This window comes from Electrophorus electricus, chromosome 6 (assembly GCF_013358815.1).
Source record: "Electrophorus electricus isolate fEleEle1 chromosome 6, fEleEle1.pri, whole genome shotgun sequence".
Taxonomy (NCBI): Eukaryota; Metazoa; Chordata; class Actinopteri; order Gymnotiformes; family Gymnotidae; genus Electrophorus; species Electrophorus electricus.
Window position 1 is genome coordinate 6,996,430 of NC_049540.1, and position 68,600 is coordinate 7,065,029.

At 40.3% G+C, this 68,600-nt stretch overlaps 8 protein-coding genes across 13 annotated transcripts; 5 read left to right on the top strand and 3 right to left on the bottom strand.

The window, feature by feature from the left end:
* Window positions 1-1,541: 1,541 nt before the first annotated feature.
* c9 (complement component 9) lies at window positions 1,542-6,697 on the bottom strand. The gene is made up of 12 exons (XM_027020066.2): window positions 6,624-6,697; window positions 6,175-6,283; window positions 5,744-5,894; window positions 5,391-5,535; window positions 4,499-4,637; window positions 4,206-4,350; window positions 3,970-4,061; window positions 3,450-3,690; window positions 3,004-3,144; window positions 2,592-2,767; window positions 2,038-2,266; window positions 1,542-1,699 (listed from the first exon to the last, which is right to left on the bottom strand). Exons 1-12 carry the CDS (start codon window positions 6,695-6,697, stop codon window positions 1,542-1,544), a joined length of 1,800 nt encoding a protein of 599 aa, XP_026875867.2.
* Window positions 6,698-9,509: 2,812 nt separating this feature from the next.
* dab2 (DAB adaptor protein 2) lies at window positions 9,510-22,103 on the top strand. 5 transcript variants are annotated; one of them, XM_027020073.2, is made up of 16 exons: window positions 12,336-12,500; window positions 12,629-13,379; window positions 14,869-15,145; window positions 15,360-15,499; window positions 15,687-15,785; window positions 15,923-16,054; window positions 16,238-16,321; window positions 16,621-16,647; window positions 16,911-16,961; window positions 17,074-17,136; window positions 17,290-17,313; window positions 19,349-19,487; window positions 19,881-20,507; window positions 20,599-20,810; window positions 20,933-21,021; window positions 21,805-22,103. In XM_027020073.2, the coding sequence occupies exons 3-15, from the start codon at window positions 14,989-14,991 to the stop codon at window positions 21,005-21,007; spliced, it is 1,830 nt and encodes a 609-aa protein (XP_026875874.2). In that variant the 5' UTR covers window positions 12,336-12,500; window positions 12,629-13,379; window positions 14,869-14,988; the 3' UTR covers window positions 21,008-21,021; window positions 21,805-22,103. The 5 variants fall into 5 exon arrangements, with proteins under 5 accessions (XP_026875875.2, XP_026875871.2, XP_026875876.2 ...); XM_027020074.2 differs by lacking the exons at window positions 12,336-12,500; window positions 12,629-13,379 and adding an exon at window positions 9,510-9,640; XM_027020070.2 differs by lacking the exons at window positions 12,336-12,500; window positions 12,629-13,379 and adding an exon at window positions 9,976-10,145.
* On the top strand, window positions 17,320-19,339 carry LOC113583639 (disabled homolog 2-like). The gene has a single exon (XM_027020076.2). It carries the CDS (start codon window positions 17,578-17,580, stop codon window positions 18,334-18,336), a length of 759 nt encoding a protein of 252 aa, XP_026875877.2. The 5' UTR covers window positions 17,320-17,577; the 3' UTR covers window positions 18,337-19,339.
* A 372-nt stretch (window positions 22,104-22,475) lies between the features above and the next one.
* Window positions 22,476-24,060, top strand: hspb15 (heat shock protein, alpha-crystallin-related, b15). Its single transcript, XM_027020057.2, has 3 exons — window positions 22,476-23,240; window positions 23,439-23,502; window positions 23,696-24,060. The coding sequence occupies exons 1-3, from the start codon at window positions 22,910-22,912 to the stop codon at window positions 23,838-23,840; spliced, it is 540 nt and encodes a 179-aa protein (XP_026875858.2). The 5' UTR covers window positions 22,476-22,909; the 3' UTR covers window positions 23,841-24,060.
* Window positions 24,061-29,313: 5,253 nt separating this feature from the next.
* LOC113583642 (myosin heavy chain, fast skeletal muscle-like) lies at window positions 29,314-39,422 on the top strand. The gene is made up of 39 exons (XM_035526806.1): window positions 29,314-29,520; window positions 29,612-29,755; window positions 29,910-30,066; window positions 30,162-30,189; window positions 30,285-30,396; window positions 30,608-30,700; window positions 30,834-30,897; window positions 30,989-31,087; window positions 31,177-31,280; window positions 31,379-31,517; window positions 31,638-31,756; window positions 31,850-31,999; window positions 32,088-32,258; window positions 32,347-32,647; window positions 32,742-32,812; window positions 32,893-32,980; window positions 33,061-33,178; window positions 33,249-33,372; window positions 33,483-33,619; window positions 33,791-34,046; window positions 34,140-34,382; window positions 34,489-34,665; window positions 34,748-34,893; window positions 35,026-35,116; window positions 35,270-35,659; window positions 35,742-35,868; window positions 36,097-36,215; window positions 36,309-36,505; window positions 36,584-36,767; window positions 36,886-37,051; window positions 37,245-37,369; window positions 37,570-37,878; window positions 37,998-38,201; window positions 38,286-38,411; window positions 38,497-38,667; window positions 38,796-38,900; window positions 38,974-39,069; window positions 39,161-39,292; window positions 39,402-39,422. Exons 1-39 carry the CDS (start codon window positions 29,314-29,316, stop codon window positions 39,420-39,422), a joined length of 5,811 nt encoding a protein of 1,936 aa, XP_035382699.1.
* A 5,388-nt stretch (window positions 39,423-44,810) lies between these two features.
* taok3b (TAO kinase 3b) lies at window positions 44,811-52,098 on the bottom strand. The gene is made up of 8 exons (XM_027020083.2): window positions 51,595-52,098; window positions 50,211-50,447; window positions 49,745-49,873; window positions 49,171-49,374; window positions 48,296-48,535; window positions 47,794-48,006; window positions 46,858-47,040; window positions 44,811-46,600 (listed from the first exon to the last, which is right to left on the bottom strand). The coding sequence occupies exons 2-8, from the start codon at window positions 50,394-50,396 to the stop codon at window positions 46,439-46,441; spliced, it is 1,317 nt and encodes a 438-aa protein (XP_026875884.1). The 5' UTR covers window positions 50,397-50,447; window positions 51,595-52,098; the 3' UTR covers window positions 44,811-46,438.
* A 2,869-nt stretch (window positions 52,099-54,967) lies between these two features.
* Window positions 54,968-57,527, top strand: m17 (IL-6 subfamily cytokine M17). The gene is made up of 3 exons (XM_027020067.2): window positions 54,968-55,040; window positions 55,534-55,685; window positions 56,524-57,527. The coding sequence occupies exons 1-3, from the start codon at window positions 54,983-54,985 to the stop codon at window positions 56,965-56,967; spliced, it is 654 nt and encodes a 217-aa protein (XP_026875868.2). The 5' UTR covers window positions 54,968-54,982; the 3' UTR covers window positions 56,968-57,527.
* A 5,589-nt stretch (window positions 57,528-63,116) lies between these two features.
* Window positions 63,117-66,984, bottom strand: tescb (tescalcin b). 2 transcript variants are annotated; one of them, XM_027020044.2, is made up of 8 exons: window positions 66,652-66,984; window positions 65,645-65,700; window positions 65,182-65,262; window positions 64,711-64,850; window positions 64,337-64,398; window positions 64,125-64,232; window positions 63,877-63,924; window positions 63,117-63,678 (listed from the first exon to the last, which is right to left on the bottom strand). In XM_027020044.2, the coding sequence occupies exons 1-8, from the start codon at window positions 66,682-66,684 to the stop codon at window positions 63,601-63,603; spliced, it is 606 nt and encodes a 201-aa protein (XP_026875845.1). In that variant the 5' UTR covers window positions 66,685-66,984; the 3' UTR covers window positions 63,117-63,600. The 2 variants fall into 2 exon arrangements, with proteins under 2 accessions (XP_026875845.1, XP_026875844.1); XM_027020043.2 differs by having other exon boundaries at window positions 65,645-65,714; window positions 66,652-66,983.
* Between the last annotated feature and the right edge of the window lie 1,616 nt (window positions 66,985-68,600).

The following is a 68,600-nucleotide window of genomic DNA, read 5'->3' on the forward strand; positions in this document are numbered from 1 at the left end:
CAGAGGGGATTAGAAGCAGCGCTGGATGACAGGGGACGTAATTTAATTTCCTTAATCTTAATCACCCACCCCCCTTTTTCCTTCCTTTTCTGTGGGGGGCGGGGGGGTCGCACGTGGGGAGGGAGGTAATCTGTTCTCTGTGGCATTCTGATAACCATCCCCTTACTAACTTCAGCAGTAAACATCACAATGAAATTAGATTCCTCAGTGGGTGAAAATAAGTAAGAGAGACTACAATGTGTCAAACTTTGTGTATTAAGATTTGGTGCTTTTAACTTTACTTGTCTGGCTTTTTTCCACTGTAATCATGTGCCTTTTTAAAATGCTGCTTGCATTACCAAAGAAAAGCTTGACTGGGAAATTGGCTCCTCCCGTTCATGGCATGGTCTCTTATGGTTTGAATGGGAGGTGGTGATTTTTGATGAGGGGGTGTCAGTACAAACCGATTACCATAAGTTGATGCTCCAAAGTTGCACAGGGGAGGCTATTTAAGCTGAAAGAAGCTTCTCAGGGCCTGAATGGGAACCAGTGAGTACTGACTCTATTAATCCGACCCCTAGGGGCCCGGAGCAAGCCGTCTACCTCACCATCACAGCCATTCCTCACATTTCTGTCCTCTACCCCCCACCCACCCCCCACTTTCTTTCTTTCTTTCTCTCTCTCTCTCTCTCTCTCTCTCTCTCTCTCTCAGCACTCTGCAGGGGGCTGGATGAACAGTACAAGGCTGTCTGGGCTGAGAAATACAGGATGTGAATGTCAGTCTCCTCAGTTCTGGATTATATGACACGGATCTGTAAACATGTCAGCTAAGATCCACTTCCGTACTTGCCCCATTGGACTGATGTTTTTTTCATATGAAATGCCTACATATATACATACGTTTTCATGTGAACATTTAGCATGTACATTTTTTGGAGTGGTGTGTTTAAACATTATGTTTGTTTTGTGTTATAGGTGTATTTAGCAAATCTTTACACACACACTGGAGATGTTACATGACTGTTTAAATGTATGTGCAAACACAGTAATCAGAGATTTATAACTCCCCTAACGAAAGATATATTTGCTTAGTGGATTTTCTTGCCTTTGTGTGTTCAAATCCTGTGGCTTGACATGCCAAGAGCCCTGATAGACTGAGCTGAAGCAGTGTTTGAATGTCCAACACATATTCCACATACTTCCCCCTCTCAGAACAAAACTAATGTGTTTTGAGGTTGCTGAAGTTTTAGCAATAGAAGTTTGGGGGTTTTGTGAGTAAAAATTTGCTCAATATTTGTATCAGACTGTTTGCTGTTTTTTTTGTTTGTTTTTATTTATTTTATTTTACTTATGTCACTTATTTCTCCTTTATTATTACACTATTATGTTATAACAATAAACAAATGATAAATGTGATAAAGAAACTATCAGAGCTACTCATGGTATTTTGAAGTATTGTACTAAGAAAAATCCAGTTTTTTTATTGTGTGTGAACCAGAGAGTTTCGTTTATCTGCATGTCTATCTGTGTGACACAGCCTGAGAGAGCACGAGATCTTTGCATCAGCAATAGTCCTCGCTGGTTGTGTCCCCTTTGCAGGTTGATTCAGCGATGTCACCTGTCCTGCAGGTTCGCGTGCGCGTGCGCCGTCCACCACTGCAGCTGGACCAGGGAGTCCAGCAGCCCCAGTTGCCCTGCTGATGAATGGGTTTGTCCTTATCTAGAGATGGGCAGACAAGTGGGGTACACACAACTAATCAATCGCTCCACTGAGTAGGTTAGACAGACTGACTAAATGACTGATCCTCATGCATCATACATAAAATGGTGTATGTTCATGGAAGTCCTGAGTATTTAGTATTCTGAAACATTTTACAACCTTGAATTTGCAAAAGGCACTATATAAATTAAACTTATTATAGTATTCAGAATATAAAAAAAAAAACACCCCAAAAATCTAGGTGGCAGAATACTGAAGTTCAATGATGAATTTTCATCAAGGCTTCATGATTTTCAATAGCTGAACATGAGGACATTGTTAGACTCACACACACTCACCTTTCATGAGATCATGGCGTATTGTCTGACAGGCAATACCTTCGAAATGCAGTGGGCACAGACACACACATTGCCCGTCGATTTGCGCTACAGTGCCACCGTTCTGACACGGCTGGCACTTGCATACACTGTACTCAGCCACGTAATCTTGAAGTGCCCTCTGCAGGTTCTCCCTCCTGGGCTGTGCATCTGGGAAACTCAGGGGAATCGCATTATAGATGGGCTCAGGCTGTCAACACAGTCAGAATCACTGTAAGCCACCATCGCAAACAGATGTGTGTTTATACATGTGCATTCGGAATGAATGATATTATAAATGTCAGTGTATCATTTTCATTTGGGTGGTTGGTATGATGAGAGAAGAATGAAGGGTTGACTGCTGTACATGACTGTGCTTTCTTTCACCCAGTCACAGGCTCAGGCAGTACCTGAGAAGCAGGGCCACCCTTCTGAGGCTGCTAGGGAGCCTGAGATGGTAGGTGTGCACCATGGCTGTGCAGAACTATGCTACACAGGTGTGAGGGGAGCAGGTGTGAAGGGGCAGGTGTGTTTACATCACTGTAGATAAGTGCAGGTAGGTCTGCCAGCGTCCTCGCCCACTCCACATAGTACTGGCGATCCATCACTCCCTCTTTGCTGAGCTGGGACTTCATGGCTGCTGCGGACTGTGTGGACCCCCCTTTCACTGCACTTATCACCTTGTCGATGACCGGCTTGCTCGTGCTGCTATCTGCCAGGCACATGGCAGAGGGTCAGTCACATTTGTGGTCTGGGGCCAAAGCATTTTACTTCTTCTTAAAGAATGAAAATTATGCATTTCAAAAGGTCCAGGGGCATTTAAAATAGTTTTCTGGATCAGAGAGCTATTTATTTTTTCCAAGATGTGTGTTGTTTGAAATCCTTATATGAATTAAATCTGTCTGTCTGTCTGTCCGTCCGTCCGTCCGTCCACACACACATACACACCTGTGGTTTTGCTTGTGACCGTGTCACAATTATTTGTGGCATCTGTTTTTCCGCCTTGGTTTACTTCCAGGACTCCACCAATCTGAATACCGGCATTAATGCCGACTTTAAGGCATTCCTTCAATGTGGACTCCAGCACGTCTGTAAGTCCACAAAAGAGTGCATCATATTTAAAGTGGATCATTTTTATGAGTAGATTCTTCTACAGAAACATTAAAATCTAATACATGCTTAATGATATCAGAGCACCACAGCTGGCTAAATGAGCAACCACTTAGCAGCTTGGTTAAGTTCAAAACTAACTGGAAGTGTGCAGAGATTTTTAATTCGCAATGTAAGGCAGAATTTCATTCTGCATTGGGAACACATTTCCATTGATTTGCATTGATTTAGCATTTTGGATGAATCTCGGTAAATAATGAAGCCAATTGGAACCAGGAACTTACTCTTTTCTGTAATGACATCACTGTTCAGCACATATACAAGGTCATATTCTCCCCCTGCCTTTCCATTCTTTGTGTAATGAGTTCCATAGTCCTCCAAGAAACCAAAATACTGGCTCTTTTCATATTCAAGGGGTAATGCGTCCACATCGTCAAGGAAGGTCTCTGAGACCTCCAGGCCCCGTGACCTCATCCTGTATGTGCCCAGCTGCACTCTCCCCTTCACCCTGAGGAAGGACTTATTCTGCACAGATATGGTGTGTGGAAAACAAAGCCCAGTGAGTGCTGTGACTTGTATAGTATCTTTATCCCCTGTTTGAAAACATCTGCATTACATTCACATCTACAGCATATAGCTGACACTTTTATCCAAAGCAACTTACAATTCTGACTGAACACACCTTGAGCAACTGAAGGCCTTGTTTAGGGGACCGATAGTGGCAACTGGTCTTTTTGCTCTTATCTTCACTTAAATTCTTGTGTTTCAATCAGCCTCCTGTAAGATATCACGCATGTACCTTACCTTAGTGCTGCTGTAGTCAGTGATGGCTTTGACCATTTCTGACTTCTCAGACTCTGTGTTGACTCCAGCATTTGAACCCAGGAAAGAGGCGCCTGCTTGCTGAGTTCCACCAGTTTGCTGAATTCCATCAGTTTGTTCAATACCATCAGTTTGTTCAGTGCCGTCAGTTTTTTCAATGTCACCAGTCTGCTGATTGCCATCAGTTTGTTCAATGCCGTCAGTTTGTTCAGTGCCACCAGTTTCTTGAGTGGATGACTCGGTTGGCGTGAACTTGAAAGACAGCTCTAAACCTGATTTGGTTGTGGTGTCCTTGGTAATCTCACTTATCAAAGAGTGAGTGTCTTCATAGACCTCTTTAGAGGTGGTCTCCTCTACTAATGTCTGGAGCCAGAAAGACCAGAGTCAAATGTAAAACATTTCACTCTTACAGAGGTGTGGTATGGTCAGCCTTGCATGTCCTGTTGTCTGTCTCTTGTAAAAGTGACCCTATTTATCTGCGATACGTTTTTCACATGCAGAAGAGACTCACCTCATAGTTAAGGACAGCGACATTCCAAGGTAGCCGGTTGTAGAGCATTGTGGATGGGTCTTTCACACGTTCACACATTCCATTGTACACTTTGTTGTTGAACGGGTTCATACGGGGGCCAGAGCCCAGGATATTAATTCTGTTGAGAGGGAGCAGAGATATGTTTAACACATTTACACAACAGGCAGTATACACATGACAAAGTAATCCCAGCCTATTCTGTTGTGTACTGCAAAGTTCTGATAATGGCATTTATGCTGTATTTTATGTTCATTCATTTACATTTATGGCATTCATCAAATGCACTTATCCAGTGTGAATTACAAAAGTTCTGTGTCATCTACTCATAGACTTAACCATGGAAATATGTTTCAAGTTGTTGGGATTTTTTTTTTAAATGATAGTTTATAGACAGTTCTCTACCATCCACTAGGGAGTGCTGCAGCACCCTCCGCAACCCTACTCCCCATGGCCTTGCTAGAATGCACCCTAGCCAGTACAAAAGGGTAGAGTCCAAGATACCAGTGAACTAAGATACTGCTAGATACAGGAGTCAGGGCTGATACCTAGAAAAAATTACAAAATGAGCGTAAGTGCAATACCAAATAACAATAAGTGCTAAGTGGGTTCAATTAATTAATCAATTAACTGAATCCAGTTAGTACTCATTGTTGTTTGGTATTTCACTTATGATGTGCAAATTTTGCAATTCTTTCTAGGTATCATCATTTCAGGATGTTACAAATCAATATGATCAATAAGACCAGCCAGTATTGAATTGCAATAATCATCCTGTAAATCCACTTCAGTAATGTTCTAATATCTCCTGATCCACATTGTATTTAATCAATCAATGAATTAAATAAAGTAGCAATCATGTGGAACAGCTGACCCGTATCCAGTAGTGCGACCGATGTCTGACTCTGTCACTGGGAAATCACCACATGGGCGGCGAAATGTGTCACACTCCTCTTCATCAGAAAAATCACCACAGTCATTGTCCCCGTTACACTTCAGACGTTTTTTAACACACAAACCTAAAGAGAGAGTGGAGAGAAGATAAACTCAGTCATCTGGGAGTCAGAGGAGTCATTCAGATAATTAAAAGGAGACTGTAGTGATCCAATTAATGGAACAAACAGCAATATCAACTAAACTGGAATAGAAAGCCCAATAATTTACTAATGCTAGACCAGTTCCTTGGTTCAGTGTAGACGAGTTTTAAACGCTTTTAGCATTAAAGACCTGATTCACACTGGAACTCTGAGCTGGAGCAGATGGGGGGTGGGCTCTCCACACATTTAGTTGATGGTTTGCACAGTTTTCTTTCTCCAATCGGCTCTATACACTTTTGACCTCCAAATTGCCCAAACATCTCAATACTCCTGGAACGATACTACACATACACATGCATGCACACACACATGCGTACACATGCACACATTTGACATATTTTATGTTTCCATATTAAGCTTCAGCAGTAATATAACATTTATAATTGAATAAATCCTGATAAATGATAAAACAGCATAGATGACAACACAATATAGATTATATAATATATATAATATTGAGTCTGTGCTGCCCTGGAGATTCTAGTGATTGCACTGATTTTATTAAAGGGCAGTGACTGCAGTGCTTGGTTTTGCTTATGTGCGTGTGTGAGGAAACCTTACCATGGTTTTAGTGCATGGATCACATGGCTTCCATGGGGACCAGGCAGACATTTTACACTCGATAGGTGCAGGAGCTCCAGCCTCTCGGACCGCTCTTCTAGGTCCTTGCCTTCGAGGGAGAACAAGTTTCACCATTATGAGAATTTTACATCTCTTCATGTATGATTTTTTTTTTATCTTGCCAAAACTCCAGAGCGGTTTGCCAGTCTACCAACCCAACATCAAAATACTTCATCTTAAAGCAGCAGTTGTAAAACTAATCCAACAATAACATCACAAAAATAAAATACTGACCGTCATTTTGACCTGCAGTTCATTTATTTACCTTTACAATTAAATACATGTGAAAACAAATAAGGAATCATTACTACCCATTATAGCATACTTAAATATATTTTCCACATAACATTTTCCATAGCAGCTGGCATAGATAGAGAAGGCATACATACATGAACTCTCCCACCCTCATGGAGATAGCTTCTTGTAGGCAGCAGACTGCAAGCAGAGCTGCTAAGATCCTCATTATGAGACACTGGATGTTACTAAAGCTTGTATGGTAATGTCCATCGGTGCACCTTTTAGTATCTTTGGATAAAGGGCTCAGTGTTAATAATTTACTATATGCAATGTTTGTATATTTGCTCATCAGACATGCAGTAACTACATAGAAGGTCCCATAGATCTATGTTTTTTTGTTGTTGTTGTTTTTGTTTTTTTTCTACAATAATTGTTCACTGTGACAGTACCAATATACAACACATGAGCTCAATAAACAAAAAAGCACAATTAGATTGTTTGGCACATTACTTATTTATTTACTAAAAATAAAAACTTAACAAATGCTACCTTGGTATTCAAGACATGCAGTTTATCCATATACCTCAAAAAGTTAAGAGTGATTTAACACAATGGTTTGACTTTAAACTAAATATGCTAGCAAGGTCATTATGTATACTGGATATATTGTTTTAGATGTCTTTTCTGTTTTGTGCTGATTATTGTAAGTGTCTTTGGGTCCTTAAAAAGCTCTATATAAATACAATGTATTATTATTATTATTATATAGAAAGCTTTATAAGCTTTTATAGATATAGGAATTATTATGGTTCAGAAAATGTAGGTCTGTAGGAATGTGGAACCAATTATTGATTAAAAACAACTAACTGAACTGGTTGACAAATTAGACAATCAAAGAATGCATATATATATATATATATATATATATATAATTTCTCCCATGATGTATCAAGCATGTTTAATATCCCCTGATTTCCCTGATAATCCCACATCTTGTGTCATTTTTGGGAAAAGAAATAACCCTGTAGTGTGGGGGGACATCACACACTTCAGTCCAGCACTGGATAGCTTTGGTGCAATAAACAAATCAATCATCTGTACAAAAGTCCAAAAACCATTTAGCTTTTAGGTTTCTCAATCTCTTGGACAATTTCTGTATGTGTTTGACTGTTTTACTTTTTTCATAAACAATCATGTTGTTTATAGACACACTCACACAAACATACATATAATTAAAAGTAGTACTTTTCATAACTGTATCATTTTTAATGAATTATCTTGTAATTTTGGACTGCTTTTGTGAAGACCATGTTATTTGCATAAGACAGAGATGTTAATGGTTATAATTAAGGTTAGGGTCATTACTGTGGTTAGGATTAGGATTAAGACATCATATATACGTGTGTGTTTCTGTAAGTGTGTTAATGTTCATGTTACTGCACAACTATATTTTGGTGTAGTTAAGATGTTTTTCTCTTGCTTTCCTTTCTACTGACAAACCTGTTATGCATCAGTTTTACAGTAGGTGGCAGCACAGCAGGGAGAACCTGTGCTTGTACATGAGGAAGAAAATTCCAGCAATTGATAGTAAAATAAAATCTGTCCACTGAAAATTAGATTTTGCATAAATCATTCTTTGCATAAGAATTAATGAGATAATGTTGGCAAAAGCACCAATGTGAATAACAATGTATCGAAAACTGAGGTAGTAGTTAGCACAGGTTGTAATTAGCCATGTAGTATTAAAATAGGCTATAATTGGGTAGTACTACTACACAGGTAGTAGTTAGCACAATATGTAATTGGCACAGGCAGTTAGTATATGCTGTAATTTGCACAGGTAGTAGTTAGTACAGGTTGTTATTAGCACAGGTAGTACTTAGCAATGGTGTTTGGTAGGGTTATGTCCTGATAACTTCTCTTGTATTACTAACATTTGCATGGATTCTAGATTTATCTCCTCAAATCTGCTGACCTGACTAGTGAAACTCTTTGCTTCGTTCCTGCTAGGTCAGCATTCCCATACTGAGCCCCTTCTTGCATAGGCGCAGGTCGTCAGTGGTTTTGACACTGGGTCACAGAAGGGTCAAAGAGGCGGACTAGCCTGCTCTAGCCAAGGCCTATAGACTCAGATCCTGTCATTTATACTCAGGCCATGAGCTGAGGACACCACTGTCAGCATTTTTCCACAGCTTGGGCCACTTCCCCTCAACCCTTGCAGGAAATGTTAAGGGACATCTCCTCCACAGGGCAGCTTCCTGTTTTTTACACACTGCTATTGAGGAATGCTGTTTAGGTACGTTGCCTGCATGGGTTTAGGTCAGATAGGAGGCATTTTGTTAATCAGTTTTGTCAGTCATAATAGGATTTTGCACTCGTTTGTCATACATCCATGGTTCAAATAATACCAAGAATTAAGCCACTGACACTCAGAATATGTGTGGTCTGGCTCTTCTCGAGAACTGGGCCCTAGTGAGTCACTAATCTTTCCCCAAAGAGAAGCTAGACATCTGTGGTTAATGGTGTTGTAAGAGGAGGAGAGGAAGGAGCGGTGTTTGGATGTTTTCAGGGTGTTCTTCATGGTCAGTGAATTACTGGGAAATGCAGAAATTGCTTTTTGCTGCTTTTTCAGCAGTCAAGAAACACAAACAAAATGTTCACTTTATATCGCAATACATCTTAATCAAGTCCATTTGATCCAGTTATCTTCCATTACCAAAACTACCATAACTTTCTGAAATATATTTTTCAATATATTACATTTGTACAGTCCCCACCTATTTTTGTACAAATTCTCACATACAGCTCTATCCTGAACCTCGCACTACGTACTCCAATAACCACAATGTGAATTCTTCCTACTCTCATAATAATCATGGTCTGAATCCTACCTACTCCCACAATCTGAATTTTGACTCTGCAGTTGCATTCTGTTCTGCTCATTACTGTTTTTCTTCACTGCCATTTCCTGCGCCATCCCCTGAAGCTTAACCTGCATAGTCAGCATATCAGCAGAAAATGGCTAGGAAGGATGGGTAGGGAGGATGAACAAATTCACAGATATATGTAGACAGGTTTTTTTTTTCCACTTAGCAGTTTGTTCCAGTTTTAAAGGACATATTTTGGAGAGGGGAAAAAATGTGGCTGCGCAGGTGTTTTTCTGCTTTGGGTGAGTGTGCGTGGCATTAACTTGGTAATCTACAACCACAAACATGACTCTCCACAACATGATTCTTCATTATCTATGAAAGAATCTAAACGTGTTGATCGGTTGGCACGTGAAACTGTTGCCAAAACGCGGTGTGACATATATGTTACCGACATGCGTGTTTTTGTTTGTTGACGTGTTTTTGGCAGTGTGCGCCATCATATTTACACAAGCAAGATTTTCCTCCAGTTGTGTATTTTGGACTCAAAGGGTTAAAAAGAAAAAACGTGGCCAAACGCCGCACGCAAACTATACCTGTGGGAGGCGCGCAAGTCTTCAAAGCGCTGTAGCAGCATTACATCCTCACAGCGCGTGGGGTAGTGAGTCAACTCATTCTAAACATCGGAAGGTCGCAGTTTTGATTTGACCCGCATATAAACCATCTACTTGGGTCTGTGTAACATTTGCAAAGTCACCCATTTGTTGTCAGTTGGATATGCAATTCAGGCACGCCTAATCTCAACAGGTAAAGGGTTCAGCTGATTGTTCTTTTGTTACATAGTCGTTTTCTGCAGGTAGACTTCACGGTATTTTTAAGTTACATTATTTAATTAAGTAGAAAATGTGTAGCTTTGGCATTGTCTTGATAGTTTGTACTGACAAAATATGAAGTGTTTGCAGGTGTTGGGGGTCGCATGCGCATTACCGAGGATTGGCAAATCAGTAACCGTTTAGTGAATATTAAACGTTAATTCCAGATCGAAATTCCAGACGTTTAGCGCATCTTTTGGGGTAACGTATTCTCCCTTTCGGTTGCCTATTAAACACTGGCTAATTTAGTGGGGTTGTAGGGCCGTTTCAGCGTTTGCTAGACTGCGTACACTAAGGATTTCCCAGCAGGTTCATGGAACTCCTGGAACTTTATAAGGAAAATGAAGTTACCTTCGTCACAAATCTGTATCTGCAGTGTACACCAGTTGCTTCTGAACGGCAATTATATTTGTTTTCTAGCAAAGATTTCAGGAGTTCGGAAATGTACTAGGTCAGTGGTCCTGGAATTTCCCAGCAGTGCGTAGTGTGGCGTTTTACCTTATTCCACATCCGTTATTTAATTCCTCAGCTAACAAGGCCCTTCATGCATTTAAAACAGGTGATAACATGGAAAGCACTGGTATGTGTGGCGCATGGAAGGCCTATAGTAGTGGCATGGCTGGGAAATGCTGCTTCCACGTACCCTTGTATTCTACCTTTTTAAACTCTTTTCCAAGTAATGGAAACTGCTCTATTGCCTAATTGAGTTATTCGTGGTTGTGAAGTTTCAGTGGGCAAACATTCAGCTCCTGGTTAGCCGCGTTTGGCATCCTCCGACAGTAATTGCAAATGTAGCGTTCTATCAATTCATAATCTGATGCCAATGTTTCTTGTGTAGTAGCCTCTGAAGATTTTATTTATTTATTGTTTTTTTTAATACGACCCAAAAGTTTGCAAATGTCTTGTCTCACAAGGGTTTATTTTAGAATGGTTTGTCTGCTTGTAGTAAACCTTTGGGACAAAACTGGCTCAGAAAATCTAGGTTATAGTTTGTTTAGGTTAAGTTAGATCAGTGTAAATCTGTGGTTAAATCAAGAATGAATGAATGAATGAATGAATGAAAAAAAAAAAATAAAAAAAAAAAAATAAATAAATAAATAAATAAATATATATATATATATATATATATATATATATATATATATATATATATATATATATATATATATTATACACACACACACACTCAGCCACAATTCCCCATCCTGACTTGCCCTTGGTTTAGGGCTGTATGAAATGTTTAACAATGGTAGAAATGATAGTAACAGCAGTTTTAGCACGGTTAAATCAGTTAACATGTAACTTCCTCGGTCAAATACCTACATTTGGAGTGCTGATATGGACTTGAAGGAACTCATAAAAAACATCCCACAGTTGTTGCTGATGGCAGCATTTCAATGGAACTTAGCTGGTCCACACAATTCCATCTTAGTTACTTAACAGCCAGAAATATGCCATCCTTAAACCATTCCCCAGAGTCTTGTTTTTTGCCCAAGACACTGTAGTGTCTGGTGATCAGGAACCAAACTGTCTTCTATACTTTAATAATAAAAAGAAATCCAGTCTAAAAACAAATTGGATTAAGGGAAGGTGACTGGAGAACTCTTTATTGGTGTTCTTTAAAAAAAAAAACACATGCTATGGAATTTTTTGATCATAAACTTTTGAGATTTAAAGATTTGTGGTTTCTCCTTTACATCTTGAGCAATACATGACCCAACTGTCTTGCTTACATACTTGTTGTCACTGTGTGAAAGGATCCGAGTGTCCATGCTCCATATTATCATGACAGGGCCTCTTAAACAGGCCCTGGGCAGTAATGACACTTTACTGTTTTATAGACTACCTGCTGCTGCTCTTGTGATCACATCTGTTTTAGATAACTGCTATCTTGCTGCAATACATTACTGTCATAATTCATTTACTCAGGACATGTGCTTGTGTGTGAGTGATCTGTATTGCCAGACTGTGATATTTTAGATGTTGACATCATCAGTGACTTGCATGCATTGGTTTTCAGGTTGAATCTTGTGGTCCGTCACTTCTAGCAGTGAGCAAAGTCCCTTTACCAAATGACATGAGGGAAGGGCTGCGGGTAGCAACTCGGAGATGACACGACACTTTATAATGGATGGCACTACGTAGGATGTTGTGGTTATAAATCTTTGCTTGAGATGTTTTGAAGGATGTTTTCATGTTTCTCCATATTGGCAATGCATAGTTATTGTGATTTTTAGAACAACTGTTTAGCAACCTCCAGTTCTTGGTTGAAAGGTTTTATAGATATCAGGTGTGTGTGTGTGTGTGTGAGTGATTTTATATGAATCTTGTTTTAGCAAGAATTAATTTTGAGGAATGATTGTACTTGCATTTCCGAGCCTTACTATGTGGTAATCTGTGTTCTTTGTGATCTGTAAGGAATTGTGCCACTGCTGCTCTTCTGATAAGTTACTGAATGAAATCCATTTTATTGCATTGTCTAAGTGGTAAGTTTATGGTAAGTGGAGACTTGTGGGTTTTTTCTTCTTGTTTTTAAGAGCTGCTAATTCTCTGGTCAGGTTGATGCGCATGTTGTCATGGAGAAAATGTTATTTTGAACAAACTATTAATACATTTTCTGTTTTAATAATTGGATTTACGGCCTTGAAACAGCATGGCTTATTTAGTGGTGCTGAAGTTTCTTATCCTGCAAGTTCCTGTAGTTAACTTTTATTGTGATTTTCTGAGTGAGTTTAACATGGCACTCGCCGCAGTTGAGGGGCAGTGCTCATGTGATTGCAGCTTGGGTTAATCTTTAAAACTACAGAAAATGAGCATGTCACAAGGTATGAAGCTGTTTGGGCACGAGTAGGTTCAGCACTGCCACCATTTCTGAATGGCCTAATAGCCAAAGTTACTATAACTTAGCAGCCAGCTGTAGAGCTTTGTCAGAAAGTAACGGCCTGTGTAATACAGTAATGGCCTATGACTGCATGTCTGTTTCTGGGGAGGGAAATCATTCCTGACGGTGGGGGGCTGTGAGGTGGCACCTGGATGCGTGTTGAGGGTGAGCAGCTGGAATAAAATTAACAGGTTTTAATTAGTTAACCTTTGGTCTTTTGTCGACCTGTGGTCACGAGCATTTGGCTCTTCTCAGTAAGCTGTGGACAACCAAGCACATCATCTAGAGGTAGGTTTGCCTCACATCTTACCCTCCCCCCCCCCCTTTTTAACATGACACTGGCATAAATTGTGTGTTTAAAAAAAAAATAATAATTTAAATGGGCTTTACTTCCCCTTGTGTGTGGGTTTGTATCTTGGTGAGAGGTATGTGGGGCTGTTTGAGGGTAGACTCACCTGCTGATCAGCAGGCTGCTCTACAGCTGAGGAGCAGCTGACTGGCTTTATTCCACTGTGCTAGTGGTGATTCACTGTAACTCAGTCTCTGAGGGGACGCATGTTCCAGAGAGTATTAAGTGATGACAGTTGTGGTAAACAACTAGACAAGTCCTGAGTGGTCGTGAGTAGAGTAAAGATGATGCATATGAAAATAGAAACATGGTTTGGAGCATGTGACCACCATCCTCCTCCACACTGCATTTGTCCTCCTACAGGAGGACAAATGTGCCTTTTATGCTTGATGCCTGATGAAAGGGTCTCACTGCATCTCAGTGTTGTTAGTTTTGTGCCAGGGTGTAGTAATCTTACTGACCACAAGGTGCAGGAAGGAGGGTAAGAAAAGGAGAGCCTGATCAAAGATGCTCATTAAAGCTGTAACAGATTCCTCTGCAGATTTTTCCTCTGTTCTTTGAACCCTGACTATCAGGAATCGCATTTGTTTTCTTCTTCCTCTGCCATCAGGGCAGGAAGTCCTTTTTTTTTTTTTTTTTTTTTTTTTTTTTTTGGCTGACTCTATTGTTGTTCTTCCTTTTCCAGAGCCTGCTCCAGTGCTGTCTTTTTTTAGCAGGTGTCACTACTAAGATCTGAAAAGCCAAGTGTTTGACATGTTAATTTCATTCAACAGTGAATGTCATGTATAAGGCAGAGTTCACCAACAGAAGAACTCATATTTTCCACAATTGACCCCTTCCAAGGGAACTCTAAGGGTACCCATACTGATAAATGTCATCCTGGATAAATGTCTGTTAAATTTTTTGTTTTGTTTTTTTCAGCTTGTAATGTATTGGTGTTTCCCTTTTTTAAATAATTGCACAGAGCACAACCTCATCTGTAGATTTTTAAATGAATGTTTCGTCTCCCCTTTAGCAGTACTCTTAAGTTCGGTTCAAAGGTGTGAACGTTGACGCTCCACCCAGATGTGGTGGAGCTTCAGCAAACCTTAATCATGATTGAGTTTTACAGCTACCCAAATGCTGCAGTATTTTCCAATCATTTTCAAAAGTTCTGTATAACTAAACCTTCTAAAACAGGGGTGTCAAAGTCTGGTCTGGTCCGAGATGCCGGTGTGGTTTGGAGATTGACGTGCTTAAATGCAGCTGATTCAGATCTCTTAAATCTATTGCCAGATTTAGCAAGTGTGGACTCTGGTCCATCAGGACCAGACTTGACACCCCTGTTCTACAAAGATGGATTTGCAACGGTACTGTTTCTGGTGTGTAGTGTCTACAGTTAGTTTCCTGTTTTCAAAAGTGATATTGATATTTCCATGCCTCCTGCAGGTATAGTGCTGAGCATGTGTGCTTGCTGAATACCCAAACTGCACGCGGCCCCTTGTTGTGAAGAGCCTTGTGCGCCCTTCAGCTCCTCCTCCTCTACTGTCTTCATCTTGTGGCGTTGTCATGTCAACGGACACGCAGCCTGCTGCAGTGGCACCAGCAGAGCTTGCCACTGAACCCAACGCTTCAGCTGTTGGCCCTGAGACCAGCCCTGCAGGTCCTGCTACAGCCTCCACCCCAGCTGCAGGCAAGACCTTCTTCTCGAGGGAGAAGAAGAAAGGTAAAGCAAGGCTTTCTGATGCCCTCACAAAGTCCTTTTAGTGTGTCTGCTTAGGAAATGGTTTAGGTACTAACGTATTGTTGCTGAGCAACTGTGGGGAGATGCACAATGGCCCAAGAAAATGTGAGGTTGCATGTGTGTTTGAAAAGCTGTTGACTCACCTATTTTGTGCCAGTACTTTTTTTTCTTCTTGATTCTGTTCTTTATCCTTTAGTTCCAGAGAAGACAGATGAGTACCTGCTGGCCAGGTTTCAGGGGGATGGAGTAAGATACAAAGCCAAGCTGATTGGCATTGATGATGTACCAGAAGCCCGAGGGGACAAAATGAGCCAGGACTCCATGATGAAACTGAAGGTGTAAATTCAAAATGGCTATCCTCATAAGTCTATTAGTAACACATCCGGAATGACTGCCTTTTGCACAGATGATATTGAAAACCACTCCTTTTTACGTTTGTCTTTGTGTTTTCTAATGCACTATAGCAGAACCTTTTGATAACTGACATGTGACACTTATGTAGTTTCATCATATCTGGTTGTAGGGCATGGCAGTAGCTGCTCGTTCCCAAGGCAAGCACAAGCAGAGAATGTGGGTGACCATCTCACTCACGGGCATCAAACTCATCGATGAGAAGACCGGCGTAAGAAGCACAATTTTTTATTTTTTTTCCCTCCTTCCTCTTCCTTCACTATTCTCCTGGTTCCCATGCCCCTCTCTCTGATCCTGACGCTTGTGGGGTTTTATGGGCCTGTTGCTGACCTCCTCTCCTTCCTGCAGGTGATCGAACATGAACATGTAGTGAACAAGATTTCCTTCATTGCCCGAGACATCACGGATAACCGAGCGTTCGGATATGTGTATGGGGCGGAGGGACAACACCAGTTCTTTGCCATAAAGACAGCCCAGCAGGTCCTTCCTGGCTCTCGGTCCAGCTGTGCAATCACCCAAGGATGTTTCTTTATGAATATTTACAGTGCAGCATGGGATGGAAATGAGTTTGAATTGCTGTCTGCTGTTTTGCTCTAGCGTTGCTTTGATGCTCTTGTATGGCTTGCATGTTGTCCTGCGTTCTGTGCTTGTTGCCCCCTGCAGGCTGAACCACTGGTCTTGGACCTGAAGGATCTGTTTCAGCTCATCTTCAACATGAAGAAAAAGGAAGCGGAGTCTGCACACAAGGTACACATGGTTCCAGTGAACTTGAAATAAGACCTAAACAAACTTGGAATTGGAGGTAAAATGAACATAAAATTAGAGCTAAAACAAAGTTTAACTGAATTGGTATCTGTGGCTCTTGCTGTTACCTGCGCGGACTGCTGCGGTGAAACTCGTCTTTTTGCCAGTATCTGAATTTGAAGCATTACTGCACCCTAGTGCTGATTTTGCAGAATTGCAGTGCTTGTATCAAAAATGTATGTACCTATTCTTTTTCTCCTTTATAAACATCCTTTATGTAGTGTTGTTCACCTGTTTTACAGAATGAAACCAGTACTGTAGCAGTTGAGGTAAGTAGTGCCACTTTGGTTTTTATGCTCTTTTGATTCGGCTTCACATTTGAGAACTGTTAATTGGACAAGGGTAACTCGGTGGTTAAGGTACTGGACTAGTAATCAGAACGTTGCCAGTTCAAGCCCAACCACCACCAATCTGCCACTGTTGGGGCCCCTGAGCAAGGCCCTTAATCCTCAATTGCTCAAGTTGTACTCGGTCATAATTCTAAGTTGCTTTGGATAAATGCTATAAATGTAAATGTTAATTTCTCATTAAGAATGGAGGGGAGGCTTTGCTCAGTTTGGATGGTGACGTGGACACAGTGAAAGTAAGACCTCTAACATATTACTCCTTATTACATATAAAATTAATGCAAAGTGATTTTTTTTTTTAAATAATCATTTAAGACATCCCTTAGTAGTGTGTGTGTGTGTGTGTAGCCTGTGGAGCCAGTGAACCTTTTTGGTGACATGTCCACACCCCCTGACATCAACTCTCCCACGGTAACACACATTACTCATCTCATTAATTGAATGACTTTGTTTTCAGTTTACTAATCACTGGTCATTTTCTTGCCAAATTGAGTAAGCTGTGGTGTATATCATTTGATTGTGGGATTGTGGGTTCTATTCTTTTTTTGTTTGTTTTGTGATCAGGATGCTTGGAAAAATCACAGACAGGTAAAGTTTGGGTTGCCTAATCAGTAATGAGCCAGTCTAACAATGAGCTGCTTCTCAAACCATTCTACACTGCTTCATTTACTATATGGACTCTTAAACTGTTTCTTTGAGGAGAGAATTATTTTATGTAGTGCTTTTAACACTAAGTGGCAACAAAGCAGCTATACAAGTATCTAGGTCAGAAATGGCTATCATTCCCCATTATTGAATGGCCACTGCAATAGTATCCCATTTGATGGACTTTAAATAACCAGCTAGTCAGTAATGAGGACTCTAACTTGTCTCTTTGTCTCTGTCGCTGTCCTCCTTTCATTTTCTGCCCATCTTCTATTTCCCAAATTCTTCTTTTGCCCTTTCCTTTTTCAGCCTGACAGTGTTTTGTTGCTGGAGCTTGCTGCTGTGATTGACGCCAATCAAAACCACATTAAGGGAAATCCTTTCATCTCCTATCCCACAGTTCCATGCAACACACCCAATGATGGCCCTTTTTCTTCCTCGTTAGCCCTGTTCCGCACTCCCAGTCCAGATCCATTCAGCAATGATCCCTTTCCTCCTGTCAATAGTCAGGATGACTTCTTACCCTTGTCATCCAATTGTGAAACAGGTCCTCTTGATGGCCTCTTGAACAGGCCAATAGCATGTAACAGTCTGACTGGAGACTCTGCCCCTAACGGTCAGCTAGTCAAAGACCTGTCTGATGGCTGGTGCCCAAAGAACACCGTGGATGCACCAGTTGAGTTTCTGTCAAAGAACGTGAAGGGCAGCAGTCCTTTAAGTGTGCCATTACAAGCTCCTCCCTTCTGTACCATGTTTGATAAAGTGGTACTCCCTGTGCTCCCAACACCTTCTCCTTTTGGCAGTGGTCTCAGCCAATCACTGCACCTTTCGGTTCAAACTCCACCCCTCTGTTGTGGTGAAACTGCACCACCTGTTGTGCGAAATGGAGGGGTGATGCCCCTTTGCCCTCCACCTGCGAGTTCTAAGCATGGGCATGTACAAGGCAGAGCTAAGGTAAACCTTTAGCACAGAGAGGAAACGGAATATTAGGGGATTCACTTGATGGCAGGCTGGAATTTTACTGTGCAACTTCCACTTACCTTGATCCCTTTTTGGCAGTTGTGCTACTCTCTGAACCACTGAGTATGCTAAAACCATGCTTACTGATGTGAGGTTCAGGATAGCAGTATGGTTTTTAATCCTATCGAGAGAGATTTGTTTACAGGTTATTCAGAATTGGTTGCATAAAGTAGTATAAAGGTTCCTTTTTTTTTTTTTTTTTTTTTTTCTCCTCAATGAAACAGTAAGCTTGATTACATGTGACATTGCATGGAAGTTGCATTGTGAAGCCAACATTCTGCTGCCTGGTGGTGGTTTATGGTTGTATTGTGTAGACGGAGTTGTGTTGCCTGGTGATGGTTGGGATTTTATGGTGGGGAGCTGTATTTTTGGTGCCACTGTGGTCTGAGATGTACTTAAGAATGTGGTGGGATTTGTTGTATATTAATGGGGATTGTTTATAAGCTCTCTTCTGGTGATACTGTATCAGTATCATATATGCCTTGATTGCTTTTCTTACTCTGTGTGTGGTTTTAAAAAAGAAAGGAACCTTCAATTTTAAAAAGTGGGAAGCGGAGGAGTTCTAGGTGGTTAAAGGACTTCCTTTTGCTTCCTCTTGCGTAGAAGTGACTTTACAGCCCTAACACACACCCACTAACTTGCATTTCCTCTATATATGTGCATGCTTATGAAAGCCCGGTTTGGGTTTAATAGTGAACTGTCTGCTTTGCATGCCGCAGTAGAAGTAGATGAGGTAAGCGCTGTCTATTACATGCAAACTGTATGAAAAATATTCCAGAATTTCCTAATGAATCTTGCATGTATGCACATTTGGTAAAAACTATCCAACAAATCCCTACATTTAGTGACTCCATTTAGTCCCCAACTTTCCAGACTTTTTTCTGGCTGTAACTTCTTTAGCATAGACTTTGACATCGAGTCTCTCTGTGGGTCTTTTAACACTCTGCTTTCTCCACAGTCTCCTGGAAGTGATGTGTTTGGGGCCAACTTGTTTGACCCTCCAGCACAGAATGATGGTGCATCTACAACCCAGTCCAGCATCTCGCTCCCTGTAGATCTGTTTAACCCCACCACCACATCTTCGCTAGCCTCCCTCGGTCAGACACCAGTTTACTTCTCGTCACTCTAACAAGCTATACACCCGCCCAGCTTAATCTCTCTGTCTTGAGGCTGTATGGAATCTACCATATTGCACAATTCCATTTAGTCCCACATTGTTTAAATATAACTTTTTTTCTGGGTCCAAATATCACAGCCTGATGCTTTTAGTTTTTAGTTTAGAAAATCTTGGTGTGCATAGGGACATAGTATTAAGTCTATAGTTTGTGGTGCTCTACATCGATGATTGCACACACAGGATTGTATTTCACCAGGGCAAGTATAGAACCTAAGAATATGGATACTACAGATCATGGTGGACTGGCTGTTGGTGTACCCTGCTTGTGTTAGTTGTCTACAAATTAAATGCTGTTCTCACTCTGCCCCTTTAGGATCAATGTCCCTGGGACCTCCATCTGTTTCTCCAGGGACAGGCCCTTGGGGTTCAACAGGAACCTCAATGTTTCCTGCTCAGGGCCACATTCCCCAAGTACGAATCCAGGGTGCTCCTCCAAGTTCCTACACACCTGTTTTTGGGACACCATCAGTACCTCAGTGGGGCCAACAGGCAGCTTCCCCTTTTGCCCCCCCTGCTGCCACCCCAACCTGGGGCCAGCAAGGTGGTGTGGGGCCCATGGCCTCATGGCCATCATCTGGTCCTACATCAAACCCCTTTTCAGGAGGTCCGTTTGCTCTCACAATCCCTCCAGGAGGAATGATGGCATCTCAAGAGCCCTCAGTCATCCCTCCCCGAGCTCCCCCTCGCCCCCCAGTGAAAGAAGATGCACCCACCATTAAAAGTGCTTTCAGAGCTCTAGACCCCCTTGGGGGGAGGGAACAGAAGAGTGGGAAGGACATGTTCAAAGATTTCCATATGGCTAAACCAGGCACTGCCCCTGTGCCTGGCTCAACCACCAATGGCTCGTTTGACCAGTACTTCTCTAGCAAAGTGGGTGTGCCCCAGGAAGCAGCAGACTATGATGACTTTGACATAAACCAACTCGCCGGAAAAGCCATCGGTACTTACTAGGACTTAAAATGGCCTAAAGCAAGAAACAAAATAACACTGATATGGAGAACTGTTATTTTATTTTATGTTCTTATTTCCAGAACCTTCCAAACCTCCACTGCAACAAGCATCCACAACTGCAGTCCCAACTCAGGGCTATAGCCTGACTCCTTCCCCAGCAGGAGGTCTCTTGGATGCGGCCTTCTCACCGGTTCCAGCCCCAGGTCCATCAGGGCAAGGCCCTGTACCAGCCCCCACCCTTTTTAATGACCCATTTGGAAGTAGCTTCTTTGGAGCCCCACCCACATCTACAGTAAGCAAGAATGGACAGATGTAGTGACCAGAATAAGCTCTCTTGTACTGGAGTTCTGGAAGAGATCTGTAATGAGTGGAGTTGTTGTCACATAAGACATGATTTAATTGGTTCCTTTGCAGGCTGCTCCAGCTGTACAGACCACTACAAAAGCAGATCCTTTTGGAGATCCCTTTGGAGGAAATCCCTTTGCCTAGGCTGCAATGCTCAGGTGTGTAAATCAATCAGCTCACCCTCTTCTCATATAATTTGACCATTCTGTCTTTTAATGATAGCATTTTATCTGGCCTTTTGGATTGCTGTAGCAAGACTCTGTGGTATAAATTGAATGTCTGTATGCATGTGCTCCAAAACTGAGTTTGGAATGTAATGGCACTTTAATGGCACTCAGTAGCAATGGCAGTATCTCTCTCTTTGGCTCGTTTTCCAATGCATGCATCCAAATTTGAACCATCAGCTTTTTTCACAGGCCTAAAGTTTTGAAGTGGTTTCTGTCTGAGCAGCTGAGTATGTGCTAGTGCTGCTGCAGGTGCTGCTGATATTGTGGCAACTGCAGCCTGATTGTTGAGCATGTTATTGGCCAACTCGTATAATGCCCATGATTGGTGACCTGGTGTAGGTTTGTGACTCCTTGCAGGCATAGTCCTTATCAGTGGGTGACTAGATGCTCAGGTCCCTTGGAATTGAGCAGCAGTTTGATGCATTGTTACATTTATGAGCTATCTGGTAGTTGTTGCTACTTTTTTGTGTTTGGGATGAACCTATTATGTATGTTTTAGTAGGTTCAAATGCCATCTGTCAGTAGGCTATGCAGCTTATTGTGTATTAGTATCCAGGCAGTATGCTTCTCCCATTAGTTTTACTAGTATTTTAATGTCTGTTAATGTCACTAAACACATGGGCTGAAAAACCAGGGTTTACTGTTTACACGGTCTATGATGGTCATGTGCAGTTCCTGTGGAGGTGTATATTTTTCCTGTTGTCTTTATTTCAGGAACCCCAGAAAACCCCAGCCCTCGTCCCACATGCGACTGCACCTGCTCTCTGTATACGTCTCCTGCTTCTTTGTCTTTTGTAACTGACCTCAGATCAGCCTACCCCTTATTAAAATCAGCTCCATTTCCCCCAGTGTGCCTGTGATCACGTGAAGCAAACACAAATGGAAACTGAGGGTATAAGAGAAAGTTTGAGGCAAAATATGTGACTAGCATAAGTGTACCATGTATGGAGTTTCCATGGACATATTTGATAATGTGCTTCATTCTGTCTGACATTAAAGAAAGCATGAATTGATGCTTGTCTCCTGTTGTCTTTCCCCAACTGTTCATCAAACATTTTGCCAAAACAAACAACCAAAATGTTTGCCATTTTGAAATGACCTTGTACAATATGTTCATAAAGTGCCAGTGCAGATCTTGAGATTACAATTGCATGGTTGCTTGGTTTTACTACAACTGTGGATGACGAAAGGAGTCTGAAAACACATTCTCTTCATACACACAAACTAATTCCTATATGAACAGATGACTTAAGCAAACAATGTGGGAAGGACATGGAATTTAATTACGAAGCATCGGGCAGTGACGAGGAGTCATGCCACAGGACCTCCTCCTCTGTGCAGCCTTTGTTTGGTCTTGGGAGCTGTTTACAGCAGCACTACTTTGGTTCAGGACGCAGGGTGCATACCGTTCCAGCCCAGCCTGCAGCGCCTGCCGTTGCTAGGGTGAGACAGCTCACAGAGATGTGACTGGATTGCAGAGGCTAGCAAGAGAACACCATCACCGGTGCACCTATTGTCATCTGCCAAGAATTTGCCATTATCCCTTCATCACTATTAATATCGGTTGGACTGTAGCGTTAGGTTGAAAGCTTTACCTCATCCTTTTGTTGAAGCTTGGGGCTTGGATAACTTGGAGTTCATCACAGGGTCTACACTTGCCGCGACTGGATTAAAAAGGGTGGGTTGTTTTGGAAAAACTTATCTTGGGTGGCAGCTCTAGCTAATTTAGCCTCCCACAACATCCCATTGAAAAGCCTTTTTCTATAGTTCTGACATTTAATAAGAGTGAAGAAGTCCATCTGAGAGGCTGAACCTAAACATGTCTCGCCCTCTGTTCAGACGGAATGGAGGCTGGGACCCTCTCCAGGAGTGGCCCAGATCCACCCTTTTGGAACAGTGTGCTAAGGAACCCTCTCTGCTTGAAGGGATTGACAGCAGCTGGCTGGACACAGCCCGGAAAAAGCTGGCAGCATCTCCCTGGCCAGGTTTCTTCTCCTTTCCCTTAGTGACACCTGTGTGCCCGGAGGTGTTGCCTCCACCTCAGCAAAGCCAGGTTTCTCCTGCTGCCTGGAGGATCTCACTGGATGCTGGTCATTTTTGCTCAGAGGAGATCAGTGTTAAAGCCACTAAAGGATATCTGGAGATAGCAGGTAAGTAACAATGTTTGTCTTTATCATTAAAAAGAATTGAAATTTCTTCTCCTCTTTTTTCACAGTTATCCCTAATGCAAACTAAGTTAAAACTCTAAGAAACATGCCATTTGTTAGAAATAATATAATGCAAATTTTAAATTAAGATTAACTTTAAAATGGGCAGGGTAGGTATATTCTTTTGATTTTCTTTTGAAGGGAAACATGAGGAAAGGCAGGATGACCGTGGGATCATTTCCAGAAGCTTTTCAAGGAAGTATAAGTAAGACATTTTACTCGTACGTTTCAGTATTCACTTGCTTCTCAAATAGCTTGCACTGTTGATATGTACTTTATGCTGCCTGATTTCCACAATCTGATATGAAGTGGAGGGAAGAAAACATGATTTAACATTTGATGGAGCTCAGATTATTGTTCTTGGTTATAGATTCTATATTTTGGCTTCAATTCCTCAGGCTGCCAGCAGAGGTCGATCTTCAGCAGTTGAGCTGTTCGCTCTCTGCAGAAGGAATCCTTTCAGTCGAGGCACCGCTGGGCACATCTTCCGCTAGCTTCCCTGCAGAAATCCTTATCCCCATTCAGATGAAACAAACACAGTAGGTTTGTTCAAGTATGGAAAAGTGACCAACTTTACTGACTGCAAGTGGCCATTATTTAAATCCTGTTTTAATCGATCATTTTGAGTTGGATTGAATCACCACTGAAAGAACAGACTTGCATTTATCTAATTTGAGATTCCAGCTTCATCTGAGAACATTAACTCTTTGTAATAAATTTGTAATTTGTAATAAATCCTTCCACATTCAGGTCTAATATTGTACAAAGATGTCTAATAGAATTATTTATAACCACCTGAACTAATCAATTTGCTATTACTTTTTACTCTTTTTACTCTTAATTTTACAGGTTAACTTATTGCAATAATGAATCATTTTCATAGTCCCTTTTAAAAAAAAAAAAAATTAAAAGATTGTTTGGTTACAATATATGGTATGAACTGGTGGTCTGTTTTCGCATGACTGGTAATGTATCTATTACAACCGGCAGGCACACAGCAGACTTCATGAGATATACCATCTCATTTACTGAGCTACAGATCTGTAAATCAGACTTTCGTCTGCTGTACTTTACGTTGCAGCCCTGGTCTGACCAGATTCCTCACATTCCTACTCTCCTGGCCCGAGAAGAGAGTAGCTTGGCACTGGCCAGTAGAGGGCAGGCTTTCACTAAGATTGGGTTTACAGCCCTAAAGCTACGGTACAACCCACCAAGCGTCTATGGCTTAATATAAATGAGAACAAGACTCCAAGAACAATTTGGTACTTAAGCCATAAAGCACATATGATGACTTGTTAATAAGAGCTCGGTCTGAAGTTTTAAATTAGCTGTCTAATTTAGACAGCTACAGCTAGTTTAAATATTATGTCACGTTAGATTTAAAGAGTCCTGCCTGAATAACATATTGTGAAATAAAATGCCATAATCTTTGACTTGGCACTAAAGTGAGACAGGCAAGCTATTTATCTCCATGGAGACAACTAAGTACTAGTGTCGGTATGGACAAGAGCATCTGTTAAATGCTATAAATCTAAGAAACAACCTTGACAGTTATGTACAGTGGCAAAATGCAAAATTCTGGGGCCTCACCACAAGAAGCAGGATGACGGCCCCATTTCAAAAATGTTTATTATTAATTTTAAAAATGTATTCCCTCCTGGGGGTGCGCCCCATCTCAGTGCGTGCCCCTCCCTTAAGCCAGTGGTTATGTAGCATTTCAGGGCAAGGGCAAGACATTTTAGTATAGGAACCATAAGTAATGTATAGCTGTATTGCCTAATATTTGATAAATTGGAATTTAGTTGTTAACTAATTCTTAATAGTTCAAATATGCTCTTGGGCATGTTTGAATTGGTCTTTTATTTAGCAGTTGAGTATAAATGAGGACACATGATCTTGTTAGACATGGAACAAACCACTGGATTTGAGCATTAGTGTCTAATTTCTCAGTGTATCTTATGTGCAGATCTTTAACTTGGCATCATCACGGTTACCCTTCATGGAAATGCGATGCTGTGGCTGTAACCTACAGGTTTAGAAAGTAGAACGCTTGTGCGGCATTTTGTGGTCCTGACGTGATTAATTATGAAACCAAAGTCCTTTTGAATACCATGTCAGGAAGATGAGGGTTTTAACTTACACCCATTTTATCAAGCAACTAAGTCTATTTTGGAAAATGTTTCATGTATTGATACATTCTTACTGTATGAAGCAGTTTGTGTTGCATGGTTAAGAAATAAGAACAGCATTTGGGAAATCAATATTTAATCAGAGGTTTTTCCATGTAGTAATGTGAGTCTGCTGTGACCCATGTTTTACCTGCTACTCCAAAAAGTAATCAGAGCGCATTAGTGCATCTTTATTTTCAGTCTTGTTGAATGTGTCTTGTCATATGCATATTGCACATTTACTGTACTCTTCATTCAGGTTTGAATGTGCCTTTAGGTTCAGTGCAACTTTCCTCACATTCATTAATGCATGTCTAACCTGAATTTTGCATGTGCTGAAATGGAGCACTGTTCATATATGTCATGTTATTCTATACTTGCAGCTTGTACAGTCTTGGGTATCTAAATATATTCATATCCATATGAGCTGGTTAGGGGCAGCTGGATTATGTCCAGTGCTGTTTGCATACTCCAGGCTCACATCCCCCCTTTCCTGCCTTACACACCCTCTTTGGCACATGGGAAGTATAGACAAGAGAAGACAAGACAAGACAACACAAGACAACACAAGACAAGACATTATTGATTCCAAAGGAAATTGCAACGTTACAGTACTGTACAAATTGCACAAGAAATGACATGCATTAAATCAGAATAAATAGGGCAGGGTTATAGAAATAAGTTGCAGAAGTACAAAAGTACAGGGTTGTAGAAGTGAATGACAGAAGTACAATATGTTTAAATAAGTAATATTTCCACATCAGTAAACATGGAATGGTACAATTATAACTAAGTGTATTTAAATATACCTTGCATTGCTGTAAAATAACTGCTTATTTATATAACTTTATCAAGTCATTGTCATATTAATCTGACACTTGGTTTATGAGTACTATGACAAACTGCAAGCATGCTCTGTTCATTATGAATTAAAATACCAAATACTTTTAATTGTTTTCAGAGGAATTTGCTTTTTCACTTATACTGCCTTCAGTGTTTTAGGAAAATGTTTTAGGTTGCTAATTATTGCAGATTTAATAACCTTACTAAGAATATTAAAAGGTTTTACAATTTAAAAACTGAGGCTGGATCTGTTACAGTAAATCAGCATGGCAAATTATTTGCTGATTAAGTGAACACAACATGGACATGTGTACAACCGGCAAAAATACACCCAAGAGCCTCTTGAGTTACATTAGGGGAGAGGCAAGGGGTGTGAAATAGTGCAAATGCCTTCAGTTGCGGGGGACCGCAACTCCACGGGGGTTATGAACAAGTGACGTGAGAGTGGACATTTACAGTGGCCATAATGTCTGATTTAGATTTACAACACATTTAATGTCATGTTGTAGACTGTCAATGTCTGCATTTCAATATTATGACCTGTCCAGTGTCTGTGCAAATAAGGAAGAAACCATATGTCTATGCACAATATTTCATACTTGAATGACTTGAATTCCAGTGAACAAACATTAATCTCACATAATACAGACAAGCATAAAGCTCCAAAAAAAATGAATATGTCTGTGTGTGCTAATGAATATGTATGTACAGTGCTGCCAGAGGCAGTATATTTCTGGCTCAAGTTTTGAAGTATCATTAATCATTTAGAATTTACAAAATGTAATCAAAATTTCAATGTATTTAAAAATGACATATATGTATTAAAAGCACATGTAATGTAATGGTGAACAGCTCCCCAAGATTCTACAAGCCATCTGGCCACAGGTCCAGTTTCATTTCTGTTCTGATTCTAATTGAAATGTTGATGCCTTTGACTTTGCATGGCAAAAATACCTGCCTTCTCCTCTCATTGGTTTTGTACCAATATGCAGTACCACTGTTACACACCTTTAGGCATGTGGGCGTGGCTACACTGTGCTCAGCTGTGATGTTCTGTGTCACTTTTGAAGGTCTTTTGAAGGTCCAACCAAATTCAAGTTTAAGTTAAAGTGTCAGTACCTTAGTTTTTATAACCATAGCCTGTTTCAGCCACATAAAATACCATGCTAAACCAATGTAGGTGTCTTTACAGACACTACATTTATTAAAACTATCTCCCATGAAGAGTATGTGAGAATATATATACATACACACACACACACACACACACACACACACACACACACACACACACACACACACACAATATACACTAATATTAGTATTGAGGTGCTATTCAAGAAATTGTATGATGAATAATGATTTATACTTAAAATAAATCCAGATCTTTATTAGCTGAATGATCTGCTGGCTTTGAGCTAGCATGGGAAAGTTTGCACATTGTCTTCATGGGATGCACACTTAATGTTAACATAAAATATAATAATGAGAGGTGCTTTTGTGACCACAAAATGGCAGACATTTGGAGTACTATGACATGTGTCCCTAGGTGTAATAATCAATATTACAGATATCAATATTACAGAACTTCACACACAGAGCTAACAACATCCCATCTGCTCTGCAATTATTAATTCATTGCCAGTTGTGATAATTAAAGACTCAAGTGTGTACCCTTTCTGTGTTTAGTAGAAGAAATTAGCATTCAGGACAGGTGACTTTAGAGCGTAATAATATATAGGCTGATATACAAGCAGATAGTGTGGTCTATTTTTATGTCAGGTTATTATTATATGTTAGGAATATGAATAGGGATTTGAAATGAACAGTATTAAGGATAGAACAAAAATTATTATGTGCTCAATATTATATACTCAGCAAATTATACACATAAAATAAATATCCTATCATACAAATGTAAATCCAAAAACAAATACAGAAAAGTCTTAAGTAGCTACAATATGATGTCCAGTAACACGTGTTCTGTCTGATCAATTGCTCTGCAAAGCCATATTAGATGTTGCTTTGCCATATATAATTTTTGCTTGGCTGGCAGAAGCCACCCAATATAAGGAGCTGCGGAACTGAGCAGGAGACTGCAGAGAAGACCACCAAGCTCCTGTCTGTGGTGAGACTAATTTTTTTTTATCATTCAATACACAGGATTTAAAGAAGAATTAAAGCTACCTTAGCCTTTTAAAAGATGGAATAATGCCACATATCAATAAAGTTTTCTAGGTCACTACAGATCTTTGCATTACTGTGGAAACCTAAGGGATTTTCACAGAATGGAATGTATTGTGGCATGTATATAATGCAACAGGTACAAACCTTTTCTGTTTGGAACCCTGTAAAGAATGATGGAATTACTAGTATCCATAGGCCATGTTTTTTTGCAATTTGAACGTGACCACAGTATCTGAAAATGTTTGAATTCTTGATGTTTTATCCAAAGCTGCATTTAACTATTTTAAGGGAGAGAATATAACTTTAATGATTCATTTTTACAGGGTTGTAGAAAATTCATCAGTTGTGGGAGCTTCAACAGGTAAGACTTAAAAGCTACTCACTAATACTTTGTTAGTACAGTTTTGTACAAGGTTTTCCACTCCAGTCCTGGAGTCCCACAGCTCATCACTGGTTCAAGTTCATCCTGTTCCAGCACACCTGATTTAACTTATCAGCTCTGTGTTAAGCTTTTCATGAACTTTAACAGGGGTGTAAGGCAAGGTGGGGCCCCCTTACTGGAGCTCAAGGCTCCTGTTAAAGTATAGAAAAAACAGAAATCAAGTTTTCCAGAGTTATTTTGTACATAATATTTTTAGTATGAGAACATCATAGAACTCTACTAAATGTTATTAAAATGTTATTAGAGGTTATTAAAATCTTCTAAATGTTATTCAAATGTTATTATGCTATTACAATAAAGCAATTTTTTTTTTTTACATGTTCTAATCATTTTTTGTTATTCTGACATCTCGTTTTGATGACAGTGAACCGCAACCATGAGTGCGGACGCAGAGATGGCTGCTTATGGCAAAGCTGCCATTTACCTCCGGAAGCCTGAGAAGGAGAGGATCGAAGCTCAGAACAAGCCTTTTGATGCAAAGACAGCTTGTTATGTAACTGATGACAAAGAGCTGTACCTCAAGGGTACTATCAAGAGCAGAGATGGTGCCAAAGTCAGTGTCGAATTGCTTGACTCCAAGGAGGTGAGAACTGCTGAATAGCATTGATCTCCATCATAACTCTGGTTATGTGTTATAAATATGCTTAAATATACACTGTCTCATTCTCTGACAGATTAGAACAGTTAAGGAGGATGATGTCAGCCCCATGAATCCTCCCAAGTTCGATAAGATTGAGGACATGGCCATGATGACCCACCTCAATGAAGCCTCTGTGCTGTATAACCTCAAAGAGCGTTATGCAGCCTGGATGATCTACGTAAGTAAACAAACAGTACAGCTACATGCATCATTGTCTGAGGAGATCAGCACCATATATGAGAATGGTTAAAATAGGCATTGAAATAATTTGATCATGGTTGTCCTGACATTCTTCTGACTGTGAGTTTGCAATGTAATCTTATGTACTGCAGACCTACTCTGGGCTGTTCTGTGCTACTGTAAACCCCTACAAGTGGCTCCCAGTGTACAATGCGGAAGTAGTGGCTGCCTACAGAGGCAAAAAGCGTATGGAAGCTCCACCCCACATCTTCTCTGTGTCTGATAATGCCTATCAGTTCATGCTTACTGGTAAGACATAACACTTAAGAAGAACTTTATTCATTTATTTATTTATTTTTAATTACACAAACACTCATAATTACATTTTTGCATTTACCTCACAGATAGGGAGAACCAGTCTGTCCTGATTACGTGAGTATCAGTTAAGAGAAACAATCATTTAGCACAATTATGTGCTACAGATATTTTTTGTATAACTAACTGGTTCATCATCTCATCCGACCTAGCGGAGAATCTGGTGCTGGAAAGACTGTGAACACCAAGCGTGTCATCCAATACTTTGCAACCGTTGCTATGCAGAGCGACAAGAAGAAAGATCAAGCTCCTGGCAAAATGCAGGCATGAGTTGATCTTTTTAAAATGTCTTTGGGGAAAGGATTTGGTCTCGTAGCTTTAGTCAGGTTTAGGACATTTTTTTATCTTATGTGTTTCTCTCCTAAGGATACATTATAAAAAAATATTCAAACAAAATTGTTTAATAAGTTTTACAATTCTTTTGAAAAACACCTTAAAATCACCGATTCAAACCGAAGCTTTGTGTGTTCTGCAGGGATCTCTTGAGGACCAGATCATTGCTGCAAATCCACTGCTTGAGGCTTATGGTAATGCCAAGACTGTGAGAAATGACAACTCCTCTCGCTTTGTGAGTTTTTGATTCTGTTCAGCCCAGTACAGTATATCTAAATCATATCTCAAATTTTCAGATAAAAGATTACGGGATTTTCTATACACATCTTCGTCAGTGACAATGAAAATATTTATTTTATCTGAATCAGGGTAAATTCATCAGAATTCACTTTGGCACAAGTGGGAAACTGGCTAGTGCTGACATTGAAACCTGTGAGTAGATTTATTAATGCAATGGCATTTGTCATTTTGTCAGTCTAGTTTCTGATCATTAAAACATAACATGGGTGCATTTTATGACCAGATCTGCTGGAGAAATCCAGAGTAACATTCCAGCTTCCTGATGAGAGAGGCTACCACATCTTCTACCAGATGATGACCAATGAAAAACCTGAGCTGATTGGTTAGGACATATTCAATGTTAACTCTTCCCTTTGATAAACTCATATACCTCTTTGGAATGCAGTTTTATCCACTGTCTTTGCCTTACAGAAATGACTCTTATCAGCACCAACCCCTATGACTTCCCCATGTGCAGCCAAGGTCAGATCACAGTGCCAAGTATTAATGACAAAGAGGAACTGATTGCCACAGATGTAAGAGATTCTTGAAAATATATATATATATATATAATGTTGAAATAATCATACTCTTTAAGGGCTAGAGAGTTTCAATTAATGTAATCAATTTGTAGACCGCTATTGACATCCTGGGCTTCAGTCCTGAGGAGAAGATGGGTATCTACAAGCTGACTGGAGCTGTTCTCCATCATGGAAACATGAAGTTCAAGCAAAAGCAGCGTGAGGAGCAGGCAGAGCCTGATGGCACTGAGGGTAAGACTTATTATTACCCTGTAATTCCATTTATTATTGTCTCAAACATAAATTGGCTCTGGTTATGAGATTAAGATGAAATCAGGCATTGAATAGGTGGGTTTTTGATTTTTCTAACAGAGGCTGACAAAATCGCCTACCTTCTGGGCTTGAACTCTGCGGATATGCTGAAGGCCTTATGCTATCCCAGAGTGAAGGTTGGAAATGAATATGTGACCAAGGGCCAGACTGTACCACAGGTACATAGCCAAATGTATGATGGGAGCTGTTAATAATGAAAAAGGGACAATATAAGAAAGCAGACTTAAACAAATGAAAAATTGTGCTTTTAGGTATACAACTCAGTGAGCGCATTGGCCAAATCCATCTATGAAAGGATGTTCTTGTGGATGGTCATTCGTATCAACCAGATGCTGGACACAAAACAAGCCAGGCAGTTCTTCATTGGTGTGCTGGACATTGCTGGATTTGAAATTTTTGATGTACGTGATGGTCTTTCTGTTGGGAACATGACCAAAGTCAATAGAAACAGATGGAATATTGACTTCTTGTTATTTTATCTCTCTATAGTTCAACAGCATGGAGCAGCTGTGCATCAACTTCACAAATGAGAAACTGCAACAATTTTTCAACCATCACATGTTTGTCCTGGAGCAAGAGGAGTACAAGAAGGAAGGCATTGTTTGGGAGTTCATTGACTTCGGCATGGACTTGGCTGCTTGCATTGAACTTATTGAGAAGGTGTGGTTTTGATAAGATTAATTATTTTTGCACTGCACTTTTTATATTCTTCAGTTCCTCCTCATCACTACTTCTCTTGTGTTAACAGCCCATGGGTATCTTCTCCATTCTTGAAGAAGAGTGCATGTTCCCCAAGGCTACAGACACCAGTTTCAAGAATAAGCTGTATGATCAACATCTTGGCAAGTGCAACGCTTTCCAGAAACCCAGACCTGTCAAAGGCAAAGCAGAGGCCCACTTCTCTCTGGTACATTATGCTGGCACTGTGGACTACAACATCGCTGGATGGCTGGACAAGAACAAGGACCCACTGAATGAGTCTGTTGTGCAGCTGTACCAGAAGTCCTCAGTCAAACTGCTGTGTAACCTCTACCCACCTGTTGCTGAGGGTAATTTGATAACATTGCTCAAATAGTTTACTCCAATTGCTTGTTTGCATAGTGTTTTTAAATGTGTTTTTTTTTAATCACCTCACATATAAAGAGACTGGTGGTGGAAAGAAGGCAGGCAAGAAGAAGGGTGGTTCCATGCAGACTGTATCCTCACAGTTCAGGGTAAGATATCTCTTCAGAGCCATAAAGATTAAAGTCCTTGCATTTTAATTGTGAATTCCAGTAATGTGTTCACTCCACAGGAGAATCTGGGCAAGCTGATGACTAACCTGAGGAGTACACACCCTCACTTTGTGCGTTGCCTGATTCCCAATGAGTCTAAGACTCCAGGTAATGCTTGAAACTTGTAGATGTAAAACCATACTGAAATCCATAACTGTATTAATGTTTACTATTATTTTGTTTGTCAGGTCTCATGGAGAACTTCCTGGTTATCCATCAGCTGAGGTGTAATGGTGTCCTGGAGGGTATCAGAATCTGCAGAAAAGGATTCCCCAGCAGAATCCTCTATGGTGACTTCAAGCAAAGGTAATGAGAAACTTATTAGGTTATTAGGTTGTGAAGTTCCTTGTGATGAAACATTTTTATGTTTTCGCAGATACAAGGTATTGAATGCCAGCGTTATTCCTGAGGGCCAGTTTATAGACAATAAGAAAGCCTGTGAGAAGCTTCTGGGTTCCATTGATATCGATCATGACCAGTACAGATTTGGACACACCAAGGTAAACATTAACCATTAAAATTGAAAAGAATACAAAAGGTTGAAGGTTTCAGTGTACAAATACCCAATGGAGAGTTAAGTTTTTTAAATGTTTCCTTCTCTTTAATTCAGGTGTTCTTCAAAGCTGGTCTTCTGGGTACCCTTGAAGAGATGAGAGATGAGAAACTGGCTACTTTGGTCACAATGACACAGGCTCTTTGCCGTGGTTTTCTCATGAGAAGGGAGTTTGTGAAGATGATGGAGAGAAGGTAATTTTTATTATCCATGACTTCCAACAATAGCAATGCCTACTATTACACTAACAAGACATTAACCAACATTACCTAAACAACAAAATTAAGAATGTATTCATGTTGTTCATGGTTATACACCTAAATATTAATTAATGAAACACCCCCCCCCCCCCCCCCCCCCCCCAGGGAGGCCATTGAAACCATCCAATATAACATCCGCTCATTCATGAATGTGAAACACTGGCCGTGGATGAAAGTGTACTACAAGATCAAACCCCTTTTGAAGAGTGCTGAGGCAGAGAAGGAGCTGGCCACCATGAAGGAGGACTTCACTAAATGCAAGGAGGCTTTGGCCAAGGCTGAAGCCAAAAAGAAGGAAATTGAGGAGAAGATGGTGGCACTGCTGCAAGAAAAGAATGACCTGCAGCTTCAAGTGGCATCTGTACGTATAAGGACTATAAAATGTTAGTATAAAAATATTATGATCTCAGTATTTGTTACAGGGCGTATGTTGTGAAATTTTTTCATTAAACAGGAAGCTGAGAATCTCTCAGATGCCGAGGAGAGATGTGAGGGTCTGATTAAGAGCAAGATCCAGCTTGAGGCCAAACTTAAAGAGACAAATGAGAGGCTGGAGGATGAGGAGGAGATCAATGCTGAACTGACTGCCAAGAAGAGGAAACTGGAGGATGAGTGCTCTGAGCTGAAGAAAGACATTGATGACTTGGAGCTCACCTTGGCTAAAGTGGAGAAGGAGAAACATGCTGTTGAGAACAAGGTCTGTGCTGTATTCTGTAGATAGCACAGATATCAAATGTTTCTAGACCTGGTTTGACATTAAATGGTTTTTCAGCACTGTTTTAAACATATTGTGAAAAATCTAGGTCAAGAATCTCACTGAGGAGATGGCAGCTCAGGATGAGAGCATTGGCAAACTGACAAAGGAGAAAAAAGCCCTTCAAGAGGCACATCAACAGACCCTGGATGACCTCCAGGCAGAGGAAGACAAAGTCAACACTCTGACCAAAGCCAAGACCAAGCTTGAGCAGCAAGTAGATGATGTGAGTTACTGATGCTGTCATATAATTCGATTGTTCACAAATTAATTCTAGTTGCCCCTAAACAAATAATGATCTTGTACAGCTGGAAGGTTCTCTGGAGCAAGAGAAGAAACTCCGCATGGATTTAGAGAGAGCCAAGAGAAAACTTGAGGGTGATCTGAAACTGGCTCAGGAGTCCATTATGGATCTGGAGAATGACAAGCAGCAGTCTGATGAGAAGCTAAAGAAGTAATTTAAAATCTTTGAAAATGAAAAATTTGTCAGTGATCTAATAGTAAATTTAACATTGAAAGAAAATATTTTTTACACTTGGTGTACAAAAATAAAGTATTGGTGCAACAAAGTATTTAATTCCCTCAGGAAAGACTTTGAAACGAGCCAGCTTCTCAGCAAGATTGAGGATGAGCAATCTCTTGGTGCTCAGCTTCAGAAGAAGATCAAGGAGCTTCAGGTGTTTATGAATTTCTCTTGTTACATTCAACTCTAGATACATGCTGCAAAGGGCTAACTCCTTTACTTAATTACCATTATTGTGTAATTATTAACTCTGTTTATTATTTACATAATTGCATTTTTTTATTATAAAATTTTCTTTCATATATAGGCCCGTATTGAGGAGCTGGAGGAAGAAATTGAGGCTGAGCGTGCAGCTCGTGCCAAGGTAGAGAAGCAGAGAGCTGATCTCTCCAGGGAACTGGAGGAGATCAGTGAGAGGCTAGAGGAAGCTGGCGGTGCCACTGCTGCTCAGATTGAGATGAACAAGAAGCGTGAGGCTGAGTTCCAGAAGCTGCGTCGTGATCTGGAAGAGTCCACTCTGCAGCATGAAGCCACAGCTGCTGCCCTCCGCAAGAAGCAGGCTGACAGTGTTGCTGAGCTTGGAGAGCAGATCGACAACCTCCAGCGTGTCAAGCAGAAGCTGGAGAAGGAGAAGAGTGAATACAAAATGGAGATTGATGATCTTTCCAGCAACATGGAAGCCATTGCTAAAGCTAAGGTTAGGGTTTGTAGTTGGTATGGAAAAGTTCTGATCTTACAGTTGGGAATGTCTGCAAAAATAAATTCTTCCCTGTCTGCAGGCCAATCTTGAGAAAATGTGCCGTACCCTTGAGGACCAACTGAGTGAAGTCAAGACCAAGAATGATGAGAATGTCCGTCAGATTAACGATTTGAGCACACAAAAAGCGAGATTGCAAACCGAAAATGGTAATACGATATATAAATTTGTTAATCCTCCTCTTTATTTTTAATTTTTTTTCTATATTATATTATTATAATACAATATAAAACAAACAATATGGGTGATCAGTAATCACCACCAAGCAAACCTTGAATGTTGCATATTATGTTTCTTGTAAAAAATTTCATAACACGCCTACCAAAACAAGACTTGCCCAGGTTATGATGTGATCTACAATGTTTTCATTAAAACAGGTGAGTTTTCACGCCAGCTGGAAGAGAAGGAGAGTTTGGTTTCCCAGCTGACCAGAGGTAAACAAGCTTTCACTCAGCAAATTGAGGAGCTCAAGAGACATATAGAGGAGGAAATCAAGGTAAAAATGTCATGCTTCTTGACATGATACGCATAAGTGTTAATCCTTAAGACATGCACCAATGAAACAGATATTATTTTTTGTCCTTCACAGGCCAAGAATGCCCTGGCTCATGCAGTCCAATCAGCCCGTCATGACTGTGACCTGCTCCGAGAGCAGTTTGAGGAAGAGCAGGAGGCCAAGGCTGAGCTCCAGCGTGGAATGTCCAAGGCCAATAGTGAGGTGGCTCAGTGGAGAACTAAATACGAGACTGATGCCATCCAGCGTACTGAGGAGCTTGAGGAATCCAAGTAGGTTTTTAATGCAGATAATTTGCAAAAGTAACATGTTAAATTGCAATCACACCTAACATGAAACATGCATTACAGGAAGAAGTTGGCACAGCGCCTACAAGACGCTGAGGAACAGATTGAGGCTGTGAACTCCAAGTGTGCTTCCTTGGAGAAGACCAAACAGAGGCTCCAGGGTGAGGTGGAGGACCTCATGATTGATGTAGAGAGAGCCAATGCCTTGGCAGCCAACCTTGACAAGAAGCAGAGAAACTTTGACAAGGTAAACCGCTTGAGTATTTTTACTCTGATTGAATCCTCATTCCAAATAATGATCTTTTATACTTATAAAGATGTGTTTTAACTGATTGCCATCTAACCTAGACACATTCCTTGTAAAGGTTTTGGCAGAGTGGAAGCAGAAATATGAGGAGGGTCAGGCAGAGCTGGAAGGAGCACAGAAGGAGGCTCGCAGTCTCAGCACTGAGCTATTCAAGATGAAGAACTCCTATGAGGAGGCTCTCGACCAGCTGGAGACTCTAAAGAGAGAAAACAAGAATCTGCAGCGTATGTCACAAAATGTTATTTGTGTCAGCCAATGACAAGGTCATAAAATGTTTTAAAAAATGTTATGAAATATTGTTTTTGTTTTTTATGAAAGATGGGAATCTCCATCTTAGTTTTGCCTATACTGTCAGGTAGTTCTTTACCAAAAAACATCTCTGTGATTAAGGTTCTCTTGTACATTTCTTTTCAACAGAGGAGATCTCAGATTTGACTGAACAGATTGGTGAGACTGGAAAGAGTATTCATGAGCTGGAGAAGGCCAAGAAGGCAGTAGAAACAGAGAAGGCTGAGATCCAGACTGCTCTGGAAGAGGCAGAGGTGTGTAGAAGATACGGACATTAGTGACAATATTTTTATTGTTTACAGCAAATTGTCTAAAGGTTTGATGACATTTCTTCTCTATAAGAAAGCAAGTGGTCTTTTGTAATTCACTCTGAATTTTGAAGGTTGAGTTAGTGTGTGTACCATTTTGATCATCTGGTATCTGTGTAATCTATGTAATTTAATGTCATATACAGGGTACATTGGAGCATGAAGAGTCCAAGATTCTGCGTGTTCAGTTGGAGCTCAACCAAGTGAAGAGTGAGATAGACAGGAAGCTGGCAGAGAAAGATGAGGAGATTGAGCAGATCAAGAGGAACAGCCAGAGGGTGACTGAGTCCATGCAAAGCACTCTGGACTCTGAGGTCAGGAGCAGGAATGATGCTCTTCGCATCAAGAAGAAGATGGAGGGAGACCTGAATGAGATGGAGATTCAGCTGAGCCATGCCAACCGCCAAGCTGCTGAGGCCATGAAACAGCTCAGGAATGTCCAAGGACAGCTCAAGGTAGCTTCAGCTTGACAAGAAACATTTCTGTTTAAACAGTCTGTAAGACTCTAAGACTGCTAAACTTGTTGGTGAAAAGATGGTTTCATTTTATATGTAACTCTTTGTTTATTTTGTAGGATGCCCAAATGCACCTTGATGATGCTTTGAGAGGACAGGAGGACATGAAGGAGCAGGTGGCTATGGTGGAGCGCAGGAACATTCTGATGCTGGCTGAGATTGAGGAGCTCAGAGCTGGCCTTGAACAAACAGAGAGAGGCCGCAAAGTGGCCGAGCAGGAGCTGGTGGACGCCAGTGAACGTGTCGGACTGCTGCACTCTCAGGTATTAAAAACAGCAATTGGTAACTATACATCAATTAAACACACTCTTGATTATGAAAGCAGTGATGGTCATTATTTCTTGCAGAACACAAGTTTGCTGAACACCAAGAAGAAGCTTGAGACTGACCTTGCTCAGGTTCAGAGTGAGGTTGATGACACAGTGCAGGAAGCAAGAAATGCAGAGGAGAAGGCCAAGAAAGCCATCACTGATGTAAGAACTGAATTCGCTTCATTACACAGCTGAAGTCCAAGATGTGATTGTGGAAAGACTAAATAACATTACATTTCTGCATTAGGCTGCCATGATGGCAGAGGAGCTGAAGAAGGAGCAGGACACCAGTGCTCACCTGGAGAGGATGAAGAAGAATCTGGAGGCCACTGTCAAGGATCTGCAGCACCGCCTGGATGAGGCAGAAAATTTGGCAATGAAGGGAGGAAAGAAGCAACTTCAGAAACTGGAGTCCAGGGTAAGCGTCTTACTCTACTTAACGCTATTGCTTATTAGCAATTATATACTCATCATTGAGTGTAAGGAGCATAGATGCGGGAAGCTCTCTTAATATGTATGATGACAAATTGTTGTGGTCTGTTAAAGGTGCATGATCTGGAGGCAGAGGTTGAGGCTGAACAGAAACGCTCCGCTGATTCTGTTAAGGGTGTCCGCAAATATGAGAGGAGAGTGAAGGAGCTTAGCTATCAGGTAAATGGCCATCTTTAGAAATGTAATTTTGGCAGATGATGGGCTCGTGCTGATCTGTATTTATCATTTTAAGACTGAGGAGGATAAGAAGAACATCACCAGACTCCAGGATCTGGTGGATAAACTGCAGCTGAAGGTCAAGGCCTACAAGAGACAAGCAGAGGAAGCGGTATGTGGCACTGATCTTAAAAGGATATTAGGGATTTCTAAGTCCATTTCATGCTCTATGAGCCCTTTATTTATGCACTGTTGTTTTCCAGGAGGAGCAAGCCAATGTCCACCTGACCAAGCTCCGCAAGGTCCAGCATGAGCTGGAGGAGTCAGAGGAGCGTGCCGACATCGCTGAGTCCCAGGTCAACAAGCTCCGTGCCAAAAGTCGTGATACTGGAAAGGTAATTAATTTACATCAATGTGATTTTTTTTCTTTAACTGTAATCATTTTTTGCAAGCATCATGAATGTGATCATTTACATTTTATTTCATTTGTTACTTCTTTTTCAGAGCAAGGAATCAGCAGAGTAATGTTGAATCAGTGACAGTATTGTCATGTATAATTTGATACGGAAGCAAATCTAAAATAAAGCTCTATTGAATATCTCTAAACCTGCCCATTTTTCTTTTTCATCTGTGGGTGATGTATCAAATGGTTGACATTTAAAAGTGCTTCTTACAAAAAATGTCTCTCGTAGCCTAAATATCAAGTAGATTATTTTGTGGCATTGGTTCATGTGAAGTCTAAGCAACGGTGCTTGAGGAGAATAACTGATGTCTACATCACTTTCAAGATTTCACACTTATACAAAAGTAGTGTGACTTGAGTCATCCATTTCTCTTTGTGTCAACATTGGATTTTTGCATGGGAAGAAGCACACAAAGATTAACATTCACAGCTATGGAAATAGCAAAATATTTCTTTCCTAATGGAAATTACCTGTAGGAAATGCAATCTCAAATTTCCTTCGGTATATTTATCTACCTATGATAAACAAACCTAAAAGAAATTAGATGTTTGATTAAAGCTATATATGATAATGTCAGACTGAAATACAACTTTCACTAATTTTCCTAATCAACAAATTTCCTTTTCAACAGTCAACAAATGTCCAGCAGTGTATGCCAAACATGCAGGTGACTGACATTAGAGACTGACGGCCAAAAGCGTAACCAAATATGTTCAATTCTGCACATCCAGTTCTGAACTCTAGCATAACCATACTTCTACCAAGAGAGTAAAGCCTATTCCATTTCATTCCAACTAAGCTACTGAACACATCTTATACTGTAATGATTCCCTTTTGACAAATGACATGTGGACAGGAGACCTCATCAGAGATCGTAAGACCTATGAGAAGGATTCAGCTCAGGCATCCACAGCCTCAGCAGTGGGAGCAAGTTAAGTACAACATGGGAGATGGAAAAATATATAAAAGCTACACCTCAAACATAAGTATGCAATGTAAGCATGCATAACCAAAACTACCTTTATAACATTTATAACATTATAACTATTGTAACATCTTTCATAGCATTATAATGTACTATACAACCATTTAAATCCCATACTCTACTTTTATTGCCCCACAATAACTAAGAAATGATGAAAGCATTGGGTAGGTGGGTATTATTACTCTATTTAAAAAGGTACTGCATGCAAGAAAGTATAAGCTAGTTTAAGTTGTGCACTGTGGCCAGATTTCAGTTTCACTGTTTGTCTGGTGCAGAAGTAGGGTGGAGTAAAGCCTCCTTTAGTCACTATGTTCTCATGGCCATTTGTAAATGTATATGGGCTGTGACACCAGGCCTGTGTTCAGTGTGTTATGTATGAATGGCTGTGACACCAGGCCTGTGTTTAGTGTGTTATGTATGAATGGCTGTGACACCAGGCCTGTGTTCAGTGTGTTATGTATGAATGGCTGTGACACCAGGCCTGTGTTCAGTGTGTTATGTATGAATGGCTGTGACACCAGGCCTGTGTTCAGTGTGTTATGTATGAATGACTGTGACACCAGGCCTGTGTTGAGTGTGTTATGTATGCATGGTTGTGACACCAGGCCTGTGTTCAGTGTGTTATGTATGAATGACTGTGACACCAGGCCTGTGTTCAGTGTGTTATGTATGCATGGCTGTGACACCAGGCCTGTGTTCAGTGTGTTATGTATGAATGGCTGTGACACCAGGCCTGTGTTCAGTGTGTTATGTATGAATGGCTGTGACACCAGGCCTGTGTTCAGTGTGTTATGTATGAATGGCTGTGACGCCAGGTTGGTCCATGGAACTCTAGAGAGGTTTACAGATGTCATGGCTCTGCACATCTCACATCCAGGCTCACAGAACAAATTTATTCACAACAATTTTACTTTCTCTTTAAGCATGTTTTCCCTAAATAATTCTCTTTTAAAAATAGCTGCACACAGTTATAGAAAAAATCTGCTAATTTCTTCTTGACTTAATGATTAGTCTTTTTTTTTAAATTATCTCTGCAGTGGAACAAAAGTAAATAAACAAATAAAGACACATAGACATAGACCTGATCTATGGAATAAGAATGAATTAATTTAATGTGCATGTACTATAATTATTTGGCAGGTAAAATCTTGGGTGGAAATAGTAGACCAAACCTGTGATTATGCATGCTGGAGAACTATTAGGGTTTGTTGCTACTACATTGAATATATGAATGTTTTTATATGTAAGATTTAGTCTTTCACCTAAAGTATATAAATTACTTCTGGTAAACAGGTACAGTTAATTGTTAGATCATGTATGTATCAATGGCTGTATCACATTTTTGAAGGACCGGTCAGGCTTACTCCACCTACTTGCAAAATACAAATCTACACCAATGACTCACATGGCAACACTTGCGTTGCGCTGCAATTCAATGCCTGTAACATCAGTCCCAGCTTCAAAGGTATCCTATTTATATATCTCTCCCTGTGTCTTACTCTCCTATTTACACCCAAAATCAGATAATTATTATCAGATCATTACTTGAGTAAAAACATTTTAATGATATTAAAAGTACTTGGGCTCACAGGGTGTGCACTGTGTATGTCTATGTATGCTCTACATAGATAGCAACAGTATATACTAGAGTATGTGTCACTCGCTGCATATATGTTCTTGTAATTACCCACTTGGAATTAGTGGCTTCAGCTAAGAGACTACACTGAGAATGAGCTATAAATTTGACATATATTGCTATACACAAAATTATGTGATTTGAATTTAAAACCCACTTGCAAACTTAGAAGACAAATTTTTTTTTTCATGCAATCCCCATATACAAAAACATGGTTAGAAAAGTAATTCATATGTTGGCATACGTCTTCTCCTCTAAAAAAAAAAAAAAAGCTTGTTTTATGCTTAATTTGATGACATTAAATAGAACATGCATGTTCAGTACATACAGGTTCACAAGTTTCAATACACAACATGCTTTATAAAATATCCCTGTGTTAAACTACCAGTAGCTGAGCCATAAACATGAACTAGCCTAAGCAGCTGAGCCATGAACATGAAGACCCAGTCCAACTGAGTAACCAGATAAGCATCTACTCTGATATAAATGTTTACTCTGTCAAACTCGGCACAACCAGGATGTTCGGTACACTGCCAATTCTGGGGTTAATGGCTTCACACCTACTACTCATGACATGTATTTATTACTAGTTTAGAATAATCTTGGTTTTGCGAATGCTTTGGGATCAGCAGCTCATCAAGACTTCCCCACAGCCATGATTTATTACTGCCATATTACCACCAGCTACCAGGCATCTCATCACTCAGCGCATTAAATGCATGCCATGCTGCCTCCAGAGGGCTGAGCACATGAGCCATCGAAGGCTGATGCTTCCCTCCATCTGAGTGCCAGAACTTGTTAAGTATTAAATGCAAAAATAAAAGAAGAATCGCACTCCTCAAACTGCCTGAAATAAAACCAACGTGTAGCTTAATGGAGCAAAATAACACCAAAGTGTAGCTTGAATCCAACAAAGCCAGTTCCATACAAGTCTTTATGACATCTTGGCCCTGAGCATTGAACTTCCTCACTGCTGAAAAATTTAATCCCTGAACATAATCTTGCTTCCAAAACCCATCACATTCTTAGGCCCTTGCTACATGTACATGTTCAGTATTTTTCTTACCCAGAGGGATTTACATATTTACCAGTATGACTGCTCCCTGGAAATCAAACCCATGATCTTGGTGTTACCACTACCTTGCGCTACCTGCTAGACCAGGTGACTTCCTTTACATTATAAAAATGTTATCTTTCAATATAATAGTAAAATGGTAGTAAAAATTTTAAATCTCTTTATATAAGGCCGACAAATGTGATGGATTTCATTTTCAAAATATAGCAAAGTTATATTTTGGACAGTTCATCTTATCGCCTGACCAACTCACCTCAGCTGAGGTTTTATTTAAGCAGAATGTCAATCTACAAATACTGCTTTGCTCTGGTTTCAAATCAATAGAACTCATTAAATCAATGGAACCACATCTATAATTCTCTACAAGTCTGTTAACTACAAACAGCAGGACATAAACTCTTGGCTGCCATTTAGTGCAAATCCACAAAAGGAAAACATATGATCCTCACTGAATGTGCAGTCTCATACCTGAGGAAAGGTGAGGAAAGTATAGTCAGGTGTGCCAAGAAAACCTTACACTGGGCTGGAAAGTTTTCCCTCACCACAATGTCTTCTAAGTAGCTCAATGTCTTCTAAGTAGTTATACCAAAGCACTCATCCCATAGAAGCCCTCAGATTCTCCATGTTACATATATACATGCAAATGCATATGCTTGAACAAGCAATATACATGTAATTAATACTAACTGCTTTTCTGGATGTGTTAATGGGCCATGTTTAGATAGCTAGTTTGCTGTTCCAATTTTGTTTTCACTGTAGTTTGTAATACAAATGACTTCTTGGGCACATCACTGAAGCTTAAATATACTCAAGATAAGACACTGGAGCACTTACACCCTCTGCATGTTTTCTTCTCACTTAAGTGTCACACTAGACACCCTTGATGTGGATTCATTTTTCAGTATTCTTTAAACTGATGTCCACAAAACAGAAATGTGATGATGTGGATATACTGAAGAAATACCTCAGCTTTGCTATAACACCTTATTCATATTTTACCTGCAACACTGCACTACGTAACATGCAAGCTCATGTTTCCCGGCCCAACAGCGCCACCTTGTGACCTCATGCAGTATTTCCCTCTGTATCAGTTTCCCTCCTTGTGCTATACAGAAAAGGATTTGCAATGATTTAAAATGTCTGGATTTACAACAGGTAAAGAACTTTTTTTTTTCACAAATTAAAAATTTGCAATTACAAGTGGAAGTAGCACGGATGCCCCCAAGATAAAAAGTTCTAATAATTCAGCGTCGTTGAGAGTGCAATTCTGGAAATTGGCACCCCCTACTGGGCAACCTCAGGAATCACGTCACCTAAAGCTACGTTCAAGCTCAAGTCTCTGCCCTCCCACCCCCAATACACCTGACCCAAGTAGACAGCCTTACACAGCGCATGAGCACCTGGCCTAAATGTACTGGGAACTGAAAGAGGACACAGTGGCAGACTAGCCTGGGAGAGGATGCTGCATCACAAACATCTGGGTGGGGAAACAAGGCTACAGCCAGCCTTATTTCATGTGTGTAGTTAAACCAATTTATTGAATTAAACAAGGTGTACATCATAAGTGCTGAAAGATAGGGAATGTTTCATTGCACTTACAAGAATTGTTAGTAACCTTTTTGCTGCCATACTGGCAATGGAAAATACTAAAATAACACACACACGCACACATATATATATATATATATATATATATATATATATATATATATATATATATATATATATATATATATATATATAAACACACACACATACCTACCACATATCATTAGCCAACAAAAACTTCATTAAGTTTATTTGTTAAAACATCAGTTCACTTGTGCAATGGCAGTTTCAACAATGGCTTTGTCTGAAAAGCGGCCAGTAATGACAGTCACAAAATATTAGACTAAATGGTGTCCCTTGGTTGGCGTTATAAATTTTAGACTAAATGGTGTCCCTTGGTTCGAGTTACACAACATGTCATGTGCTAAGTGTGCATAGTGTGATGCAAGTGAGTTTAAAAAAGATATGAATCTTTTTAGGGCTTAAAAAGAAAGTAATTTTCCTGGCCCTACACAATCCATTCTTAAAGACTATGATTTAGTCAAATGCCTATATCATCATTATTGTTATTATTATTATTTTTAGATGTTCTTCACTCAAATGCCAGTTAGAGGCATGCCAGATAGCGAATCATAGCTCCACCCAAACAAACTACGTGTCACATTAGTGAAACTGGCAATTCTTTGTTTGTTCTGTTGCTTACAAAAATAGTTTGCCTTCTTGTGCCTCCACTGTGTAGGTTTTCCCTATATTCCAGTTGACTAATCAATACATATGTAAACCCCTATTTAGATAATCATATACAAATATTGATATAAAGTTTTTACAACACAAATTGCACCATTTTCCCTGTACAAGAGCAGTGAAAACTCCACACTGAATCACAATTCAACAAACAACAATGTCGCCTGGGTAAAATAAAGAGAAATAAAATGTTCATCAACTCGAAGGCATTTGGCAATTTGGCAATTTTTCATATCAAAGATAAAGCTTATGTTCAGTATCAATAGCCAAGAAAACAGAACTGCTATGGACTTTTTATTTACAGACAGCTAAACTCTCTGACAGATCCATGCGCCACTTCACAACCTGAATTCATCTTTTAAAGTGCATGCATTAATACCAGGAAGGAGTCTGACAGAACTGATTTGTTGTATTAAATTCACACCCTGATAAAAACTAATGCCAATTCATTTAGGATACTGAACAATGAATAAATGATGTTGTTTTTTGTACTTTTCAAAAAGAGGCATGTGTTCTACCACAATATGAGAGTTATTGAATGCTCTCAATATATTTACTATATTTTAAAATCAGCCACTGTTTCAAAACCTGCCTTTGCTTACAGCTTTTGCCAGCAGTATTCACATTCGCTGTGATGAACAAAGACGAAACAGCTAATAGCCACGGTGAAGACAGAGGACACATTCTACAGTCGCAGTGTCCTTTGATAACCCCAAAGGCAATTCCGCACAACGCGTTCCCTTTACATGTTGGTTCATACTTAAACGTATCAAAGTGCTTTTACTTGTACTAAAATATCCTGAATTACTGATACCAAACGTGGGTCGACGGCATGGAGAAACAATATCAGCTCTTCTACATTTATCCCTTCTGTTTTTGGAGCTCCGATGAAGTCATCTGTGCTGGGTGCCTGTTCCTTCTCTAATGATGTCAGAGAACTCCCCCAGAACTGATTTAGATATTTCAAAAGAGTGGTCCCACATGGTCGCTGTAAAAGGTGGTCTTAGTAAAATCCAGCAGTCAGGGTTAGTTCAGGCATGCTAGGCCCACAGCTGTCAGCATAGCATGCTCTCCAAACCCTGGGCTCCATCATCTGTCGTCCTCCTTGGGAAAGTCGAAAGAGGCCAAGCTCCCGAATCCTAGTCGTGCGCTCTCCATATCGAACGTTTCCAACTCTCGCTCTTGGCGCTCAAATAAATGCTTGATTTTTTCCGTCCGTTCTTTCTGAAGTGAAGCCAGCTCCTCTTCAATCTGCAATCAAAATACAGCCATTTCAGATGCATCTCCCAGAATAGTAGCAGTGGCTAGTCTAAAAAAATGTAATGTAAGACAGATCATTCTTAAAATGTTTTATAGTTGAAAAAAACCCCAAAAAGCCTAAACACTTATTTGAACTGCAGTGCACCTGTGACTAAACAACAATACTGTACTATATATCAGAACAGTATTAAGATAAATGAAAAACCCTGTTCTCCCAGTGGTTCTGAGCACCAAACAACCAGCCTCACTTTTTGTTCCAGGTGAGCTCTGCGCAAGGACGCCTTCTGCTCCAGCTTCTGCACCTCGCGCTCATGCTGGGCTTCGGCCTGGGCCTTCGTTTTGCTTTGGTAGGCATCCAGGAGCTCCATCTCCTGCTGCAGCTGCCGCTGTAGGGCCTGGCACTCAGCTTCCTGCTCACTGTCCAGCCGGAGCTGCAGGCGAGACCACCGGGTGATTACAGCACTCCACCAGGGGGCACTCTACCAACATTATTAGGCTTCATGACTCACCGGTGGTAAAGGTCTTTATTTGGATCAACAGACAAATATGGTTGTCCAAATTAAAAAACTAATGATATTCTTACTTGTATATTTTGAAATTCAGTTAAAATGTTTAATATAATTAACATCTGAATTTTATATAACTGTAGATTGTTAGAATAATCATCTTAAAATGTACAATACAAATAACATTTCTGGAAACAGAAGTTCATTTGAGAGACAGCGCTGCACAGTTACAGAGTATTACAAGCTCAGCCTGAGTATTCTGATCTCTGAGTATTCTCAACACTGAATGAACGCAACAGGAGCCATTTGGTTGTATTTTTTGGGGATGTTATGGTTACTGCCACTAGAGGGCGATGTTTCGGGTGCTTCTTAGTAAACCATTTACAATAGGTCTATCAAATGTAAAAACAGGCAAACCCTAGACGAGAGGTCCTCACGCCTGGACCTTAAGTTCAAATCCCATCGTGGATTTTGTAATCAGTGGCAGTTAAAAAACAACTAGTGCAACTGACTGATCACTTTGTCATTGAACTTGACTCCTAGGTGATTACAAAATCCAGAACTAGACTGGATCAGAGGGTAATTAAGATACAAACCAACAGTTGTTTGGTAACATGTTTGTGAGATTAACCACAGCCCCTGCCTCTGTCAGTTTAGAAAAGAGAAGGAGTCTCTTACCGATTGAGAGGCCATCATTTCACTGATGCTCTGCTCATACTGAGTGGCCAGCGTAGCCAATTTGCGAGTCTGCTCCTCTTTCAGAGATTTAAGCAGGGATTTGTGGTCACTCTTGGGTGAGACCTCCAGCTGGTGGTTCCTCAGGGCTTTGTACTGTTTGTTCTGAACCTTGCAAGTGTCCTGGAACTGTTTTTTGATTTGCATCTCCAACGCCTATTTTTGTACAAAGGCATACAACAAACAGCAAAACTACTTTGAGTGGAAGATTGTGTACACTGGGAGAATTTATGAATATCACATTCAAAACAATACAATAATATTAAATATTTAAATAAACGGTTCCTCTGTCAGATATTTCTCAAAATATACCTCCTTCATCTTTGACTGGGATCATATTCACCCTACCAGGCATCATTTCCCCTACCAGGCATTATCATCACTGACCCCATCACCACTCACCCTACCAGGTATCACTCTCCCCATATGCCCACACAGTGTTCACCTTGAGGTTGCGAGGCTGCTGTCGCTGTTCCAGGGCATGTTTACGATGCAGCTCCCTCTGCCGGCGGTGGTTGTACTCCTCCTGGTTCTCCAGCTCAGTCTGGTGCTGCAGGCGGATGAGCTCCATGCGCAGTCTCTGCAGGCTGTCCAGGTGGCGGCGTTCCAGGTCCTGCGTGGACCCGTCATGCCGGATCATCAATGCCTGCTCCATCTCCTTCTGGCTCTTCTTCTTGTTCAGCTCCTGGGACACATAAGACAAACCAAAAATGGTCACATCACCACATTACAAACTGCAAAGGGTCGTATCACCATGTTACAACAGGGTCACATCACCAAATTCCATTAACTTTGCACGTGAAGTTAAGAGCAGCCTGAGGGTAAGAGACAAGGTTTAGTTTGCATCTAAAAACACTGTAATATCTTTTATAAACCTAAAGGGCTTTTGTCACTTGGTGTCAAGTTTAATAGTCTACTTTATAAATGGTAGCAACCTACTGATCAAGACTTGTTTTTCAACTATCAAATATCTCCAAACTGCTTTTTTTAATTGATTTATATATATATATATATATATATATATATATATATATATATATATATATATATATATATATATATTTATTTTATTTTTTTTTTATTATTTTTTTTTTTTTTAAGATATTTTATCTAGCACCTGTAACAGGATGTTCTGGATGTGCCGGTAGTCTTTACTTATGAATGGAAGTCAAGGAGGTTTTTCACTTTTAGATCTTAAAACATTTTATTCTTCCTCTAAATGTCACCTTGATGTACCTGTAGATCAAAACCTGAAACTCCAAACTTCACCTGAACCCGAAAGAACGTGCGTTATGTCAGGCCAGTGGAGGCGGGACTTGCCTCCCGGATCTGCTCCTGCTCGAGCTCGTGCTTTTTGATGAGACTTCGCCTCTTCAGGGCGCGGCAGCTCCTGTCATAGACAAGCCTCTGCTGGTGGAGGAACTGAGCCTCCTCCTGAGCCTGCGAGCGCTGCACCGTCTCCTTCTGGCGCGACAGGCGCTCCTGTTTCTCCTCCTTCGGTGTGCTGGGGTCCTCGTTCATTTCCTGTGGAAACAGAAAGTTGAATGAACATCCCTGGCCCTTTCTTACAGGTGTTTTATGAGGCAAACGTTTGAATGGAGTCTTCACCCAGCCTTCCTCATTAAACATTGTGAATGTCATTAGGAATGATAGCAAAACAGTCAGCAATCATAGATGTATGTGAAAATGTAGACTTCCACAAAGAGCAAGGGGTTTCCTTCTCCCTCCATATCAGTGACACTATTTAATAGTTTTGAGATGACTCTTCAGAATTCAAAACTGTTTTTGCAGAGTTCAGGAGGAGCACTTGTTTCCTCCACTCATGGTAACCGATGGCTGCTCGGTGTGTGGAGATAGCTGCTACACTTTCGCCGCCTGCACACTCTGCACCCACCTCCTTCATTCGCTCCCTGCACAGCCGGTACTGCTTCTTTTGTGTCTCCAAGAAGGTGGTCAGCTCCTTCTTCTGCTGGACCAGGATCTGCTGCTGAATCCGCTTCTCCTCCACGGCCCACGCCTTCAACTGCAGCACCACACCAAGCGTGCTTATTAGACTATGTTGAGGTTTGCATTACATTACATTTACAGCCATTGTTAATGAGATGCCAAAGTCAAATGCATGCTGCATTTTTAAGATATGAGGTTTATAGATCTAAAATAATGCACCTATATATCAAATAATTATAAAATAGTATCTGTATAGATGGCCTCATAACATTGGTTTCCATTCCAACAGTATGGCAATTTGTAGCATTATAAAAAATGATCCAAAATTAACCAAAAATCATGAAAAACAGGTTTGTGCTTTTAATTGCTGCTTTCATGAAATTAAATATCCGGCTCCTCCCCAAATTCTTTACCTCCTTCTCCATCTGAGCGGCCTGTTTCTTGGCTAGGCGCTCCAGCTCAATGTAGGTGTTGCTGGCCTGCGTCTCCGCCTCCTTCTGGAGGCGGAGCTTGTGCTCGTCCATCTCGGCCTTGAGCCTGTTCTCCAGGGCAATCAGCTGCTTCTGGTGCTGCCGCCGCATGCGCTTGTAGCCTGACATCTGCTCTCGCCACTCAGAGCCCTGCTCATGCTCCTCGATCTCCTCGCTGACCTGCAGGGGGCGCAAACAAGCAGAAAACAAAGTTCAGCATTCGATCAGGCATGTTGCCACAGCATAAAAGTGCTAGGTAGTCCCTTTGTTGTTGTCTGGTGAACCTGTGGAATTCTGAAGGCCATGAGCTGATATTGTGTAAACTCTTAGCCAGGGACTGTTCAATGGTTTCTGAGAACTTGAAGGAATGAGAGATGAGAAAGTATGTATGACTGCAGCAGGTCTAGTTCAAAGTCATGAAAGGAGTGAACAATGACTGTCTATGTGTTCATCTGAGACTGTCAAGAGAATTCAGTATGAGGAGAATTAAGTATGAGAATTCTGTTTGAGGAGAATTCAGTATGAGGAGAATTCCTCATGAACCTATGGGTCATACATTGCAGGCAAAGGTCCTGATTTGAAGTACCTTCTACCACTTTAAACTGCTTTTATGTTCAGTAGAAAACACACACTCACACACACACACACACACACACTCACACGCGTGCACACACATACAGGATAGGATAATACAGAATGAGCTGCAGGCCATATAAAACTATAAGGAAGAAAGGTTCATAATATGCATCTATTAGCTTTTATATATTTATTTGTTGTAACCTTTTCAAGGGCATAAATGCCCCATGTCCCTTGTCATCATAGATAAACTAACATTTAGCAGCTGTTAAATTGCAAGCAACTGTTCGAATTAGCTAAGCCTATAAAGCCAGTAATAAGTAGCAAATAGTAAAGTAGTACAATCAATTTTCTGAACGATTAACAAATACACATGCAAAAAGTCTTCAGGCAAACATATACAAAACAATCAAATCCATTGACATGCAGCATACTTGAGTCCTGCAAAAATGCATTACATCATCATGCACGAGGAAAAAGAAGACTTCTCAATATCAATGAACAGAGTGAGGGGGGAAAGGCCTATCATCTTCGAGATGTGTTGAATTACACATTACGATAAGAAAATGACAAAAACGTTCCGGAGGCACAGAAAGAGAACAGTGGTTGGGGGGGGAGGGGGGGGGGGCTTATTAACGGGCTGTGGTTGCCATGGCTACTGATGTGGGGTTGAGAGAATGGCCATGACAGGCCTGTGTTCCTGATGCAAAGAGAAAAAACGGCGAGCGAAGCAGAAAGAGAACCTGCCTACCAAAGACGCTGGTGTGATGGTGGCAAAGCGCTGGCGTATGCTGCTGCTCTTGCGGTGGCGAGCCCTGCTCTTGTGATAAGAAGTAGGCCGCAGCTATGGCCTGGTGTCCCTGTCCCCAGCCTCATCCCTCACGCAGGCATGCTTTCAGCAGGGGGGGGAGGAAAAGCACGAGCGAGTGGGGGTGGGCGCTAGCCGCGCGCCCCGCTGCTGAGGAGGATGCCGCCGCCGATGCGTCTCTCTGCGTCCCGCATGAGGCATAGTCCGCGCGCATCCTTTCCCCCCCGGTCCGGCGTCGTCTGTTACGGCGTCCCGACGAGAAGCAAGCACGGCATCGCGGTGCACGTCGCGCAGACAGCGACGGGGGAGACAGCAGAGCTACTCCACTAGCGGCAGCACTTCCTGACAAGGAGGCGGAGGAAGCAAACGGATCCGGTGGGAAAGGGTGAATTATGCAACACCTATAGCAGGCAGGCTGAGAGTAGATGTACGCGCAGGCTACGTAGAGGACGATTCTTCGCCCGTTCGCTTCTTAACACGTAGAGTACTGTTATTATTGGACACACACACACACACACACACACACACACACACACACACACACACACACACACACACACACATATATATAAACATCACATATCTATCATCCTGTCTCTGATATTCCTTGGATTCATAAAAAAAGGGATTTCTATCCTCGCTCTTAAAATTTAGTTTTTGGTTTACATATTTCCACAGTTCAATTTTACGCAATTTTAGGATATTTATACATAGAGAAGAATCAGCTAAGCAGTTCTGAAAAAAGAATTGTACTCCACCGCAATTTGCACAGTTTTATGTTTGCTATGCCTTTCAAAATAAAGTTTAGAATAAATTTGCACTCTCCTTGCAATCTTGCAATTTTTCCACTGTTTTCTTTCACAATTATGAGGAAAGTGCATTTACTCTGAAAGTTGAGGGGATTTCCTCACCAAAGTAATTCCTGTGTGGTAAAGAGATTAAAGGAGGTGTCTTTGATCTTTTGGCTTTACAAGGTAAGGTGTGAATACCATGGTATCTAAATAGGCAAAAATGCATTGCTTATTCAAATTCTAGATAGGCCACTTATATCATTCAACTGAAATATAACACTTTGTCAGAAGTTGTTTGAGTTTCAAAACCATGCTTCCACTGCACCATGTCTAGTGGTGCCAGGACTGGCCTTAGTTGTAAAGGACACACTACAGTGATTTACCTCTGGTACAGGTGGCTGCTTCCCATTAACGAACACTGACTGAGACATCTCCAAAGGAAACTTGCCTCTTAATAAAAAAAATAAAATAAATTACAAAAAAACAGAAAAAGAAATAAAAGACATTTTATTAATTACTTGTTTCTGACAAGCAAAGTGCTGATGAAGGACCTCTCTCAATGTATCTTTACAGTACACTGCAGTTACTCACCTGGAAATGTTCTCTGGTTTATATAGAGAGAAAGTTTCCGAGTGAGTAACTACAGTGTACTGTAAAGATAAATTGACAGAGGTCACATAGTGAGGATTTTAAACACCAGCTAGTCTGTGCTAGTCTGCCTGTTCATTGACAGCACCACACAGAGAATGCTGTCAGCACCACATCATCCTGTGTCTGAGGCTGAATAATGTACACGTTCGTATGTGACAAGACTGCAAAAATCTCTTGTGATGTCTATAACTCCTATAACTCATATCATTCCTATATTCCAATGACTCCTATAACTTTGATTGCTCTGAAGACATTTCTTGTTGCATCTCTGCATCCAGGCTAAAATGACTTTTAGACGACATGAAAAGACAGCTTTTATCTGCACCTACAGTGGGACAACTACCATGATGACCTGTGTTTCCTTTATGTATGGGTTCATTTCTTGCATAAATTCATAGATAAGCCTGGAAAGTACCAAGGTCTGGCTCTGATCTGCCTTTGCTGGTTTTGCCTGCATTTAGCTGAGAAGTCGTAAGATTTCCCCTCTGTTTACCCCATTTGACCCCTGCCCACATCGCGTTCAGACTCAGGGCTCTTAGCTGGCATTAGGCACTGGCATAAGATAAAATCTGTTAACATCAGCACTGCACTCTGATCTAACAGAAATAGCAGTGAAAACAGCCCTTCCTGTCTAAAATGTAAGCTTACAAACCTGCTCATAGCTGAGGGGGTTTCCCATCTAGCTTAGTTTTTTTAATGTATGATGTAAGACTCCATTCAGATTGCTGAGAATGTGTATCTTCACCACTCTTGATGCTGCACTATTGCAGCAACAAGCAAAAAAATGATTAAGGCTTAGCAACTTTGTAACCCTATCATTGCATCATCAGAGACAATTTGAGGTCTAAAAAATCTAATATAAATTAACATCTCTGTCAGTTTCCGGCAAAACAATTCCTGCAATCACAACTGTCCCTGACGCCTTCCTGCGTCATTTTTTGCAAAATATTGTGTATGAATGAAAGCCTGATGTTGAGAAACCTATTTCCTATTGCCAGCTTCCTGTGGACCAACAGAGAGCAAAAGGCTTGCGTTTGAAGCTGCACCCAGGATGCTCCTTAGTCATCTTGATGATCCCAAAGTTCAAGAGAAGTGCTCGCTGCTGGCTTTTTCAATGCATGACTCCTTTTGGAACTGCCGGTGGACTGTAGAGGGCGTTATAGCTGGAGAGTACACTGTGGAAGAATAGGTGAAGAAGGAAGGAGCCTGGTCATCTTCCTGTCTGCACATGGGGCACAGCCCCCAAATCCCAGCTAAGGACAGTATACACTGCTCTCACAATGCACTACATATAAACACGGTGAATATATAAACATGGAGGAATTGCAATATTCAATATTCCTATGATAAAATTGCCACAAAGACAATCAGTCATGTGGCTTTTTGCATGTGGCTTTCATGCTCACACAGTAAAATCACCAATAAACTAAGAACTACATTATACATTTTATCCCAGAGAGATAATATGGAGAGCAGGTGAACTTGATTTCATTAACAACCTGATCTGCTTATCATATAACATCATAGGACTAGCTATGGCTACATCATATAGTAGCTTTGGCTACATATGAACGTGCAATGCTGTGATAGCTTAGCATGTTCTGATGGAGAGCAGCATAAATATGTAAAAAGCGTAATAAGTGATCTATAGGCTATAAAATGAGGGCTGTGAATGTTTGGGTGGAGTGAAAAGCGGATGTAGAATTTAGAGGGCTACAGCATCACACAAATGTGACAACACAAGAAAAAGAAGAAAAAGATTCTGGGAAATCTTGTTGCCTCACAAGGCTTGCTGCGTCATTTCCTTAGATGACACATGTGTGGTTTTCAAGTCTTTAAAACCTCATGTCGGGCTGCGATCAAGATTAATTTCCTCTGTGCACGAAGGAATGAATGGTCATGCTAGGAACATGCTTTGGCAGGCCCACAGAACACAGCCAACGGCCAGTAAGTACAACAACTACACAACCGCACTCAAAGCTACTGCAGGTGCACTCTTATGTCACAGTAATGCCACTCTAATGCCAGTCTAAAGTCACTGTCATGTCATATTTAAATGGAAAATTTTTTGATTTGATGATACAGCACTGATGATACAACACTTTTTGATTTGATGATACAGCAAACATATCAAACACTACTGTGAGTGAAAGAATTGCACAAGTCTAAACTTGTGCTTCATCACATTGTATATACTGTGCAGCTATGAGATGTGAGTGTTCTTGTAGAAACTCCAAATTAGGATGATCATGGATTTTACTGTACTTGAGTTTGTTATATCAAGCAATAAAGCTGCTGGTATCCAAAGGACATAAGAAGCAATGAATGGAAATGAATTTGAAGCAATAGGTAGAGCAACATCAGTCATGTTATGCTCTGTTGCACATGGCAGATGGAAGTGAACTTAGTTTAATCCTGATCTTTCTTACTCTTTCCCCAGTGGTGCTCCTGACCCTTATCCTGTTAGCCATGAACGAGTTTGGGAATGGAACAGCTCAATGCATTGAGAAGAGCTGCAGCAAGAATCTTCACAAGGGCATAAAGCTCAGCAAGTTTGTCAAAAGGGCCACTGCAGAATTAATAAAGACATACGTACGTACCTCATCCCTTGCACCTCTTACAAACACTCACGTGGATACTTTCAGCCCAACTGGTCACATTCAGCCAGTAATGCAGCCATGGATACAGACAAATCATTGTGAAATTCAGTCAATTGGAGTATTGTACCTAATGAGAAGCTCCATTCACAGAAGTGATGTGTAAATTCTGTGGGTGTCTGAGGCAGTGCAGGAACATAAATGGCTCTGACGCTGTGTTAAGTCTAAGTCTGGTCTTGGACTAAAAAAAGACCAATGGGGAATTACCACTCAGACCATCACTTAGTCCAGAATTAGCTGTATTATTCGCCTGGGAAACTGCCTCTAGATTCAGAAGTTATGCACTGTGGAAGTGGGAGCGCAGTTTGTGGTAGGGGTGTGTTAGTTTTTGGGTGTTTGTGGCACTGGCTGTTAATATGTAAGTGTTTGCGTCAGTGGGTGTTGCTACTTTTAGCTATTCAGATAATTATTCAATAGTTATTTATTTATTTAAAGTTAAATGTAATGCAAAAAGCTTTTTTTTCAGCTTTCATCATTTTTATTAAATGTTTTGTGCAAAATCTAAGACTCCATGAGAGAGCGATAATCTCAACCGGGCACATGCTGATAGCAGTATTTTAGGTAATGGAAGATGTAGGCTCAGTTTCACTGATGCTGCTGCATAGAAACATACAGTTTGACTGGACTTGGACATAGAGTAGGGGTCAGATCTTACTAAATGTCTCAGTGCCAGTGAAAGCACTTCAGACACTACAGTGGCAGTGCAGTGAAAATCTGGAGTATCCTCTCATTTCTGCCCAGACTTAATAAATCCATGCTCTCTTCCCTTTCAGCAAGCCGCTCAGGGCAACTTTGCAGAGCAATTCTGCACAATGTCGATGGACAGCATGCCGTCATCGACGCTGTGGGGCAGCAGCCCAGCCGAGCGTCTGCAGAGTGCCTACATCCGCCTGACGGAGCTCCTGCCGCATGTCACGATGGTCCTGCAGCAGCAGAGCGACCTGAATCCCTATTTGGGCTCTCTGCTCTCTGACTTGGCCAGGCTTGTCATTCACGGCAGGCACCTGGCCTTGAGGCTGAGCTGTATCCTGCAGAAGCTGCAACCTAACGTCGCTCTGCCTGAGCCAGCTGTGGGACCCACTGCACTGCTGCCCCCACAGAACATCTTCCAGCAGAAGGTCTATGGTTGTGCGGTCCTCACCAGGGTCCAAAAGCTCACATTACTGACTGCCAGGGAACTGAAGTCACTCAGGGGCCAGTGTACAGACAAAACTTAGAGGATGTCAAAGAACTTTTGAGTCACAGCTGGGAACTTACGATTTATGAGTTTGTCTATTTTATTTATTGACTATTTATTTTTTGTACATTTTTTCTGTAAATATCAGTTGCTATAAAGAAAAGGGGCTGCATGTTTAATGTTGTCACTCTTCTGATATATTTATTAAATTAATTTATTACTCTTAATTTTAATTAATATATTATTTGGAGATACAAAGTCTTCCCAAATCACTTTGAACATTAATTTTGTATCATACCAGTTCTGGCAATGACAGTACATCTTATCTGCTTATCAAAATTTTCATGTGGCTGTAAAGGGTTTCTGTCAAGCATTGTTTATTTAAGCATGACTTCAGTTATTTGCATCAGATATATTGTATCTCAGGTAGACACAGGGCTCTGACGTACAATCACACTTTGATCTTAACTATGATTCCTTGTTATTGCACAGAGAGTCATGTATGTTGTCACAGATGACTACTTGAAAAGAGCAGATATGATGTAAGGTATTAGCCATATTGGCTTTTGTGGTATGTTCTTGGGAGTTGGCTGACATAAATAAACCGGGGGAGCTGGCATACTGAGTGGTGTTGTCTGAGACATAACCTTGTGCTGAGGCAAGTTTAGAAGACAGGAAGTGAAAGAGACTGTGATATCAGCTGTTAATGACACATTCTGCACGACACATCAGATAGGAAAGACAAATTCCTGACTAGCCGTCACCCCTGTCACAGGATGGGTATGAGAGTATGTTTGTGCGTGGACATGGGAGTTTTTGAAACTGCTTGCAGCTTCCTAGGAAAGGAGGATATCCTGACTCCTGGGAAGGAGGGTATGAATTGGAAAAACTGACAAATGCATTCTACATTTGAGCATTGCAGTAATTATCCTCTTGACATTGTACATCCATATCAGTTTAATCAGAAGTCAACCAATTATACATTATTGCATTGTATGCTCTTTGTTCTACACCACACAAACGTTAACTATGTTGCATGTATGGACATAATGTATGTAAAACCTTACAGTGAATCAGCAATAACTGAGTACATTGGCAATTCACCAGTGTTGCCTTTATTTACTATACATGTGTGATGATGACATGCTGAAGAATAATACCAATATATAACCTGATTTTACAACAGTGTGTGTAGATACGCTTCAGGTGTCCTGGACACTCTTTTGTTTGTGGCTCTCTTTGGGAATTGTGGTATAAGGAGCAACTGCACAGGGAGTGGTGCCAACAAATAATGCCCCTTAACCCAGTCACATGCTTCTGCAAAAATGGAAGTAGGGGGATTTATACTCGGTCATGTCTTAAGTTCCTCGTTGAGGCAAGTTTCAGTGACGTCTGGAGCTGAGACAGGCAGGAATGCTGACAGTGGGTAAGCAGTTTACAACCTAGAATCCTCATTTAGTTAACTCAGCTCAGAATGTACAGGCCTGACCTGTGTAAATGTATGTCTGTTGTGTCTTTTCAATGATTAAAAATAAATGGAAAAAAATTAAATCCACTATCAAGATACAAGATTAATATCAAGATTAATATCAGTAATTTATTTCCACTTGAACAGCTCGTGCTGCACTTCTAACAAGCACACTGGTTGGCGGGTCTTCCTAAAACACAACTCGGTGACAGAACTCAGTGACAGAACAACTCGGTGACTTTCTGAAAAAAAGACAGAACAAAAGCTAGTGAAGTCCCTTGACTCCACTATCGCAATACTGCAGTAGCTGTTCAGCTACTGTTCACCGTGTTTAGAACTAGATACAGAGTTAAACACATTCTTGTTTAATTAAGAATAGCTATTTTAATTACATGTATTTGAAATATGTAATAACCTTTTTGGTATTTTGTCATTTATTGTGAACTGGATCAAAATGTTGATTTAATTTGTATCAAGATGTTTTTTGGATCAATACATTTGCCTTTGAATTACTAGAAGTACTTTATAAGCTATCCTTATTAAATAAATTTTTATCATAGAGCTTATAAGACTAATGAGTTTTCATTTTCTTCTAACCTCTTAACTAAAACTTCAAATGTCCAACATGAATCATCCAACCCTGTGATGTGACACAGTCCTGCTTTAACTGCCTGTTCAGGATGCAGTGGCTGTAATTGTTTTTGCTAAGCTACATTTCACTGATTCTGGTTCCTTTGAACAATTTTGACATATTCAACAAGTCCTTGTTTGAATCATTTCAATAGTATTTGGCTTTTAATTAAACAAATGCTGCCCATGCACAGTCACACTGATGTGACCATAAAGAAAGCCAGCTTCTAGTAGCCTATAGCCACAGCAGCATCATAGTTCTCTTCATTTTGGGCAGGGGAGGTTTTTTTTTTTTGCTATAATTTCTGTAGAATTAAAGTGGGGATTTCATGATTCACCTTAGCACGCTGCTTTCTCCGGTAAGCAGAGACAGAGACAAAGAAATGAAAAGGGTTTGTCTTACACTGAAATAGAAAGGAGGACAGAGGGAGTGATAGAGGTAGCGTATGGTTATGGTTACCCCCACCCCCCCCCGCCCCCAACCTGAAACCAGGTGCCTATGTGAGAAATTCTCTTGTTGTTTCCTACTTCAAAGTGGCAGTTTTTTTTCCTCTCCACTCACAGCATGTAGCAAGAAGTGTTTTGAAGTCTTCGACATAAAGACGACATCAAAGTCCTGATGACAATTTATAAGGTTTACAGGAATGTGTTGCGCAATAAGTGCACAGTGTCACATTGGAATTCGGTTTGGGATTCGGTTTCATCGCAGTGTGAGTAAGTTGGAAATGAATAAAGACAAAATAGAAATTATGCTTATTGATGCTAATAGAAGCAACAGAAGTAGAAACTGAGTAAAATAGAAGAAAAATCCTGAAAGAATCTGTTTAATTGCAAATATATAGAATTTACTTTGCACTTCTGGTGAAGATGGATTTATTGATGTTGTACTGATATTATTTAGCAGTTACTTCAAATATAATATGACGGGGGTGTAATGTTGCCATTTGTTGTCAACGTCTTTGACTGAGAGAGCAGGGCCTCTTTCTTGATTCAGTTTTTCAGTGATGTTAAGCATCGATCAACAAGAACTGTACTTAACTGTACTTATACAACTGTATAAGAGTCCAGAATATAGTTAAATTTGATTGAAAAGCATTTTTGACAGCACTACATTCCATGACTGTATTCAACTGTACATTCTGCTGTACTCCACTATATTCTACTATATTGTACTGTATTTCACTGTACATTCTACTGTACTCCATTATATTCTACTATATTGTACTGTATTTCACTGTACATTCTACTGTACTCCACTATATTCTACTATATTGTACTGTATTTCACTGTACATTCTACTGTACTCCACTATATTCTACTATATTGTACTGTATTTCACTGTACATTCTACTGTACTCCACTATATTCTACTATATTGTACTGTATTTCACTGTACATTCTACTTTACCGCACTACATTCTGAGTGGAAACTACTACTCACATGCTGATTATTTAGTTCCATGAAAAAGGGTAGTTGTACATAATAGATGTAAATGAGAAAGTAGCCAGTTTAATATTATAAAATACAAAAAATTCATAATTAAATCTAGTACTAGTACTTATTTTTAAATCAAGCAATGAAACAATCACTGAAAGATATCACTTCAGATCTACAATCCTAACATGGCATATAACCTCAGTAGTATTACACAAAGTACAAGGTTAACAATTAATTCAATTAAATTGCAAAATTTTAATATACGTTTATAGTCATTATATATATAGATTGTACTGAAAATGGCACAGGGCTTACTCTTTTGTTGGGAATAATGACCATGGTGATACGTCATTTAGGCACATCATACTAGTTGCTTTCTTTTCCATGAACTCAGCATAAGGGTGAAATTCAGTTAACCGTTTGTTTTTTTATTTGTTTTTATTTTTAGAAGGCCCACATTGTCATTTACTTACTCATTTACATCTAGTATGTACACCTACCCTTTTTCACAGAACTAAATAATCAGCACGTGAGTAGTAGTTTCCACTCAGAATGTAGTGGGGTACAGTAGAATGTACAGTGAAATACAGTACACTATAGTAGAATATAGTGGAGTACAGTAGAATTTACAGTGAAAAACAATAAAATATAGTAGAACATAATGGAGTACAGTAGAATGTACAGTTAAACACATTAGTGGAATGTAGTGGTGTCAGTAGATTAGCTGCAACTTGCATTACTTGTGTTACAAGAGAAAATGAAGTAACACCTGTTTTGACAATTCTTCATGGATTAAATGTCTGATTTAAAATGTATATTGTTAATGGCCATAAACTTGAATTCAATGTTTAAGTGAAATTGAATTACCTGCTAACCTTATACAGTACTCCTAGTACTATACTCATGCAGTTATACAACATTACTGACACCTGCTGGTCAGCAGACATAACAAGAGCCCTATTTCACTAAAAAACGAAAGACAGAGATTTTCTTTGCTTAGTTGGCTGATTGAGTTTTTGTTTGTTTGTTTAGTTTTTATTTTTACACATATAATAATATAACCTATGGTGTATGCAGAACACTATATATATATCTCATCCAACCTCCTGGTGATAACTGGCCTCTGCAAAACATGGAAGCTCCTGCAAGGCATCATCCGTCACTCAAGACTGAAAGACCAGACAGACCAACCTGTGCACCGTGTGAACTGATTACAAGAAAGCCTATGATTCAATGCCCCACACATAGATCCTGGAATGCTTGAGGCTGTATAACATCAATAGGACTCTTAAAGTCTTCATCAAGAACTCAGTGTAGAAGACAACCCTAAAGGCCAAGTTCAGACCAATAGCACAAGTCAACATCAAGTGTGGGATTTACCAAAGACATTTCCTGTCCCTGATGCTGTTATGCATAGGCCCTGCCCCCCTAAGTGAAATCATCACCAAGAGTGGTTACTGATACTGGCTAAAGAATGGAGCAGCCATCAGCCACTTCCTGTACATGGCTGACATGAAGCTGTATGCCAGTATTGAATGAGACATCAACTCACTAATCCATCTCACCAGAATATACAGCAAGGACATCAAAATCAGACTGGATAAGTGCGGTTGGATGGTTACAAGGAGAGGGAAAGTAGCTAGAACAGAGGGGATCGTACTTCCAGAAGGTAACATGGCAGATGTTGAGGGCAGCTACAAGTACCTTGGAATCTCAGAGGCAAATGGGAACCATGAAGAAGCCACATGCACAGCAGCTACAGCCAAATACTTACAAAGACTGAGGCCTGAGAAGTCAGTTGAATGGGAAAAACAAGATCCAGACTATCAACACCTACTCTCTACTCGGTGGTTAAGGTACTTGACTTGTAATTGGAAGGTTGCTGGTTCAAGCCCCACTGCTACTAAGTTGCTACTGTTGGGCCCCTGAGCAAGGCCCTTAACCCTCAGTTGCTCAAGGTGTACTCAGTCATAATTGTAAGTTGCTTTGGAAAAAAGTGTCAGCTAAATGCTATAAATGTAAATCGCCCCAAGTGATGAAGTGCTTACTGAGTACAGCAGAAACCTGAGCAGTATGGTAATCAAGAGCAGCAGGAACCATTATGAGAGGATAAAACCCTGCATGGTATGTACCACTGTACCAAATGGTGGAAGTGCCTGATATGGAGAAATCCCACCATCAATGGCTGGATTGGAAGACATAAAAACGATAATCATGGCAGCAAGACATAAGGGCAATAGATCAAGTGGCTGGCATAGTATACCAAAATATACTGTGCCAAGTATGGGCCATAAGTTCCAAGCTCAAAGAGGGATGCCACCAAAGGTTGTAGAGAATGACCATACTAAGATCATGTGAGACTTCCAGATACAGACAACCAAATTGATTTTGGGTAGAAGAGGGCCGTAGCAATCCCAATCGAGTTCCAGCAGAACAACGCCCGAGGTCTCTGTCCAGTGTTGGGAACAGCTAAGATAATACCCAGGACCTTCAAGCTCCCAAGCCTCTAGAAAGGGGACCTGAGCTTGAAAGAAAAAGACCACCCAGAGGAGGGTGAGGGTTGAGTGGGGCAATTTGTACCTATATATATGATATATACATAAATTTGCTATTTCATATGATCACAATGAAATCACAGCAATTACTTGTGAAATATGACATTTATTTATTGCTCTTGTATAGCTGAAACGTGCCCTGTACATTGTACATTTTTGCTTTTTAGACAAACTTTAATGTAAATAGAACTATTAAAGGCATTAAGTTCATACAGTCATAGAGGTATTGCACAGAATAAAGAGAATAAACCGTATCAGAAAATTTACTAGTATACACTGGTTCTCCAGTGAGCTCTGAGTGCAGGATGTTGTGTGCACAGGTGTGCAAATACAATCTAAATAACTATAGATAGTGAGCCATAACAGACCATAGACTTAAACATGCCAAACCTACAAGACTGTGAACACAAGACCCAGCAGTCACTGCATTTAGCCTATTTAATGCTGCAGACAAAGCACATAATCATCTACCTTCAAACTAAACTTTAGTTCAGCTGTTGTCTGTGACGCAGTGACATCTTTCTTGGTGATGAATGGCAGGCATTTTTTGCAGAATAACCGATGTGTCTCTGCCGACAGGCATTACTTGCAGAAAAACGTTGTGTCCATGTTTAGAAAATGAATGTTCATTCTGGTCTCAATTTCTAACTCTTTCAGAATCTGTTGAGAAAAGGAATTTATTGGTCATTGCCACCAACCCTTCTAATGTCATGCTAAACCTAACTAAACCTTTCCAAAGTACAACACAGTTAACAATGAATTTTATTTGAAAATGTTTGTATGTGTAAGTGATAGGATTGAGTTAATAAATATGTATATAATGTAGGTCCTTGGATAAGCCAAAACAAATATGCAAACCTTCAAAAAATGGTCAAATGTAATCCCTGCATAAAACTCATCTGGACCCTGCAGAAGAAGAAGAAGTTCTTGTTTGCACACTGAATGCCTGACATTAATATGTCATTACTAAGTTTGGAAATGGCTGCTATCTATTGTTCTTTAAAAAACAGATTAATTGTAATTGAATGCAGGTCTGCTATCTCCTCCTTCTTTCTCTGCATTGGCTGGTAGTGACTCTGCAGCACAGGGAGGTGCAGTCAGTGTACCATGCGTCCCATGGAGATGCTGGCCACTTCCAGCATTGCAGCGTCTGCAATGCTCTTGGCTGTCTCCTTCCCCAGAGAGCCACTGCGGGACAGCAACTCTTCCACCACCTGCAGCCAGCAAACCCACACTGTCAGCTACAACACGGCAGACCTGCTCGGATTACGCGGTGTTTAATACAAGACATAGATTTTGTAACTGGAGATAGCCTTACATGTCTGTATTCCTCCAGCGTTATAGTTCCATCATTGTCAGTGTCATGCATGTTAAACAAGACTGTCAGGAGAGAAAATTTAGCATAAGGTAATGCAGCAACAGTGTTGTAGGCCCACAGACTTCAATACCTTTTTCCAAGGCCTTCATCTCTGAAACTCTGTACTGACATAACAGAAAACATGTTTTACGCATGTGTTGTTACACATTGATGTTTGGTATATTATACTGTAATTAATAACATAGTTACACTGCAACAGTGGTTGTAAAGTGCTAGAGGATATTTACAGCGAAAGTGATGTTTTGCCTTACAGCTACTGACTCCATGTTGATTTGATTTGATTCAATGCCTAAGTGTTACGGATGCATTCTCACAACGCATCTTGGTCCTCCTGATCTCTTCTTTCTGCTCTGCTGTCAGGTGCGTTTCTGGAGGTCTGAAGTAGGACATGACTGTGAGAAATTCCTCGAATCCAATCTCTTGCACTGAGCCTTCTCCCCCTTTCTTGAAATTTCTGTTGAGGACAACCATATGAAAATGGATAATACAAAGCTCAGTAATTGCATACATTAGCCAGTGATGCCTGAAATGTCCTCAAGTTCTTCTGGAACAGAGCGCACAGTACTTTTAGAATGGCTGTTCATTGCCAGGATTACAACAACAATGATGTTTAAAAAGTCCCTCAGACATGTTGAGCTTCGTTACATTTCAGCTTCTGTGATGTAGTAAACTACCCAAAGAGGAGTTTCCCACAGACATGTCAAACGGCCAAGTGGTCAGGATGAAAACTGCTGATTTCATCACAAAGAGTGAACAATAACACAACAATTTCACCCAGCACTCACCTTTCATCAAAGAAAGCCTCTACAATCTGTGATTGAATAGGATTGCAAGCAAGGTCTGGAATTTTTCTTAAGTCTTCCCTCCTTCAAATAAATAGCAAGAAGAAGACTTCAGATCAGATTTCTCATTAACAATTCGCATAACATCAACCAGATTAAGATGTGCTATTTATCATTTTAGCTTAGTGAAATGTATTGTAATAGTAGTATATATGAGGATATAATGGGCTTGCTTCACTGGTAATTATTCAGGTTTATTTGTTTACAAAAATAAAAACATATCCATAGAGGCAAACACATCAAGTGGGCCAAAACAACAAATGTATATAAAAATACTCCAGGAGCTTAGACTTGTCAAGACTACTCAGGACTTGCCTATGAACAGAAGTGATCTATGAGAGAGAAAAAAAAAACCTATGAGTGTTTGGCACTGGGCGAAGCTGGCACCAGCGTGCAGTTAACCTACCGTAGCACATCACTGTTGTGGCTCAGCTGATTGAAACGATTGTGAAGAATTACAATCTGTTCCAGAGAAACTGAGATAAGTAAAAACAGAATAAGAGAACTCATTGCTACAGGGAAACAAATCACAAGAGTCTTTTTCTGGACTTAACGCTGACATCCAAGACCACTCTACCCTCTATAACCCCATTCTACTACTGAACATATTAATAGTAGAACAAAGTTACAGTACAGGCTTATTATAAAATAGTTATATAGTTTTATACTGGTGCAGTAAAATATTGTAAATTGCATATAAAATGTCTGCTAACTTCCTCAGAGTATGGGCCAATACAAACTGCCAAATAATGCCATTGTCTAGACCCACAATGACAAACCTGATGAAATTAATACATTTAAGGCGTAAAATATTCAATTTAATAAATGAAAAATGTCTATCTGCAAAGTTCTTGTTGTAATCTCCTATTTGACACAATTCATCCCACCCACTCTGAATATAAAGCAAGTACATGACAGGAACCTGGCAGGGCGACAACTTACAGGAAAAAGAATAAGTACAGTCCAAGGCTGCATTATTAAAGTGTATACATACAGCAATGGGAACTTCACCTATCTAGCAAGTTTATACTTAGCACCATTTCGAGTAGGCATCAGCAGATCTCATATTTTATCAAATAAATGGATGTTACATAGAAAGCGCTGTTTGTGAAAGTGCAGAACGTTATTTTATTCCTTTAGCCACATGTCGTGCATTGGTACGCTAATGACTATAGATGGCACATTTGCAATATAATTGTCTTTGAAATTTCTAAGGACAACTGATAGACCATGGCTAAGCTATAGAATAGATTTTGTTCAGCAGCATTTAAAGACTACGTGCTCACTGATGCATAGCTTGCTGCTTCCTCCAAAACATAATGTCGTAGGTCATATGACGCAAAAATAACAGGCGATAACTGTTGAACGAATAAAGCCATTTACACAGAAATTTTCTCAGGCTGTGGAACTTACATCCTGTCTTCTTAGCCAAAAGATGATACTCATGGTCTTCTGGCACAGAATGAAACGCTCCCATCACGACAGTGGTCTTCCTCCGGTCTGCCACTTGCTGTCAGAGAAGAGTTAGCAGCGATCCCATCCGCTGGTGTCAGACACAGTCACCTCCTGTTTTGCCTTCGTCGACCGAGCTCATGCAAATTGGTCTGTTCCTCTAAGCGAATTAAAATAATATCCCAGGGTCTTAGCGCTTCGGTGTCATCTTTCATGGGCAACCTCAGGAGACTGTAGGTACATCTTCGCGTAGTGCGGAAGATGCTGAACGTACAGGAAGCATTAAACAGCTGAAAAAGAACCTATTTCAGGAAAGAAAACTGAGACCATCTTTAATAGTCTGACGAGTGTATGTGCGGTGAATCGTGACCCTCCACTCTTCATTTATAATGCATAAAGGAAACGCATTCAGTGACTCAAATCAGAAATAATTCATCAAATAACAATGTTCCCTTCTTCGGACAATAGAAACGTTTTCTTATGTTTTCGGACAACAAAAACATTTTCCATTAATACGCTGCTCATCTGCCATATATTACTATCTTAGTTTATGATGCAATTTAAACAGTTGATCTTAATTAGCTAGTTTGCCAGAATAAATATCAAATAAATATCTACATAACTTAACCTGGAAAGGCAATAGCCTGATTCTTGCTAGACAGCCTGAGATCTTTGGTTTTCACTATAGGACTGTTACTAAGTGAGAACATTATGGTGCACCTTGTCTACACTGGTATCAAGTGAATCATCCAAAATTGTATTTATTTATTTGTTTGTTTGTTTGCAGGGTTTTGCGATGTTATCCCTGCAGGGTTGTGATGATGGCCCTCCAGTGGCTTTAGACTGCTGAGAAAATACAAAAACATAGGCTGTTACTGACTCTTCTACTACATCTGCTATACTTCAGGGCTTTGGATTACACAGCAGTGTGTCATTAGTCAGTGTATTTCCTCTGTACCCTAAAGTGCTATTTGTTCTTCTAATTGCAAGAGGACACTAGTATTGGAGTAATGTATAATTAAAATGTAGCTTCTAAAAGTCAGCAGCATTAGATTGTTCAAAACCTCAACAATTCCATCCATGCTACTATAAGAGACTGGATGTTGAAGGCCGAACCATCAGGCAAATTAGGCAAATAGCCTATCCATGCCTGAGGTGTGGTGCTGTGTTAGGGAAAGCAGGAACACACCAACCTGTTCAGGGTGGAGATGAGATCACCTACACGGTTTCCACTGTGTTACTGTCACAATATGGAATTTCAAACTTTAAAAAAATGGAAGCCCCTGCACTTCTAAAGCCCCACTTCAGCTCACCACCACCAGTCTCAGCAGGAACTAGCTACCACTGTCAGGGAGAAACCTGCACACAACACAACAACCTCTAAACAATCTATTAGAAAATGAAAGCTAGGTTAACTTTTTTCCTGTCAGTACCTTCCAAACTGCATAGTCTAAATAAAAGTGCAGTTGGACACAGTCCATTTTAGTCTTTAGGCAAATTTAACTACTTCGGATGCTGGATTCAGGCAAAAAAAAAAACCTGATTGATAATTTAAATTATATGGTGAGGTACAGTCAATTTCTCAGTATTTTTGGGTTAGAAGGTGCATTATGTTTTACTTCCTGTTACAATCTCTGTGATACATTTCCTACAAAACTCCACACGGTGGCAGCAGTGTCATGAAGAAGGTTCCTGCTTCATCATCTGCTTTTGAGCATTTCAAAGCAGAGTCACATAGTTTGAAAACAGTGGGAGAAAAAGAAACCTTAAAAAAATAAAATAAATAAAAACCAGCAAAACTTAAGTTTTGCAATACTTGTGCACACACACTTTGTAGGACAACCCATTATAACATAAGATGGAAATACAATACAAATTCTTGTTATTAGTTAAGGTTAAAATATAATTTA

What these genes read in the sequence shown, in the direction of transcription:
- dab2 (XM_027020074.2), top strand. Translation starts at nt 14,989, where the DNA reads ATGTCAACGGACACGCAGCCTGCTGCAGTGGCACCAGCAGAGCTTGCC. An exon ending in CCAGTACTGTAGCAGTTGAG is followed by an intron (nt 16,648 to 16,910) that starts GTAAGTAGTGCC and finishes TTTCTCATTAAG; the next exon opens with AATGGAGGGGAGGCTTTGCT. An exon ending in ACTCGCCGGAAAAGCCATCG is followed by an intron (nt 20,508 to 20,598) that starts GTACTTACTAGG and finishes TCTTATTTCCAG; the next exon opens with AACCTTCCAAACCTCCACTG.
- LOC113583642 (XM_035526806.1), top strand. Translation starts at nt 29,314, where the DNA reads ATGAGTGCGGACGCAGAGATGGCTGCTTATGGCAAAGCTGCCATTTAC. An exon ending in ATATAGAGGAGGAAATCAAG is followed by an intron (nt 36,216 to 36,308) that starts GTAAAAATGTCA and finishes TGTCCTTCACAG; the next exon opens with GCCAAGAATGCCCTGGCTCA. An exon ending in TTCAGAAACTGGAGTCCAGG is followed by an intron (nt 38,668 to 38,795) that starts GTAAGCGTCTTA and finishes GGTCTGTTAAAG; the next exon opens with GTGCATGATCTGGAGGCAGA.
- m17 (XM_027020067.2), top strand. Translation starts at nt 54,983, where the DNA reads ATGAATGGTCATGCTAGGAACATGCTTTGGCAGGCCCACAGAACACAG. An exon ending in CAGAACACAGCCAACGGCCA is followed by an intron (nt 55,041 to 55,533) that starts GTAAGTACAACA and finishes CTCTTTCCCCAG; the next exon opens with TGGTGCTCCTGACCCTTATC. An exon ending in CAGAATTAATAAAGACATAC is followed by an intron (nt 55,686 to 56,523) that starts GTACGTACCTCA and finishes CTTCCCTTTCAG; the next exon opens with CAAGCCGCTCAGGGCAACTT.
- LOC113583639 (XM_027020076.2), top strand. Translation starts at nt 17,578, where the DNA reads ATGAGGACTCTAACTTGTCTCTTTGTCTCTGTCGCTGTCCTCCTTTCA.
- taok3b (XM_027020083.2), bottom strand. Translation starts at nt 50,396, where the DNA reads ATGTCAGGCTACAAGCGCATGCGGCGGCAGCACCAGAAGCAGCTGATT. An exon ending in AGCAGGAGCAGATCCGGGAG is followed by an intron (nt 48,536 to 49,170) that starts GCAAGTCCCGCC and finishes TATGTGTCCCAG; the next exon opens with GAGCTGAACAAGAAGAAGAG. An exon ending in AAATGATGGCCTCTCAATCG is followed by an intron (nt 47,041 to 47,793) that starts GTAAGAGACTCC and finishes TCTCGCCTGCAG; the next exon opens with CTCCGGCTGGACAGTGAGCA.
- hspb15 (XM_027020057.2), top strand. Translation starts at nt 22,910, where the DNA reads ATGTCTCGCCCTCTGTTCAGACGGAATGGAGGCTGGGACCCTCTCCAG. An exon ending in AGGATATCTGGAGATAGCAG is followed by an intron (nt 23,241 to 23,438) that starts GTAAGTAACAAT and finishes TTTCTTTTGAAG; the next exon opens with GGAAACATGAGGAAAGGCAG. An exon ending in AGCTTTTCAAGGAAGTATAA is followed by an intron (nt 23,503 to 23,695) that starts GTAAGACATTTT and finishes TCAATTCCTCAG; the next exon opens with GCTGCCAGCAGAGGTCGATC.
- tescb (XM_027020043.2), bottom strand. Translation starts at nt 66,715, where the DNA reads ATGGGAGCGTTTCATTCTGTGCCAGAAGACCATGAGTATCATCTTTTG. An exon ending in TTTGGCTAAGAAGACAGGAT is followed by an intron (nt 65,715 to 66,651) that starts GTAAGTTCCACA and finishes TACTTATCTCAG; the next exon opens with TTTCTCTGGAACAGATTGTA. An exon ending in GCATCTCCATGGGACGCATG is followed by an intron (nt 63,925 to 64,124) that starts GTACACTGACTG and finishes CTTCTTCTGCAG; the next exon opens with GGTCCAGATGAGTTTTATGC.
- c9 (XM_027020066.2), bottom strand. Translation starts at nt 6,697, where the DNA reads ATGAGGATCTTAGCAGCTCTGCTTGCAGTCTGCTGCCTACAAGAAGCT. An exon ending in GTCATCCACTCAAGAAACTG is followed by an intron (nt 4,062 to 4,205) that starts GTGGCACTGAAC and finishes CTCAGCAAGCAG; the next exon opens with GCGCCTCTTTCCTGGGTTCA. An exon ending in TGATGTCATTACAGAAAAGA is followed by an intron (nt 3,145 to 3,449) that starts GTAAGTTCCTGG and finishes GTGGACTTACAG; the next exon opens with ACGTGCTGGAGTCCACATTG.